The sequence below is a fragment of the Coturnix japonica genome, chromosome 10, assembly GCF_054131305.1.
Source record: "Coturnix japonica strain WE chromosome 10, WE-NBRP24, whole genome shotgun sequence".
NCBI lineage: Eukaryota > Metazoa > Chordata > Aves > Galliformes > Phasianidae > Coturnix > Coturnix japonica.
Window position 1 is genome coordinate 13943792 of NC_140672.1, and position 71238 is coordinate 14015029.

Consider the following 71238-nt stretch of genomic DNA (forward strand, 5'->3'; position numbering starts at 1 on the left):
TAGGGGGCAGGTTTAATCACAAACCTCCCTATTTCCTATCACAAACGTCCTACAAACCATGTCTGGGCAGTGCTGTCTCGGCCTGGATCTCAGCTCCTGAGACTGTCAGATGTGAAGCAGCAGCAGCTGGGACAGGGCTGGCTCTGTGTGCCCTCTGTGGGTCTGTGGGCATAGAGTGGGGCAGAGGGATGACTGTGAGAGGGAGGAATTGCCCAGCCACTAGAAAGAGGAAATCAGCTGAAAAGGGGAGATTTGAGAAGCACTGAGGCTGTGGCTGCTTTGACAGTAAGAAGAAACCAAGCTGTCACTGTGCAGATGGGAACTCCAGTAGGAGAGCTGTGGTGGCTTTACAGATGGCAGACAGCAGCTGGAGTGTAGAGCCAAGGGTAGGGGGGGGATCTTCCTCTTAGCAATGCCATGCAAAGAATGATGCAGACTCCTGCAGGGTCGGCTTTGCTGTGTGACCCTGGGTGGAAGCAGCTGGAAGGTCTCAGCCCTTCTGCGTTATCCCAGGAGCTGGGGCAGTGCTCGGTCTCATCCCACCTCTGCTAATAGCAAATGCAGAATCCCTTATCTGAGTGCCCTTTTCTCTCATGGAGAGTCACCGACCCTGGGAAGTTCAAGAAAAGTTTGGATGTTGTGTTGAGGGATATGATTTAACTGGGAAGTATTGGTGATGGTTGGACTGGATGATCTTATAGGTCTTTTCCAACCTTGATAATTCTATGGAGTTGTAGCAGATTGTGGGGGTGTAGGTGTGGTATATATATGTACATCTATGGGAATATACGTATGAAAAAGATAGATCCATGCACATAGCAGGGGGTTGGAACTGGATGATCTTTGAGATCCTTTTCAAACCAGGCCATTCTATGACTGTACAATTCCATACTGGAACAAATATAAAATGCTAACTATGTAAAACATGGAGTCAAACCTGTGTGATTTGTCCACACCAGGAGGTGATTAGAAAACAATTTGTAAGCTACAAAGCTGCTTGCATGAAAGGAAAAGAAAATGATACTACAAGAAAAAGGGAAAATATTTCTTCCTGAAAATAGGAAGAATAATGGACCTGACATGAAATTTGGGTGAAGCTGCCTGATTTTATGAAGCTATTCCCATTATTTTCTTGGTGCTGTGTTTCCCAAATGAGTGGTTTCTGGCTCTGCTTCAGCACCAGTCTGCATGTGAACATCAACTCTATTCAGCATCTGGGAAGATTAGGACTTCCCTTCTCCCACCAGCACCACTGAATTACAGTTACTCAGTGGTTAAACAAAGGAATCCTTAAAGAAGGGTTTACAGCTGTCGTGTTATCTGAAGTGCTTGGGGCATTCTGATGCTATTAAGCTCTATGTATTAACAAGTTCAGAAAGAAAAGGTAGGCATCTGATTGTTGTGACAGTTTCTAAGTTATTTGGAAAGCTGTACCGCCCTACCACTCCTTCTATTCGATGGAGGTGACAAAGCTCAGTTTAATTTCTGACTGCTGTTTAAATTCTGAAGCTCGAGCTGGTTCCTGGAGCAGAAAAAGCTCGGAAGCTGTCCCTCCTACAAGCAGGCACCTCTGAGCAAAATATGACATCTCAGTTTCTGATGATAAGGTCAGGAGATCTGATTCCAGCGTCTAGCTTTCGGCTTCATGCTATGTTAGTGGGACCTTTGGCATCTAGCACTTAATGATCTTGAAGATTTATTCCAACCCAAGCCCTCCCGTGATCCTATGATTCTGTGATTTCATTCAGGTTTATTAAGATGAGATGAGTTCTTCTAAATGCCTGGAGGAGTAATGCTTGTCACTGACATGTTCCTGTTCAGGGTGGAGCTGGAGGGTAAAATAACACAAGAAATTGTCATTGAAATTCAATATCTGTGAAATTCAGCTGGCTGCATTCACAGAACCTGGCGTTAAGATCTGTTTTCTGGTTTCTATCTTGAGCCTATTTTCCATAACCCAGTCCTCAGTTATGAACTGAAGCTCTACTGAAAGCCTTTCGCTGTGTATGCTCATGCTGCAGCACAGCGCTTGTGACCTTTAACAGCACATTCACGTTCCTCTGATCACAGGATCCTTAAGGTTGATTAAGACCCTCTAGTCCGACTGCTCACCCATCACCACCATGATGCTCACCATCAGCTAGCTAAAAACTCAGCAGAGATGATAGATCAAGCACAACACTGGATTTGGGATGGCTAGAGATTCCTAAGATATTGAAAGATTGCTTGCAGGTGATGTTGGCTCAGGTATTCATCCTGCATCCCACCTGCTGTTCTGTTTGGTTGAGAATCATGCATTCTGCAATTTCACTTTGTAATTCAAAGACTCTGGCTTTATCTGTTGAAAAACTGATCTAAAACAAGCCAAGAAGACTCCGTTGGAACTGGTTGATGCAGAACAAAGGCATCCCCAAAGGACAAGTTGCACTGTTTGATGAACATTATTGGATGAGAGCTAAGCTAAGATTTTAAAAGTTCTGGGGCTGTCTCTGAGCATCAAATACAGAGGAAGCCTGCATGATTCCCTGAGAATGGATACCTCCTACTTTGGTGTTGGGTTAAGGGAACACTAGCAGTAACTCCTATCACAAAATGTCACATGGCTCAGACAAAATGCCATCAAGAGGGCTTAATTAGGAGCACCAAATGGTCACAAGATGGTCTTAGGGCAGGGAAGTAATCTATCTATGTGATATTGATTGATGCTGTTAGTTCTTAACAGCTTGACTCTAGAGGGACTGTTCTTCTTTGGTCACCTAGTTTTAAAATAGATGGCTCCTGTCTATTACAATTTTTAAGGCATTATTTGTTCACTGATGCCATAAATGTGCCTGGCATAGCAATTGGCCTTGGTGTATTCAGTGACTGAAAGCAACAGTTGTTGCTCTAAGAAATGCAGTACTAAGCTAGGTCTGCCCGTATCTGGCAGCCATCAGCTTGCTCCTCAGGCAGGTTCTGTGTGGATGGAATGAAGGGCATGAAATACTGATGTGCTCATCAAACTCTGCTTGTTAGCTTAGAGATAAAGTGTTGAATAGGTTTGTTCATGTATTGCAAACACGTTACTTAGCTGCCTTCATTTTATCTTCAGAAGAACATGTGCAGAATACAGAATTGATTAAAAGAAATAAGAACTGTCTGCATAGAACTTACTCTTTCCTTACACAGGAGAATCAAACAGACGTTTGTATGTAAGTACCCCCAGAGGTGAAACTCGATCACCCAAATGTAATGAGCAGAGACATTACAATCAGTTCTAACTGTATCTTCTTGCTGTGCTGAATAAGCCTGAGTCAGGATGTAAACCACTTTCTCTTTTTTTTTTCAGATGAAGCCATTAATTCTGTCAACAAGCCCAAAACGACTCCAGAAATATCAGTCAGTCCTTCTGAAGACCTGGAGCTGGTGTGTGAGGTGTCAGCTGCAAGCGGAGCTGTCGTATGGAAGAAAGATCAAACAGAGGTGAAGCAGGACCAGAGGACAACCATCATCTCCCAGGGGACGCACCGCAAGCTCATGGTCAAAAATGTGACCCTGAAAGACCAAGGGAGCTACAGCTGTGAAACAAAAGATGACAAAGCAACATTCCAAGTGAAAGTCAGAGGTGAGAAAATGCTTGGAAACCCAGAGATAAAGGAACGCTTCATTTGGTGTGTCTTGCATTTGGAGGATCAACTTACAGCCTCTCTGGTGCAAAACACTTTGGCTATAGGACTTTCTTTGTCATCTAGTGTCATAGCAACACTTTTCTACATGTGCTTTTCCATCCAGGAATGAATTACTGCAACAAACCATAGGCAAGGAGGGTAAATTGTGCACCTCTTGTAGTCAGCTGGTGTCTGCAGGGTTACAGTGCAAGCGCACACCGGGCATGCAAGGAGTGAGAAAAGGGGAGGTGTTTGAAGAGATCTGGTTACAAAATTGGAAGGACACAATGAGGTGGAAAATGCCAATAATCAGACTCATAAATGGCCTGGGTTGCAAAGGCCCACGGTGCTCATCCAGTTCCAACCCCCTTCTTCCTATGTGCAGGGTTGCCAAGCAGCAGCCCAGGCTGCCCAGAACCACATCCAGCCTGGCCTTGAATGCCTGCAGGGATGGAGCATCCACAGTCTCCTTGGGCAACCTGTTCTAGAGGGCTGTTCCCTTCTGATTTACTGGAAATGTAGAGAGACATCAGAAGAAAAAAATAGAAGGGAGGAGGTTCAGCAGTGCATGCAGGTGTTCTAAATCTCATGTCCAAATCTGCTATCAGAGTGCGAAATGTTTAGCTTTCTGATATGATATGATGTGATATGATAGGATATGATATGATATGAAGTGATATGCCTATTATTTCCCAAAGCAAGATAGAGGGGAAAGTATTTTCCTGTCTTAATGAGGCATCACAATGCTCAATGTGAAGGGCAAGTATAGTGAAAACGGGGAGCTGGAGTAAGCTCTGCAGCAGACTACAGCAAAACGGTGTGACTGTTGTGATGTCCCTGCAGAGAAAGAAGACGTGTTTACAAACAAGGACAAGGTACAAAAGGAGGTGAAGGCTGTACTGACTCAAAATGCCACGCTGAGCTGCGAGGTGGCCCAGGAGAAGACGGAGGTGAAGTGGTACAAGGAGGGGAAACTGATCACCTCGAGCAAGAAGTTCAAATATTCTGCACTTCTACAGCCTTTTGTAGGGCAAACCATGGAATAGAAATGGAAGCCCATTTATTTAGGGTTTATCTGTTCTCCCACGCCTCAAATAGGAACTAGCATGAACGCTCTCAGCAACCAGTTGTTGGTAAAAGGAGAATCAGATAAAACAGTCATTAAAGTAATCAATAAAAGATTCAATGTATCAATCGATCCTACTTAGCAAGGTGATTAACTGAATCACCTTAACTGAAGTGTGTATGCCTAACTAATTACACTTGCTATCTTTCTGATGCTAACTCCATTTGTTGACACAAAGGGTAAGGTGGGCTTTAAACACTTTCTTCTTTATGTGTTAGTTATTAAGAGGAGATGACCTCAGCCAGTTCTCTGAAGAATCAGGGGTTGCTGAGAGTAGAAAACCTTGCTTTATGCATAAAACTGAGCTACAAAATCTAATGTAGGCGAAATATTCACCATATTAAGGGCTATATCATTACCAAAGGGTAGACTCAAAAGATGGTTTTCTGCTCTTAAATTTCTATGGTTTCCTGATCTTGAGGTCCTCACTTCATAATTGAGCTGTATTTGGCTGATCTCCAGTGCAGAGTGGAGCAATATCAAAAAGACAGACAGATGAAGAGCTGTCATTGTCTTCATTAGAAGAAATCTGAAAATTAGGAGTTCCAGCTGATAGTAAAGACTACTCAGAGGGATGGGATGACCATAGGGACTGTGCTGAGATGCATTATAATGTGTGATAAACACTGTAAAGCAGTGTTGCTCCAGGAAATGGTCCAATACAACATAGAAGCAACTTTTAATGTCTTCCAGTCACAAGTTGTTCATATCTAATGTATATTTTACCCAATGTTTTCCAGTTCCAGAAGCAGAGGATGCCTTTATCAACAAGCAGAAGGTGCAGAAGGAGGTGAAGGCTGCACCAACAGAAAATGCCACGCTGAGCTGCGAGGTGGCCCAGGAGAAGACGGAGGTGAAGTGGTACAAGGAGGGGAAACTGATCACCTCGAGCAAGAACTTCAAGGTGGAGTCAGAGGGCAAACAGCGTCGGCTGGTGGTGAGCCAGGTGGAGAAGAAAGATGCAGGGGAGTACAGCTGCGAGGCTGCTGGCCAGAAACTCACCTTCAAGATTCGTGTCACAGGTAAGACAGGTGTTGTATGAAATACAGCAGAGAACAGTAAAGTAAAATCTAGTTTCTATTATACAGTGATCCAGTTGCAGTAGTCTGTGCTGAGGTTTTTCCCCTATACTTGATTGCCTGGGTTTGTAGCAAGTATTTGGATTTAGTATGGCACAAAGACCTGTTTCAGTCTGTCTGTAGAATAATAATTACTGATATATGTACAGTGGAAGCAATATTCAAGATATTATTCAAATCTCTTCAGTGCCTGAGATCCCAAACTGTAATTCTTGTTCACCGAAACATTTGACTAAGATAAGTATATGCAGTGAGGCTGGAGTGCATGTTCTACGTGCAGCCTTTCGTGGCAGGAGAAGCAGGAACTTCTCCTAGTAGTACACTGACTTTTTACTATGCCTTTATGTTGGAGGCTGCATCTGGATAGGTGAGTCTGCTACTCACAGTAAGAGACCTGGTAGAGCTGACTATTGCCAGAGCTCAAAGTAAGATAGATATCTGCAAATCACACACAAAGAACAAAGGACTGCGTTGGTGAGCATATTTCCTTTGTGCCTTTGACAGTCACAGTTGTGGCAATGGTAGAGGCCATGAGGAGTCTGTTCAGGAAGCCAGGAGTACTGTTCTGGGTCATGAAAAGGCAGCCAGTGGTTTGACTATCACATGTTTATGTGTTTTGATGTTTCACAGTGGGTCTTAAGTTAAAGGAACTCAGGTTTTGGTTGCCTGCAGGTCAGATGTTCTTTTGGGTTAAATATGTTTGCATAGTGACTTGCAACCATGGGACTGGTGTTCAAGGACCCTCTTGGTTCCTTCAGTTCCTAGGTTCTTTCTTGCCTAGATTTGACACTTTGTTTCAACAGAAGAGCTGATATTCTCTATGAAGGCTATTAGTTTGGGCACAAGTGGTAACCTAAACCTGTTCCAACCTGTACATACAAACCTGCAAGATGGTCTCATTTCAGTCCTTCTGTTTTTCTTTTCTTCCCTCAGAGCCAAAACCTGTGTTTATAAACCAGGAGCAGGTGCAGAAAGAGGTGAGTGCTGCCCTGGCAGCAAGTGCCTCCCTCAGCTGTGAAGTAGCACAGGATCCAACTGGAGTAAAATGGTTCAAGGATGGAAGACTGCTTGCCTCCTCCAGAAGGTTCAAACTGGAATGTGTGGGCAAAACACGGCGTCTGGTTGTGGAGCAGCTGGAGAAGAAAGATGCTGGAGAATACATCTGCCATGCTGCTGGCCAGAAGATGACCTTCGAGCTGGAAACAACTGGTGAGCATTCAGAAATTCTCAGCCAGGATTTTGTAGCCTTGTTGTGAACTGGGTTTTAGGGTGAAATCTGAGTTTTCTTTGCACCTGACAGTGTGAGAATTTGCTCTGGCCCTTTGTGTACCTCCCTGGTGCTCAGTTGTTCCTTCCCTTACTTGGGGATAACGTCATTTATTCAAGGTGATGTCCAAACGGGCTTGTTAACAGTCCTCCGCAGTGCTTTAAGCTGTCATAGGTCAGCCAGAATTTATGCATGTTCTATAGCTATTCCTACATGTTGAAAACACTGCACTGTGCTTAAGCTTCAGCATATGTTCCAGTAAGTACAGTTCCATTAATTCTAGGGAATTGGGTGAATTAAGCATAGATCTGAAGGCTGCCTTTGCCCAGTGCAGAGATGGAAGGACTAATGTAGATTTGACTTGATATTTTCCCTTCTAGGATGGGAAGGAGCTCTGTCAAAGTAAAAAAGTGGGCATTACTTCCCAGGGAAATAAGAGAAGTCTCATTATTCACAGGTGGTGAACTCTCATTTTCTCTCTCAGTCTGCAACCAGGCTGGGTTGCTGTTTCAGTACTGGCTGTTTTATGCAGGAACTCTGCTCCTGAGGTTAATCCAAGTTGTATCCAGGCCCTTCAGAAGGAAAGGGAAATAGCAGCACAGAAATATGGTCTGATTCTGACATAAATAAGTGCAGACCTAGAGAGTTAAAAGGGATTGTGTGATGTTCAAGGGACTTTGAAGCAAAGATGTCCCCTAGGTAAGATTTGTGGCTGATATTCCCCATACATTGTGGGCACACAAGCTAAGGAGAGACTAGTGATGAGCATGCAGAGAAGCCAATGGTTCAGACAGGTTTGTAGTGACACGACATTGTAGAGTTCTGTCTAGTTCTCCTTGGCATAGTTTGGAAAATAAAGATGAGGAGATTGGTGGTAACCAATATGGCTTCCTCAAGGTCAAGCCATGCCTGACAAACTTGGTGGCCTTTCATGATGGAGTAACAGCATCAGTGGATAATGGGAGAGCAACTGACATCATCTACTTGGACTTGTGCAGAGCATTTGATCCCGTCCTGCATGACATCCTGGTCACCAAACTGGAGAAAAATGGTTTTGATGGATGGACCAGTTGCAGGATAGGGAACTGTCTGGATGGTGACACTCAGAGAGCTGCAGTCAATAGCTCAGTGTCCAGGTGGAGGGTGGTGTTGGGACCAGTGTTATTTAATATTTTTGTAGGCAACATGGAGAGTGGAATCAAATGCAGCCTCAGCAAGTTTGCAGATGACACCAAGCTGAGCGGTACTGTTGATGTGCTAGAGGGAAGGGATGCTACCCAGAGGGACCTGGACAGGCTGGAGAGGTGGGCCCTTGGCAGCCTCATGAACTTGAGTGTGGCCAAGTACAAGGCCCTGCACCTGGGTCAGGGCAATCCCAAGCACAGGCACAGGCTTATAGGAGAATGATTTGAGAGAAGCCTTGACCCTGAGGAGAAGAGTTGGTGTGGAGGGAGGTGTCCCTGCCTATAGCAGGGGGACTGGAACAAAATGACCTTAAAGATTCAGTCAGTTCTATTGTTTTTCTATACTTAATTTTGCTTGAAAGGTTTTAGAATAAATGAGATTCTGGTTTCCATGAAAACTGTTTGCAGGGAGCTCCATTGTAGCTAGTAAGTCTATCTTTAAGTTCCAGGGCAATAATGCATTGACTGTGTTGAAGAGAGAAATGACTCAGGAATGGATGATGGTTTAGAATAAAACATAATCCTACTTATTTTCTATGCAAATATGTGTAAGGAAAAGATGCTGCACTCAGTTCTGGAAATACCCTGACAAATATATCTCTAGTATTTCACAGCTGGAGATATCAAGATTGTTAAACCACTGGAAGATGTGGAAGTGAATGAATATGGGAGTGCATCTTTTGTCTGTGAGATTTCACACGATGAGGTTCAGAGCCAGTGGTACAAAGATGACAACAAGCTGAAGGCTGATGACAACATCAGAATGCGGCAAGATGGTAGGGTGTAAGAGGGGGATCTTTCTCCTGAGTGGGGGGTGGGTTGGAGATGAAGCAGAAAGGACATCTGAAATGAAGTGAAGAAGGTTCAGAAGGGAGTTCCCCTTTTGTTTTGGGACTGAGGTTAGGGTGGAACAAGTGACATGGACCAGCTAACATCATTTGCAAGAATGTCAAAAAAGTTGAACGCCACCAGGACCTTTGACAGAAATAAAAACTCCTACCTACCTACCTTTCTGCCCACAAAATATCCAGCTAGTCTTTTGGGTTTTACTTTTGCTAAGTAGAACAGATTATTTTCTTACGAGGTTGATTTTCTACTTTTAAACTTCTGATTTGTGTTTGAACGTTGAGGGATAAAAAACATAGCTTGACTTTTTCTTCATTTTCTCTGTCTGTTTGAAAAGAACACAGGGTTTTGGTTTTGTTTTGTTTTTTTAATATATGCAATATTAGGGTATATATATGATGTTAAGTGTGATAAAGAAAAGGGAGACATATGAGTTAGCACACTACTCAAGAGTTCAGTCCCCAGCTTTGCCACTGTTACCATTATAAGGGCAAGAACATCCTGGAAAATGAATTTCTCCTAAGTAGAGTCATTACATTTGAGCTACAGAGACCTTTACTAGGTGAAAACTTGTTGTTCAGAGCTAAGTTGCTGTATTTAACCAAAGTAATTATCAATGTCCGTGTTTCATTGAACCTCTTTTCCATTTCGTAATGTGAGGAGTTTGATATTGGGATGGGAAGGTCATGGTTTGATTTGGATGTTGGACTGGGAATCAGAAGATCTGGACTCTCTTCAGGTTGTCAGTCTTATTGTCTGACTTCTTAACAACATTCCTTTCTTTAGAATATTATTTAATGATGTTTTAAGGCATTTTGAGCTGATAGGTGTAGTGTTCATGTGACTTCTTAACAACATTCCTTTCTTCATATTATTTTTTAATGATGTTTTAAAGGCATTTTGAGCTGATAGGTGTAGTGTTCATGTGCAGTTATGCTGATGTGAGTAAGTGGGGTGATAATGTAAGGGTTTTTTACATTCCTTCTACATCTCTGCTTTCTCTTGTTCCATCCTTCTTAAAGAGCAATCCATTAGTCTAATAAAGGAGCTGTGTGATGAGGATGTGACTGAGCCTGAAAAAGCCAAGTTTGAATGCGAGATATCCATTCCTTCTGTGAAACCTCCCAAGTGGTATCTACGTGGGGAAGTCTTACAGGCTGGCAGAAACTTGATTATGCAGCAAGAAGGCACCATCCACCAGCTGACCATACCGAAAACCACCACTGATATGACAAGCACCATTCAGTTCTCAATTGGCAAATCAAAATCCACAGCCAATCTGCTTGTCAGAGGTAACATATCCTGGCTTGGTTTACATCATGAAGATGAAGAATTAATTAACGTACAGCCTTCCTTCACTGGGGTCTTTGAAATATTGTGTGTGTGTCTGGAGGGTCTGCTCCATTTCCAGTTCAAAGTCGTTGGACACTAAATGAGACAGCTGCATCTCAGTAAAAGATCTGTTTGAATAGCTGTGATGTGCTTACTATTCAGATCTGCAGAGCTGAGGTTTTGTCCTTGGCTATACCAAAGAAGTCAAATCAGGTGAAATTAATTGTATTTCTGAACTAGACAAGGTTAAGTTTGGTAGCACCTAAATTTGATGCAGTTTGTCATTGATTTCACCTGAAAGAAACTTCCAGGTTTTTTATCTGCTGTTGTCCCCAGCGTAAGAGTCTCCATTCACACCCTAAAGTACTTGTTATATTTTCAACTCACTCTTATTTGAATAAAAGCCTCAACTGGGAGCAATTTAATAAGCACAGAACAAGAGCTGGACCTTGCATTTGGTAGATAATATACAGTATTACTTTATAGAAATGTAGTCAATGGCATTCCCTATAGGCAATCGTTTGTTTTATCTTTGGAGTGGTTCAAAGAACCATTGTGAACTTGACATTATTAGGAATGGAATACACGCAAGAGACTTTCCTCTTCTTCCAATTGTCCTCATCCTTTCTTCTCTTCCACCCCTGCTTTGCAGATTACCATATACAAATCACCAGGAAGTTGGAGGACAAGACAGCTTTGGAATGTCATTCTGTCATCCTGTCCTGTGACTTCAGGCCTTCTCCAAAGGTTGTGAAATGGTTCAAGGGCCACACACTCATCAAGCCCTCTGAGAAGTACAAGATCAAGAGGAATAAGCATTCAGCAGAGCTCAAGATTCTGAAGCTGAAGCCCGATGATGCTGGTGTGTACAAGTGCAAGGCAGGAATTGCAGAGACTGAGGCCACGCTGACAGCTGAAGGTATGAGCAGGGAGGGTGGCCTCTTCCATGTCCTATTTCACCTCAGACTTCTCGTCTTGAGGTTGATTTCTGCCGTTCTCTCCTGCTAACTTTATAAATGTATAGTCTTCACTGAGAAGATTACACAAAGATCATCTAGTCCAACCATTCTACCACATCCCAGTATGATTTATAGTAACAGTGGTAACAGTTCACCTTGTTTCCCCACAGCCTGCAACGTAGAAGTAACGAAGCACCTGCAGGATGTGGAAATTGAAGAAGAAAGCTCTGCTGTCTTCTCCTGCGAGCTGTCTTATGATGACGAGGACGTGGAATGGTTCCTGAATGGCAACCTCCTTTACACCAACAATTACAATGACATCAAGAACGTTGGCAATTGCTGCACACTGACAATGAAGCAGGTTAAGCCTGAGGATGCTGGCACAGTGACAGTGAAGTCAGACAGGGTGTCAGAAAGCGCACCTGAAGGTGATAGGTGGGTCTGATCACACCCCTCCTGGATGTAAGAGATGCTAAGGAGCTCCAGTTCATTCTATTGTGCAGCAATCCTGCTTCTAAAGCTCACCTCTCTGGGGCTCAGATAGCCACCAAAGTCATGATGGGCTTTCTTCCAGTGATTTATGGAATTAAGGATTTATGACTGCAGGGAGAGATCATTCAGTGTGTGTTTTGCCTCTGGGATGACTAATGACCAGGCTGTGAGCAACCTGATCTAGCTGTGAATGTCCCTTTTTATTGCAGGGGAGCTGGGCTAGATGGCCTTTAAGGGTCTCTTCCAATTCTAAGGATACTGTGATTCTAATCTGCTCTCCCCTGCAATTAAGCTCTTTTACTCTATGCGCTCAGAGTTTGAAGGATTTCCTCTTTCTCCTTTCTTTTGCATTTGGTGGAAGTTTTTTCCCCAGTATAAAAATCTGATGTGTGAAATAGAAGACAGATAAGAGTAGTCAATAATACAGGAAAATCAAAAGTGTTCCTCTTAATCCTGTGGCCTGCTGTATGAGCTCTGCTCCATGTGAGGGCAATGCCAGCTCTCCAGCTTTAGAAGAGCTGCATCCCAATTACTTCATATGATATCAGTCCCACCCAAAGCAATGCAGGCTGTCCCTCCTGTTCCCTGTATTCTCCTACTGATTAGTTCAGAATTCCATAAAGCGTATTCAGTCAACAGACATGAAACCGCTTTAGGTTCTATCTTGGTGTCGTCAGTAGTGGTGAAGATTTATTTATCCCTCTTTAAAAATCTGAAAGCAACTGGAAATGTCTGATCTTCTGTATCATGTTGTTCTGTTTTGCCTGTTTAATTGCAGAGAACCCTGCTGTCTTCATGAAGTCCTTGGATGATGTTTTTGGTGAGGAGCGGGGTGTGATTAAATTGGAATGCGAAGTCTCTATAAAGAGAAGGTCAAACCAGTGTGGAAAAAGGACGGTGTTGTGCTTCCTTCTGGCCACAAGTATGAACTGGTACAGTCTGGGAAGACCCTATGTCCCCTTATCCATGACCTCGAGATGTCAGATGCAGGTTTCTATACCTGTGATATTGGCACTGATGTTGCCAAGTCAAAGGTCGGCATTCAGGGTAAGTACTGTGGAAAGTAAAGGAGTGCTGAAAGCACATTCAGTGTGGTCACTATGTCTTACACCTATTCCCCCTTGAGCCTTAATAGTTTCTACAATAGAAGTGTATTACTGCAATTTAGTGCAGTGATGTCTGGAAAATTCCCATTGCTTTTGATGTAAATGTATCTCATTTTGCCATGGAAATCACCAAACACATCAAGAATGTCCTGGAAATATTTCCTTTCTAAACATCCCTAAAATGGAGAAATGGTTTGAACACCAGTAGGGGTAGGATGGTAACAAATGAGCTAATAGAAACAGTTAATTTCTTGTCATAGGCAAAACCCTTTTTCTCACGCAGCCTCTTAGAGTTGTCCTCTCTGTTAGGTTTTTCCCTCTGTAGCTCATTGAATCTTCATTCTGCTCCATGGACTGAGCTGCTCTCCTTGTAGTTCTTCCAGAGCAAAGACAAGAGATTCACGTCTCTTTTTTTTATAGCTTTCTGGTAATTCTGAGTGGAGAATGTCTTAGAGAATACATCAGTAAGGAACACAGCCATGTTCTGCAAATCCTGAGTTAAAACACCAGTACTGCTACTCACATATGTCACAAATGCCTTTTCTCCATATAAACCTCATACTAACCTATCTCTTATCTTCCAGAGCTGAATATTGGCATTACCAAACGGCTGAAAAACACTGAAATCCAGGAGGGAGAAGATTGTACTTTTGAATGCATTCTGTCCCATGAAAGCATTGATGAGTTCAAGTGGACACTGACTGGAAGCAGAGTGGAAAGTGGTGGGCGATTTAAAGCTTCTAACGTGAGTCGGAAATATACTCTCATTATCAAAAGTGTGACTCCTACGGACACTGAGGAAGTCGTTTTTACTGCCCGTGGTCTAACCTCCAAAGCCTCTCTGTCTGTGAAAGGTAATGAGATGGGAGAGATTCTGGGGTCTGATTCCTTCAACTGTCTTCTGATAAGATTGTCGTGAGAGCTAACTCATAATATGGTTAAAGTGAATAGCAACCTTCTACTTGAACCTTGAAGCACTGAGAATTTCTCTTAAAAATAAGTAAAAGGAGGAAACATTTACACAAATGTGAGAACTACCCAAAGCACTGGGGTAGTGTTGGAAATGGGCATCTCACTACAGCTTGTTCCATTAACAGTAAATCAGGAATGATCTGTTGAGGGAACTGAGGGAGCAAAAATCCTCTAAGTATAAGCTGAAGGGATGGCCTTCACATCATCTGGCTGTACAACAAATTCCTATCTAGAACATGTGCATCTGAGAGCATCATCTGAGGCTCCCAGTGTGATGAGTGGAGAGAAGAGAGAGGCAGTTTTCAGACATGGTTCATCATCCTCAATTGGGTAGATTTAAGAGAAAATAAATGCTGCCTGGAATTCTATTGTCTGTACTTTGCAGATTACTGCTGGCTGTAGGATGGCCTCTGTTGCAAGTGCCTCTCTAACTTATCTCCAGCATGTAGATGCGTGTATTTTGAGAGAGGCATCCTACCCTAAGTGTATGTTACTCAAAAAGCAATGTTTTCTTCCAGGAAAACCTACTGAGGTTTCAAAACAGCTGGAGGATAAGACAGCAGCAGCAGGGCAGGACATCAGCCTGAGCTGTGAGCTGTCAAAACCGGATTTGAACATCAGGTGGTACAAGGATGGCAAAGCAATCAGAAAAAGCCAGAAGTACGACTTGCAGCAGGAGGGAAGTGTGGCCATTCTGATCATCCATGACTCTACTGCCAAGGACAGTGGGGAGTACCCCTGTGAGACAGAGGACTCCATAACAAAAGCCAGGGTCACTGTGCAAGGTGAGTTGAAAAGCACACTGGGGATGGCATGTAGAGAAGTCGAGGTAAATATCTGCAGCCTGTGGGTGATGTTTTTCTCTTCTGTTTCCTTGAGCAGGATCAATTCTTAGTTTTCAGAAAATATGATGGATTAAAATCTTTTCCTTAAAATAATCTGGAAACTGAATGATTCTCCAGTGTGATGTGGATCTGGGCAGCCTGGTCTGGTGGTTGGTGACCCCTTGGAGGGGGTTTGAAACTAGATGATCTTTGAGGTCCTTTTCTACTCAGGCCACTCTATGATTCTGTGATCATTCTATGATTCTATGATCTTGGGTGTTAGTGAGCCAAGAAAAGATGGCAATCTGAATTAGTCTCTATTGAATATGTGTAATCCAAACTATATGCAGTTTATCAGATGAGATCCTACCAGCGCATGTATAATGGTATTGAACTTTCCAGATATCTACTGGAATTATCAAACCTATGTAAATGGGTGGACTCTGTGGTCTTCTTAGACTCTTTGCATCTCTATGTGATATTCTGAAATGAGGGCAAAGGAGATTCAGGACACCTCTGTATGCTTGGGACTTGTTGGGGTAACAAATCCCTTTGTCCTACACCCTCATCCTTTTTTTTTTCCTTCCAGAAAAACCTAATTACTTTATCAAGGAACTTTCAGATGTGAAAATTGAAGAAAGTGGAAGTGCACTTTTTACATGTCAGAGCGAGAAAGCCGCATCCTTCGTCATATTATCAAGACATTATCCTGGTAGAATTTGTACATTTATGGCAGGTCTTTGGGGCTGCAGCTGTCTGGCCTGAATAGCGGTTCACAAGCCATGCACAGAGCAAGCTGCACAGAAAGGGAAAGAACTACCGACTAGAGCAGTGCTATTGAGAACTTTATGTATAATTTAAAAACCAAAAATGCTGATGTACGGTGAGGCTGGTGACCCAGAAATCAGTATGAACTTTCTATCTCTGACCTTTCTGAGTTACAAATAGTCCTCCAGAGTTCTAGGCAAAAATTCCCTTATGCTGCATTCTGGGTAGTTGTCACGGTTTAGACAAAAATCTACCTGTGTCCGTGACAGGGGGGCCGCAGGCAAGCGAGGTGCTAGAAGGAGCTGAACCTCTGTCCCAACTACTTCAGAAGCAACCCAAACCCCCTCATACACGGCTAAGATCTCCTTCTCAGTTGGAGTGTAGCACTCCTCAGACCCTTTATATGCTCGACTCCAAAGTCCCGGGGGTTGGCCTTGGGTTTCTCCTAAAGCTCTTTGCCACAAACTCCAAGTGGGACCTTTCTCTCCAGCAGCAGTGTAGAGATGTTCTTTACATCCTGTCCCGTCCGTACTGGCCCCAAGGCCACGGCACGGGCTATCTCTTGTTTTCTCTGCTCAAAAGCCTGCTGCTGCTCAGGACCCCATGAGAAATTATTCTTCTTCCGTGTTACCTGATAGAGGGGGCTCACTATGTGGCTGTAGTTTGGGACATGCATTCTCCAGAAGCCCACTACTTCCAGAAAAGATTGGGTCTCTGTCTTGTTGGTGGGCGGAGACATAGCAGTGATTTTGTCAGTCACATCTGCTGGGATGTGTCGATGCCCATCTTGCCATTTTACACCTAAGAACTGGATTTCCTGTGCAGACCCCTTCACCTTGCTGCGCTTAATGGCAAAACCAGCTTGCAAAAGAATTTGGATTATCTGTTTTCTTTTCTTGAAAATCTCTGCTGCTGTATGGCCCCACACGACAATATCATCAATATACTGCAAGTGTTCAGGAGCAGTAAAAGTATTCATGCTTTATATGACGTTATGATGTGGAATACTGATAGCAAAATTACGAAATTATTAAACCATGACACCCTGGTATTTTTCTTTTTTTTTTCTTAAATATTTTCCTTTTTACTATTTAAATGTTATGGGCACATCTTGTAGAAACACAAGGCTGTTTACAAAGAAGTGCATGCTGTGTTGCTGTATGATGAGCAAGATACATCTATTCTTCATCTAGCAGGAATAGTTGCTGAGCCTTAAGAACAGTTTCAGAAAGCTTTGGGAATTTGGGCGTTTTCCTTGTTTCTGCAACACAAAATGAAAATTTACGCTGTGTACAAAGAAAAGGGGAGTCCGAACTTGTACGTTAAATTTGAAGGAGAACAATCTGGGGTAATATTTAAAAAAAAAAAAAAAAAAAAAAAAAGGGGGAGTGTGGTCATCAAATACTATAAAATATATTAGCTTTTACTACTAGAATGCCACTTATCTTCCCCCCATACGAATCACTGTCATGTTGTATGTAAATTTGTGAGGTGGGTTTTGAAGCTGAAATTAAAAACTTATTGTATGGCTGTCTTCATAGTGGCTATCCAGACTATCTGAAGAAATAACAGCTATTATGTAGTCAGCTATTCACCAGTTTTAAATGATTATAAATTACGTTTCAGGGTGGAGAACATAGCATAGTGCCTGACACCTGTGTTGATCCTGAGGGCATTCTTGATTCTGTGCATTATGATGTCATGGAAATTAAAGAGCAAGCTGAGGCAGCACATAGTTCCATTGTATCCCTGGGGGACCCGAAGGAAGATACTGGCTGGTTTGAAAAGCAGCTGGAGAAAACTAACTTTGAACTGATGGAGACCAAAGAAGAGCTAACAGAGAAAAACACCAAACTACTTATAACTGAAGAAGAGCTGATGCAGAAGAGCAAAGGTGAGTTATGCGATGTGAAAGGTAGAAGACAGAAATAGTTCATTAATCTAAAAGAGAAATAACCAGTTTGAGTAGGAATTAGAGGAAATGTTCTACCTTTGGAACCATAGCCTGTAGATAAGTGATAGTTTGTTCCTTGTGTATATTCAGGTTCAGCAATTCCACGGTTTTTGGTTATTTCTTTTCTTTTTTCCTCCCTCTCCTTTAAACTGCAACTAGCAGCTTTACGCTTTCGTAAGTATGGGGTTAAATGTCTATATCTTGATTTTTACTTTTATATTGTAATCTCTACTCTTTATGTCTTGTTGATGCAATGTTTTCGTTCCAAGAAATATAGAAAACTTTTGAATCACTCCCAATAAGTGAAGACCACATGCAAATTAATTAATCTGTTCAAAAGCTACCTAACCGTTAGAATATCTGGAAAAAATGATTACTTAATAAACTATCTATTGGCTACTTATGTAATACAACCTTTTCTGTGTGTTACAGACTTTGAAATGCAGGTGATTAAATTGGATGAGTCTGTTGAGCAACTTAAAGAAGCAACTGAGGTAACTTTATCAAGAAGATGTTGTGTAAAATTGTTTTAATACCAACTTGTGGTAGCTTAAAATGCTATTCCAGTAGGCTCCATTAATAGATTTCTTACCGAGCTTAGCTTAACTGAATTTGCCTTTAATGCATTGTGTAATTCAGCTACTTAACACTACATTAGAAACTGATGACTGATTTTTTTTTATTTTTTATTTCCAAGAAAATGAATGCACAAAATGAAAGGATTCGAGAGCTAATGGACATCGTGGTGCAGAAAGATGACATTATGACAGAGCTACAAGACTTAAAATCTCATTTAGAAGAAAAAGTAAAAGATTATGTGAGTTTTACACATCTCCGTATCCTTATACAAAAAAAGAAAAACACTAATTCTATGCTTGTAATCAACACATTTTTGGAAAAGTGATTTTCTGTATGTAGCTGGTACTCGCTTGAAATTGTAAACAATTCAAATTTATCTGAAGGTAGTTGTTGTTAACACAAACAACAAAAATATCAGTGTGTTCCACTAACTCCTGCCTCACACTCCTACATCAGAGGAAGAGCAACAGTAAAAGTATGTTGAGTAGAGTTGGAAGTACGAGTAGGAATGGTCAGGATATCTCCACGTTCTATGCAGTCCATAAAACTTTATCCTGACTAATGTACCGCGAGCTACTGAATATGTGAAGACTAGCTTGATTAAGTATGTGTGCATACCACTTCTGGTGGTTTTTGTTCATTTTTTGATGTTTGGTAGCCTGAAGTAGCTCTGAAAACATTTATAGTTAATTCTGTCACTCAGATCTCTAACCTTGTAAGCTTAGCAACTTGACCCTTCTTAGTCTTTGACTGTCTGCATCACTGCAACTTAGTATTTCCATGGTATTAAAGCTGACTGTGATGAGTAGTCATGTCCTCACCTATTACTTCTTCCAAGAACAAGGCTCCAACTCTATCTGTGAGATTGTGTGGCCTGAACACTTCTGAGGCTTTTCTTTTCATAAGTTACTAAAGATGAATAATCAGTCCTTGGCAGTGCCAGCATGGCTTAACAATCGTCATCTTGTAAGTAAGGAAGCTTCACTTGTGGTCAAGGACACAATCTAAAATATGCGTGACAGAGCTGACTAAGCTTTAAGGTTGGATTATATCTGTCACGATGAAAGTGATTTTAGCAGCTTAGCAGAAGTGTGATGTGATGAACTTGTATGAGAGCTGACCATTTGCTCTTTGACCATGTTTGTAATTTTGTTGACTTCTTGGAAACAGGAAATTCTTTGATAAACTGGTAAACTCTTGATTGTGTGCAAGTCTTTTACTTTGTAACCTGCTAGGCTCTTGCTTTCCCTTGTATACTCTACCGAGTATTGCACTTGTCATTATCTGAAGGTGTACTTGTTCTGTCTGCTATTGAGATTTGTAACTGATGTCTATAGAGTCACCGGGTAAATATTTTAGCTGTATGGTTTTGTGTAAATATTTGCCTACAGAAGATTACTGAGACTTAAGTGCTCCTTTTGTTAAGCTTCAATGTAACTGATCTTATATCAATACAGGAAAAGACTACCTACCATTTAACTACCATTAAAGCAGAACCGGCAGAAGAGAACACTAATAAAGGAACTGAAAGCAGCCAATTTTCAGTGCTTTCAGTTAAAGCACTGAAACAAGAGAAAACTGAGTTGGAAGTGGGAAGAAAGCGCAGTACTGATGAAGATAAGCCTACTGTGGAAGAGCCACCTCCAAAGAAAGGTACAGTTTCTTCCATCGTTGAACAGGGTGTCTTCCAAAACAATAAATTGCTTCCTATTCCGGATAGGAAGCAAAAGGCTGTGAAGCGCGTACCTTATGGTATAAGGAGAAAAGCCACTGTGTTAAACTGTAAATAGAAGTAACTGTTATGTAAATATCCCTTTTTCAGAAGGTCCTATGCTGTTCATTTTTGAATGCTTAGGAATAAAAGTTTTTTGCACTATTTTTTTCCTTTTTGCTGCTTTTTCCTCATCTGTTGATGCACTTGCAGATTTCATAGTTTCATAGTTTCGTGCGGGTTGGAAGGGACCTTAGAGATCATCGAGTCCAGCCCCCGGGATTCGAGCCTCTGTGTAGCAGAGCGGCACTTCTACCACTTGCGCCACAGGGGGGATTCGAACCCAGGGCCTCCAGTGTTGCAATGCGGCATTCCTACCACTTGCGCCACCGGGGAACACATTTGTCCCTGCTGCCTTTATTTGGCATAAATATTGAATCCTAATGTGACCACTGAATGGCATCACATATAAGCATCTTACCAGAGACTGAGGGAGGGATGTGGACTCCTCCATACTCCAAATAGTAGTGGGTTTGTTCTAATCATATGACCAAAGCTCTCATTTAAAAATTAATGACAGCAATGCTCCACATAGGAATTAAAATGGGTAGCTGATAGTCACAATGTCAGCATGAAGTTTTCTGTTAAGATGTACTGAGTATTCAATCATGTTAAAATTTTCTTCTATTTGTGAGTATTAATAGCGTCCAATTTCAAAAACCGCTTAATATATATTCTTTAGCTATGTTAAATATACACAGTAGAACAATGAGCACAGGTATGTTGTGCTGGTTCTTTTGTAGAATTAGTTATATAAGTAGCACGAGCAAAAGTGTTTTAGGAGATGCTAGGTTATCTCAGCTTAAAGTTCAGGGTATTTACACCATTCTCTGAGCTTTTATGTCTTGTTTCCTATGCTCTGTAATAATGCTTTTTCCCTACTTCCTGTGTAAGGAGCTTCTAGACTGAACATTACACATCTTCTCCCTAGTCTTATTTATCTTGCTTTAGTGCTTGCTTGTTGTTTTCAGCATAAAGTGTTTAGATTACTTATAAATCATTTTCCCCTCACTAGTGTTGCTGGGAGCAGCAGTCAAAACCAAAACCTGGTTTGGGGTGGAATACGCCACTGCTGTTTCTTCAGTATGACTTTTAAATCAGTTGAGGGCTGTATATAAAACTCCTTAGATGAGTTAAGAGGCTGTTTCCATGCAGTACATGTGAATCTGTATGTAATGCAGGCTGCACGTGGGCGCTATAAAATTCTGCATTTCTGTAGTTGTAGTAATAAAAGCACTGTACAAGAATCACCATGGAATATATTGTTGTGGTGACCCAATCCCTAGTAAGTCTTGACTTATATTTATTTTAATACTTAAAGTATGCATATTATGGAATGGACGTAACTGGATTCTAAAGCAATGATGAAATACAGCAGAAGTCGCTTTTGATAGAAAGAAAATGCATGTGATTTTAGCTAATTGCTCACCAGTTAAAGAAAAAAACAGCCCCAAGCTAATGGAATATTTATGGAAACTTGAATCTGCAAATTTGTACAACTTTATGAGTGAACTTTATATGCAAAAGAGTAAGTGTGGACAGAAGTAGGAATCCTCATATTTTGTTTAGAGATCAACTGAATAAGAGAGACAGATATCAACACTTAAGTGATCAACTTGTCCAGGGTTTTATCTTTCTTTTGAAAGTAAGAGGACTGTGAGTTGGAATGAAATTTCTTAGAGAACTGTTTATCTACCATTTAGATGTAGATGGAGTGATTCCTGGCTGCTTTATAGGGATTGCTGAAGCACGGAAGATAGAAAGAATATAGCTGTGAATTATCTATCTCGTTCCCATGTTTCTTAAATCTAATTAGATTTTCTACTGGTGTGGAGTGGAAGGTTTGAGTAGTGCCATGGTAAAAGTGTTCTTCCAGACTGAAAACCTTTTGCTGTTAATTCTGTATAGAAATCTGAGGCACCTGATTACGTGTTCAGAGGACTTTAATTCCTTCACTAGTATCAAATACTATGTGATGTGAGGGCATGGCTTGCATATTACGACAGTTTTTCACTTAGAAGTTGCTACTTGGTGTTGTGAACTGCTATGTAATAATGATTTTAATCAATCTGAGCTACATTCCTTTTCCCGTTTTTGTTTGTTTGTTTGTTTGTTTTACAGTAGTTGTAAATGAGAGAAAGAAAAAGAACACTGTAGAGCAAAAGAAAATTGAACACATGAAACAAAAGTGCTCCACGTACCGAAAGGAAGTACTAGCACTGAGGGAAAGAACTGAAATCTTGGAACGTCATTTAGCTCTGCTTGAAGAACAATGCAGCAGAGAACAAAATAAAAAAGAAGATTTCAGTAAGCAGGTAACAAGCCTGCGTATTGAGCTTTCTTTTTCTGAAGAAACAGCTGATGTCCTCCGTGAACAAATTCTGCAGGGTCAAGCTGACTATCGGGAAATTGCTTCTGAACTGGATGAACAGAAATCTATAAATATGACACTAGAAGACAAAAATGCCCAACTAACTAACAACATAGAAGTTGCCAAAGAATATATAATTGATAAAGTGTCACAAGTAAAAGAAATGCGGACCAAATTAGATGAATTATACAAATGTCACTTAGAGTTTCATGCCATCGGTACTGACTTTGTCAGTGTAAAGGATTCCTCAGACTCTGAAAAAGATGAGCCAGGGACATCTCAAATTAGTTCTGGATGCATTCAGTCACAGACTTCTTCCATCTCAGATCTTGTGCAGGACCTCTCCTTTAACTATAGTCTTGAAAGGATTTGGGAAGTATGCAGAAGTATTGTTGATGTTTCCTCACAAAAAAGTCAGCACATCAAAGCACTGCTTCAAGACAATGAAAACCTAAAGGCGGGACTGAATAATGCTGAAAATCATAATCGTCAACTTGTAACGAAGCTATGTGAGATTACAACTCACACTAGTCAGGAAGATGATCTTGTGAATCAGTTACATGAGCAAATAGAAAAGAAAACTCAGGACTTTGAAGAAAAGACTGCAGAAGATCAGAGAGTGATTGCACAATTTCAGGAGGAAGTTGCCAAATGTGAGGTAAAAATAAGAGAGCTTGAATATCTCCTGGAGGTTTCCAAGACAATGGAAGACAATGTGTCAAAACTCAATGAATTACTTAAAGAAAAAGAATCTATTATTGTTAATCTAGAGACAGTTACAGCAACTCTGCAGGAGAAGTCTGCTAATGCAGACAAAAAGGTTGAAGAGTTAAGTATCAATGAAGCAAATCTGATTCAAGAAGTTATGCAGCTGAAAAACAGCTTGGAGCAGATGAAACATTCTCTTCGGGAAAAGGAAAAGAGTGAAATGGAGAAAGTGCAACGTATAGAATCGTAAGTAACCACTGAGTTAACTTAGAGCCCTTTGAGAATGAACTAGAGTTAAAAATAGTTAATGGGAACATCCCTTCGACTTAATGCATTTGCATGCTTATCAATGGCCAAACTACTACTTTAGGATGCTTTGGTATGCTACTTGAGTTCCAAGGGAAAACAGGAGTGTGCAAGGAAATAAAGAATAATATGGGGATTTCTGGTGGTTTTGTTGTACATCCCTCAGAATAGCATCTGAATAATTTATTGCTTCAGCATCTGATTATGAGAAGCAAGCTGAAATTCAAAAGTAATTGTTTAAATCTTGTCACTGGTCTAGATAGATTTAAGAGTCTATTTACAAATAGAAACCAACAGGCAGGGCATGGATTAAGCTGTAATTGCTGTTTCCATGAGATGTGTAACAGTAATGTTCTTTGTCTCTTTATTTTTAACATAAGGCTAGAAAATATTCTTTCTGAGAGTTCTGCCCTTGTACTGAATTTGAAAAAAGATTTGCAGAGGAAAGAAGAAGAGTATGCAGATCTAAAAGACAAACATTCTGATGCCGAGAAACAAATTCAGCAAGTACAAAGCGAGGTTTGTAGTCAACTGAGCTATTTTTTTCTGTAAGATTATGCTTGGTTTTCTGCTGTTAAAACTTCTCAAACTTTAACTATGAAGCTGGAAATTTCACACTAGTGTGACTAGCAGCAAATCTTAGGTAAAGTTGCCATTGAAGCTCTAGAGGGGACCACAAGTTAAAACATGGTTTCGCATAGATAATGAACAGAGGAAAGTAAAGTTGGTTGGTAGTCTGGAATAAGGTTTGTGAAGAGAATAGCTAATCTGCCTCTGGAGGGGACTTGTTATTATCTCTAAGTTACTGGTGACTTGCCATTGGTATCCGTGGTAACTCCAAAGCCTAAAACCTAAGTCTTGTGAAAAAACGCTGATAACTGGGAAGAAGAATGCTATTTACTTGAAGAGAAATAGACTAATTTCCAGAGGCTCTTTAATATAAGCATGTATATTTTTTTCTTCAATTTCAGCTTCAGTGATGCTAATAGTTAAAATTTAATTATTAAACAAGAAGATATCTTAAAACCCATTTTGCAGGATCTTAGTCTGAAAGTTTATTGGGTGTGCTTGGGGTGGAAAATTGAAGCTTAAAAATGAATTCATGTCTTCCTTGGTAACCTTGCACTTGCTGTCGTTTTCCTACTCAGCACTTGTTTGTGAATTCCTCTTTATTTAACAAAGAAGTATTTGGCCAGGTTGGATTACAGAAGTCTTTTAATGAACCGTGAGCTGTGCTTACATTACAGGTGTCCACGATGCGTTCTGTGGAGGAATCCCTCAGGAACAGGATGGATGAACTTGAAAGGATTAATAACCAGTTTAAGGATGAGCTGGATTATAAAGACTATACTATCCAACAACTTAAACAGGTATTTTTCTTGCTCTTATTTTTTATTAAATGAATGATGCAGGTTTTCCAAGCAACAGGAAAAAGGTGAAAAAAAAAATTGGAGCAAAATGAAAGTGGCCAACTGAAATTAGTGGTAGACCATGAAAGATATTCAAATAATTAGTCACTACAGAGCACTGGCAGATTGCTTTAAATACAATAATCTGCATAGTAAATACATATGTAATACATGCATGTAACCTGATCTTGTTGAGTGACATCACGATATGTTAATTGAAATGTCTTACCATAAACTCTTTTTATCAGCTTGAGTCCTTATTTATGCTATATGAAAAACTTATTAATTCTAGGCTGTCTTAAAAATTCTGCTTGTTTCTACTGTGTATGCTTTTCTATCATCATGAAATATAGGAGCTGGAGGAAAAGGACCATAATCTTCAAAAGTGGCGTGAGGAGAGAGATCAGTTTGTTGAAGCTTTGGAAGAACAGCTCAAAACTTTGGCTTCTAATGTCATACAAAAAGAGACAGAAATAGCAGAACTGAGACAATCTGCCTTAAAGGATTCAAGCAAGGTCAGCTCTCCTTTCCTCCTACCTGATTAGCTACCCATAAATTCTGTAAGACTCCTGTACCTGCTCTTTGTATTCTGGGTGTGCTTCTGTTCTTGAACACTGTCGTATTGACATCATGTGCAACTAACCAAAAAAAGCACCAGCTTTTATTTTTGTTCTTCAGAAACAGAATTTCTGTTAATTACTAAAATTTCAATTTTTTCAGTAGTTCAGATAAGCAGATGTCAGTTTGATGCTTATGATCCTACAGTCAGACTGGACATCTGTAGCTTTTTCTGATAATTCACAGCATTTCCGGATCCCAGGCTAGGCTCAATACTCAGACAGTAGTTCTGTCTCAGGTTTCTTACTTTCTTTGCTTTCTCTGAGGTAGTATCTACAATGGCATGAAAAGACAGAAGGGGACGTGGAGAGAGATTAAGGGAAGCATCAAAAAGCAGAGGGGGGATGATCTCTGGAAGTTGCATTTCTTATTTCAACATCCAGCTTTTAATCAGGATAGCCAATCTAAGCCGTAGCATAGAATTTCAGAAGCTAAACAGAAGACTAAATGAGTTGTGCTCTTTTGAGAATGTTTGGATTCACTTTCTCTGAGAAGAAAGATGTTCTCATAGCAAAACTTCCCCTACAACTGCCGACTTTCTCACAGTACCGAGGATTTGGGAACAAATAAAAGCTCGGGTTATTATATCTTAAGAGAGATGAAGGCTGAAGCACATAAGTAAAATAGAAGAATCAAAATATATTGTATTACAACTTCCCAGGCAATTCTGTGACTACTGCACTTGTAACAGTGACCGTACAAATCCGTGAAATGTTACTGTTCTTGAGTAGTTAAGTGTTCTAGCCTGCAATTCTAAAACTGATGCTACTAAGTAATTGCAATACTGCTTGTGTGTGTTAATTCCTTTTGCCAATCCCACAACTCAGCAGTTTTTACTGTTTATTAGGATAATGCAACTGTGATAGAAGAGTTAAGAAAAGAACTGGCTGACAAAGATGACTTTATAAAGGAATTAAAACAACGCATTAACCACAGTAGCCCTCAGTGTTTGCCAGAAATACCTTTACTTGAAGAAAGACAAAGTAGAAGGAATGACTCTGTAAATGAAAAAGTATGATTATATTTAGAGAAAGTAAGTACTTAACATCTTGTTAACCCCTTTTTGTTCTTCTGTTTTCCTAGGAGATACTGGAGCTGGAATCATTTTTCTTAGCATATAGTCCTTTAACTACATATTCAGTGATGAGTACTTGTTGGTTCTTTTTGTCTTCCACTCAAACATGAGCTCTCATCTTCTCAAAAATATTTTATTTACTAGAACACCATCTCTCTGTGTACATTATGGAACTTTTCCATGCAGTTTTCCATGTATTCATATGTGGATGCTGAAGATTAGGCAGAGGTTTAGCCTTTGGTGTTCTAACATAGCAGCTGTGAGCGTGCAGAGTATGGGGGGAATGGATGACAAAACGACCAGCGTTACAGATTTTGTCCCTAAATAATGTCTCGCTTTCTCTCTTTTGGAGGCAGAATACTGCCTGAGACTGTTAGTGAGACCCAGTAGGGTGTATCTGAAGATCACACAATGAATAGATGTTACTACCTTCCCACACTTGTGCTGTGTTTCAGCTTACGTGTTCATGTGGCGTCTGAGCTTGAGGTTTTACACTGTAACTTTAGAAACCTCGAGATATTTTGGAGGTCTAATGCATAGCCTAATCTTTACTCCTTTTAAATATTTACAGCCTAGGAAACAACAAAGCAAAACTAAAACTGGGGAAAGTATTCCATTAAGATGCAAAGCTGAAGACAATTATTTGTCACCTCCATGTACTAGGAGCCTCACTTCATTAAATGAATCTGAGGTTAGTATGAAACTTCAGATCTGAAAATGTTGTGATTGTATTGCTTTTGATAAGGAATGAGTAGGAAAAGATCTCATGTTCTCTAAACAATTCCCAAGTTTTAATTTATTTATCCCTTTCAAGGTGATCAGATCACCTGTTTTTATAGCCTTTGATAGGAATAAAAGCTGTTGAAACAATTGTGTGATGAATTTTTGTCAGGTGCTGTTGAAAACTCTCCTCATGTTAATGCTTATGAAGTGGCTCATGATTAGATAAGTTACTTGGAAAAAATTCATGGAGCCACTGAAACGGGCACAGCAAATTGAACTTATTTTCTTCCTCTGCAGGATTTCTGGATATTGTTTTGTTAGCAGATGATGTTAATCATTCCTATATAAGTTTTTAATTGCTAACTTTCATAAAATAGCAGTTACATATATTTTAAAAACAAAGTATTTATTAACCAACTTAATTCTTGGAAATACAGTGGGTGGTGATACTCCATTCAGATTCTTAGCAGAGCCTGATAAAGTGGCTCTGACTACTTTTTGTCTTTCTACAATCTTTGGTAACTTTTTGAGAGGAAGAAGACTCCCCTCAGGGGGTCGGAACAGTGTAAGTGGTAAAAGCTGCTAGTCTGTGTTTGGGACACTGGAGTTTGCTAGTTACTAGCAGCAGTAGAAGCAGCCATCTACCATTTTCTGATGCCCCCAGCAGCCTGTCTTCTATGTGTTCAACCAGCATCTGAACTCATTTTTGATATGCTAGCTGAATTCCTGCCATAGAGAAGGAGGAGTCCAGGTGATCTCAGTTCTGACTTTGTTGTTCCTGTTGAGAAAAACAGGATTGGGTGGATTGTGGACAGTAAGTGCTGCTGGGGAAATGCATACTGACATTTCCCTGTCACTTAGCTGTGCATTTGCTGCCATTTGACCATGAGCAGGTACATGATAGCCTTCAGCTTAAGTACGGTGTCATTGCTTGAATGCCTGTATTCTCTCCAGGGAAAAGATAGCAATGGAGTTCTTTAATGACTTGTACTGGGCTTGCACCTTGCCAGCTGGACCTTACTTATGTAAATAACATCTCTAGTGTAGAAGAGGAAGGGCAAATTCCCTAAGATTAAGCTGGAAGTTAATTGAACACTTGAATCAAATGCTCCTGTTCCTGCCCAGTTCTGACGCAGCAGAGTTGAGATGAAGAAAATCGTGTCAGTTCTACCACCATTCTCTATTAAAAAAAAAGTGTAGTTGTCTGTGCCCTTGAGAAAAAATGACTTGTAAAGTATCAGGCTTAGTTTAACATGGAGAACTTTTTTTGTGATCATAGATTGGAAATAATTTTAAATGTAACAAGTTCTAGGAAAGAGGGGTAAAACTCTGCTGTAACTGAAATAGACTCCTTCTGTGTCTTCCTACAAGTGTTCTTACAGCAGGAAAATCGAATGCTTACATATCCTTTTCCAGATGCTTTATAACTTTTTAATCTCATGGCTACCTTAACACTTGCACTTAAAATTCTTCTGTACTATCAGGAGCATTTGGAAACTGTCCTCGACTCTTCTGGAGTGTCCGCAGAAAATGGCAAAACTAGTCGGTTCCCAAAACCGGAGCTGGAAATCCCACTGACACCTCTGCAACCTGATAAGACGGAGATAAAGCAGCACGGCAGCATGATACCTTTAGGAGTGAAAATGCCTAAGTCAAAAAAGAAAAGAAGTGATGACATGGATGAGGTATGACCTAGACCCAACAGAAAACAAAATATCTGATGCCTTTTTACCATTCTCATTTAAGCATTAAAAAAATGCTATTTCTACCTCAGTAAAGTAGTTGAAGAATTTAATCAATGAACTGCTTTAATGAACAAAACTAATAGCCAAGCTCAGTGATAATGGTTTAAGAGAAGGGAATTTCTCTTAACTCCATTGTGTATTTTCTTTGAAACCTGTAGACATAAATCAGCTTTTTAGACATCATGAGATGTCTAATACTGATATCTTAATGTCCTGTTTTTATAATTGAATGCTTATTTATTATTTGATTTACAGTGGAATAGTTACCACTAGCAAATACTTCCCTACTATTAGCAAAAGTGTTTAAAGTGTTCACTTTTGTGACATCAATTGTTCTTTCCAAAAGAATCATGGCTGAAACGTGTCTTATTTTCCCAGGATTTTGTGAAAAATGAGAACACGAAAAATACAAAATCTGTCATGGCTTTTAATTCACCCTCTGCAAGTGACGAGAAAATGGTTGGTTTTTGTTCTAGTTTTGAAGCTAGCTTGGGACTTCCTGTAATTGTGTGGTCACACGAAAGAAGCAGTGTCTTATCCTTATGTGTATACCTGAATGGGAATCTTACATGCTTATGAGCTCTTCCTATTAAATTTCATAAGCTAACCAAAGGGCAAGTCAGTCTGTCCCCAGAGCGTGTAATGGCTGTACTGTGTAATGATTTGGAGGGAAGGATATTGCACACTGAATAGTTGGGAAGAGAAGCTTTAGTGTATTATCGTGTGCTTTTGTAAGTGAAGCCCTTGTATTAAACTAAGGTTCATATCATTAATATGCATGGCAGTTATTAAAAACAGACGTTCACATGTGATAGCAGTATCCTTGGCATGGTCAGAGTATGAGTAGTAGATTTTTCCCATCTGTTGTCTTCTGTTTTGTATGTTTGTTTATTTTATGTAATTAGAACAGCTTATGTAAGAAACAACTCCACAGCTTGGGAGCTACTTTTAAAGAAACTACTGCCTTATTAAGAAACTTTAAGAAACGTATGCCTTGAAATAGCTGAGATTTTGACAACTCCCTAAAGGGTATAAAATTGTCTACATTACTTGCCGTTGTGGTATCATCAGCATAATGAACAGAGGTGTCAGTAGTAAAGCTCAAAATGTCAACTTAAAATAACGTTGAACTAAAATGAAGTTTAAACAATGCTCTTGTTTCACATGTTCACATCTCTGTTGAACAGAAATCCGGAAAAGACTACTTCCTGAGAAAGCGAGTACATGCTTCAAGACTGACTAAAAAGAAGGATGAAACACTGCAAAAAGTTGGAGATTTTATTCAAAGCTCTCCTTCTATTATACACTCTAAAGGTTGGTGTAGAATAAGTTTTATTCCATGTTTTCTAGACATTGTAGAATGGCTTGTTTCTGCTGTAGGCTATTAATGTATGTGTTCTTAGAGAACTTGTCTGCCATGTTAAGTTGTCCTTTGATTTATGAAGTAAATGCATTTATTCGTCTCTTCAGAGATTCATTATTACATTTGTGAAAACCTACAAGTATACAGAGAAAGTTGGTTCTGTCTTGTGCTTCTGTCAGCACGAAAGTTAGGCCTGTTGTTTAACTCCTGCTGAAGTTTCTGACTTCCAGCAACTTCTGAGCCATGATTGTCTTTCATACTCCATTTTAATGCGTGCTTTAAGCTGCCGTACCTGAACCTATAAACTGTTTCAGCTATAGAAGCAATAAAGAGCCTTGATGAACAAATACAATTTCTGAGTATTTTCACTTAAATTTTATGTGTCGTTTATTAACCAAGTTTGTTACGAAGCTTTTTTTGCATTCATTGATTTAAAGACTCACAAAACCAGTAAGTTGATTGGTTTATGTATCAAAACAAATTTCTTCTAGCCAAGAAGCTGATGTCAGCAGTAAGTTCTCCTAAATCAAACGAACCTGAAAGTCTCGAAGAAGGAGAGACCAAGCCAAAACGATCCAAAAGGAAGCTGTATTCCACTGTCGTTTCTGGCCCTCTAGATATACCTGCTTCTTCGGTAAGCGATTATACTGTAGTCTTGGCTTAAAATAAACTACTAAGGAGTCCAAACAGACTGGTGGTTTCATCTATTTGCAGGGGGAGGTTGAAAGTACTGAGGTATTTCTTTATTCTACCAAGTCATTCTTGTTGGTCTTCCTGCTGTTCTGTTTTATTTTGTCCTCAAAGATCTCTGTGTTTGGCTGGCTTACAGTTTACTAAGTAGGTGATGTAGCAATCACGGAGATGTCTTCTAATTTGGAATCATAGATAATTTCAGTGTGTTGGAGTGGGATTATTCTACTACACGCTTTTCTAGAGCACAACTTAAACAGCTTTTTAGGTATGCTTAAACTATGATCTCCTGTCTAAGCCAACTTGCAAAGGATCTGATGTGCCAGTTTCATGACTCTGTCGGCAGCTATTGTGCTAAGAACATTCTTGCTCTGTTGGAACTGCATCTTTTAATTATATTAGAGTCCTTTTTCTGTTCAGCATAGTGATCATTTGCCCATACTGTAATATCCCTCTGAATTTTTTGACGATTTGACGAATGATAGGGGCAGAAACCAAAATGTTATTTTTTTTTGTTAGAGGATGAAGAAGATGAGACAATTTCTTCTCTCACTGTAGTTCTGAGAACATGGAACTGAACCGAGAACTGAAATTCTGGGCAAGTCATAGCTACAGGGATTGAGGCTAAAAATGTTTTCTGAACGCTTCATGTTTCACAAAACAAGTATTATAATACTCTTTTGAAAACAAGTATTTCAAAATGAAAGCTGCCTTCAGGCTTTCCTCAGATGTGTGTGCTTTTTTAAGATAAACAGGATTTTGTACATTCTCCATATTTGTTCCTTGTGATTAAGCTGCATTAAAATGATCTCGGTATCCCATAGTTTTCTGAATAAAATATAATAAGCAAATGCCATTCTGAAATCCATTTAGGGGAAGAAATATGTTTGCGTGGGTCAAGAAGAGCTTATCAGTCTTGTGTGAAAAGATGAGTAACTTTTGAAATGTTTTCTTCAGGAATCTGAGGAACAAAAGAAGGAAAGTGATCATCTGATCATCAAGCGACGGCTGAGATCCAGAACAGCTAAAAAACCTTGAAGAAGCGTGTTTGTTCCCCTTTCTCAGGACATACTTTTATCGTATTATTAAAACTGGTTGTTAATAAACAGTAACAGTTACTCCGTTGTGTTCTTAAATTTGTATATAGGTGTACAGTGTCTCTCTGACAGTTTCAAACTGACTCCACTGAGGCTGAAATAAATACAAGCTTTCTTAAACTGGGTTTGGATTTTATTGTGGTTAAGGGTTTATTTATTTTTGTCTTGCCTCCCCTGTATAGGAACAGTATCTCTAGGACTGATTGCTATTTACCCATTGTGCAGTAATAACTGTACTTGTTCAGGATGGCCTGGCTTGCTTTTTTCACGTGACTGGTGTACTTAGCAGAACTCTGGCAGAGAGAAGAGCATGAATACACATTAATATTTATGTATACTTAATTTTTGGGCCTTTTTAAAAAATTTTCTTTGGAGAGAAGATGGTGCCAATTCCTCAGTGTGGAAGAAAGGTGCTTTCCCTCACTTGTGCAAGTTCAGCTTTAAATTAATAAACTTAGAAAAATAAACCCAATACATTTGGGGGGAATTCTAATATCCCAAATACTGTTCTCCCCCTCAGTGAGCTTCGAACCTTTAGATGCTGTTGGATGAATTAGCTGAAAGGTTCTCAGCTGGCAGTATGTCCTTGTGTTGTCTCCAAGTCCAATAGTTCCTATAGATTCAATTGCTCAGGAGGTAAAAACATGGATGAAAGCCGACTTGGGTGAATATTTGAGAGTTTGATGGGAGCGAATTGCCTTAAAAGCTGCTGGTGATAGAACAATATACTGATTGTATTTAAAAAAACCCACAATCGTACTATTTGTTGCTGTGCCGATAAGCTTTCTCCTTGCTTGTAGGCTTGTGAGATCCAGGTTTGCAGAAAACAATCTGTGAAAAATCATGGGAATCATGTGGTTTTATGCTCAGCAATCTCATTAAAAACTTGAACTGACTTTTAGAAGCTTTTCTCCATGGTGTTATCTGGACAAATCTGCATGTGGATGTCAACATGGAGGCTTTTATTGACCTGGAGTAGAATACAGCATTCATACCTACCAGGTGAGATGGGCAGCTACTGCACAGGTACACAGAAGAAACTGATGAAAGCATAAGTACTTGAAATCACCCTCCCTCCTATTTATTGACCTATGTATGTGAATGCCGTGCATGAATGCCTCATAGCCAGATGTCAAAATGGAACAATGCTGCCTGAAGTGGTTGGTGACAATATGGAAGACGGTTCTGATTAGCTGCAGTTTGCAAATTACTTGCAAATATTTCATATCCAGAAGACTGCAATTTATCAGCCATGCGATATTGGAGGCAAAGTCATTGCAGGGGATGGGAGTGATCTACTTGTTCCAGAAGCTGTTAACAGAGCTCTCGTTGCTACTGGGTACATCATGATATACACTTAATTACACTACTTTTCAAATGGTATTTTTATTATGAGAACAGCCTCATTGCTGCCTGCTGCTGCATGGGAAAAGTAGTTGCACACTTGGTATAATTATATGTGGTTCTCTGCTGCAAAACTGACCTTTTACAAAATGTCACATGTGGTGTTTGGTGAGTCTCAGGCTTGCCTAATTTCTGTGCATTTTCGTAAGGCACAGCAAGTGCAGAAAACAGGTTGCTTTGTTTAGGGAAAAGAAAAACCAACCACAAATGTTTAGCTGACTTGCGGAATCAAACTCTATAATCCAGAGATGGGTTGTAAAGCAGGTATGTTTATTCCAGCGTTGCGCAGCGCCGGGTGCAAGGGGGAGAGCTCCTCCAAACCTGCACACCGACTTGTAAAGCCGTGATACAGAAAGCAGGCAGAAGAAACATCCTTCAAATCCAGAAGGTAAACTCCACCTATTCATTCCTTAACTGGGTTAATAAAGTGCATGGATTTGCCACCACTGAGTGTATGCATTCAACAATTCTATTACTTGCCTTCAAGTGTTGTACCAAACTACAGCACTTGCTATCAAAAATTTTTGCAAAATTGGAGTCCAAACTCCAGAAAGTCTTCTATCCTTCTACAGTTCTGTATCCTTATAGGGTACCACTTTACCCTGACTGGGCAATCTCTTGCTTTTAACTTCTATTCAGGGCTTCATGTTTGGCCCTGATGCCCACACCCCTAAGTGCATCATGTTTGATATTGCTGTGACTCCTGGGGTACAACATTGTTTTTCCCCATTTGTGCTAATGTCAGACTTACAGTTTTTAAACAGTCAATATTGTTGGACCCTTGGCTCCAGTTTTATTAAATTTCTTGCCAGAGCAACCTGGCAGGTACAAGAATTTCTGTATTCCTACTTAGTTTATATTTAATTAATCCAAAAAAAACATAAACCTTTTCTTGTTGGGCAGTAGCTTCTATTACTGTTACAAAACCATCTATGAGTAGTAAGAAGCACCCATATCCACCAGAAAATAAATCTCTTTATCCTGCTTCCCTAGATGCAATTTCCCGTTGCAGTTTGCACACTGCTTTCCTTTCAGTGGGGCGGAGCCCTCCCTGGGCACTTCAAGCCCCCACTCCCCCCACCTCTCCCTGAGGGGATCTCTGGGTCCTACGGCCCTATTCTGGCACCACAACAGTAACAGCTGTTATTATCACCAATTCCCTTACTATCTGATTGTCAATCAGTTTTGTTTTGTTTTCGTATCGTTCACCTCTTTTCAGTCCTGACATCCCTGTTATACCTTGCCAGTCCTTCCTCCTCCAACCTGTGTCTGTCCCAAACTCTCTCACTTTCCAAACTCTCATCATTACAAAAACTACTAACATCCTATTTCAGTTTCACCTCCTTCTCTCCAGGTGTCCAGTGCTAACACTGGGATTTCAGGTTTCCTACATCTCTGCACATGAAGGCTATTCTCACTTCCATTGCCCCCTCCTCCCCACCTCCCCCCTTTGCTGCTTACAGCAACAGTCTCCGTACCCGGCTCTCTCTCACTCCAAGAGTTCTTGCAAGGGGGGGGAAAACAATACAGGGGGTTGCTCTCATACCAGCACACATAAACTCACTTTCTCTTTAACCCTTTTTCCTTTGTACACAATTTCACTATTTGTATCTTCAGTTACACTTTGACACACCCTCAATTATACTTTCTGTATACCAATAGCAATTACACTTTCTTATACCATCAAAGCAGTTTGTCCCATTCCCTTCAAAACCCACAGATCAAACAGTACAATTTTTCAGTTTCCACAAACACCCTTAATACCATGTAACTTTCCCTTAGCAATCCATATCATTCAGTTCCTTGGGCTGTTCCACCCTTATCTTTATGGCCTTATTTCATGTTTTTCTTGATTCCCAATTTCATCTTTATCCCCTAGTTTTAATACAGTATTCTCAAAAAGTGGTACTGTCATCCCGGTTCTCTCTACCCCTGTTATCTTTAAGGCCTCATTTGTTAATTTGAGTCCTGACACCTTACGGGCCAGTGATGAACGAGCTGTCCCAGTATCAACTAAAACCACAACTTCTTCCCCCTCAGGTCCCACTTTTATATTTACCAGGGGGTCCTGATGGGACCAAAGTTTTGAAAGCCCCAGAAATCGATCTAATTGTTCTGCTAATCTTATAGAATCTTCAATTAAAGATTTCATTTCCTTCTTAAAATTTCTAATTTCTCCGCTAGTGAGTGGGGAGTTTACATAGCATATTTGTCCTTGTCCCAATGGGACCTCCCATAAGGGGTACACTGAGGTGCTGGTACAGCTAGTGTCTGGGAAAGGAGAAATTTTTATGTCCCTTTTACATTGTTTTAATTCTCTCCTGAGCCCAGCATGCCCCTCTTTTCTGTGAAATGTCCCTGTGTGCTTTACCATTTCCTCTTACTGGGGCAGCGCCTGTCTCCCTTTGTGCTACATTGGGGTTATATGGGGGGGAGATTCTCAGGAGGGTCCCATTGATTAGTTCCTTTTTCTAATTCCTCTCCTTCCTGGTCCGGGCCTTTTTCTTTTTACTAATAACAGGCTGATTTCTTGTATCCAACAGGCAGCATATTCTGATTCCTCCTTTGAAAAGGGGTTTTGTTCTTTACATATAAATTCGAGATCTGACAAACCCAACCCTCATCAGATCCATATTTTGGCCAAATATTGATTTTCCCTGTAGTGGATCTCTAGGCCATATCTAACACAATATTTAAACAACTTTTCCCTATCCTTTTTCCTGGTTTTGGGATCATTTTAACCCGTCCTCCAACTTATATACTAACCACCAATGATTACATTATTTGATGAGGGTGTTCTTGCTTAGAGTCCCTCCCGGTTCCCCAGCAATATCCCTCTGATATGCCAATGTACATCCTAAGAGATTTTCTTAGGTATCTCTTTCCCTTATTTTCCTACACACACGAGGAGGGGGAGCAATGGTTCAAAAACAAATTTTGTAAAGTTAACATGTTAAAGCGGAGGTAACACAACCCTATTGTTTCTCTAATCTGGATCATTACCACATTTAAACCGCGGTATTTTCTACAACAAAAGCAACAGGGTCTCGATACTAATTGTGTCAGTCTCGATACTAATTCCTCAGCTTATAACAAAGCTGAGGAAGTATGGGATAGATGAGTGGACGGTGAAGTGGGTTGAGAATTGGCTGACTGGCAGAGTGCAGAGGGTTGTCGTTGGCGGTGCAGTGTCTGGCTTGAGGCCTGTAACTAGCGGCGTCCCCCAGGGGTCTGTACTGGGTCCGGTCTTGTTCAACATCTTCATCAACGACCTTGATGAGGGGATAGTGACCACCCTCAGACAAGTTTGCTGATGACACGCAGTTGGGAGGATTGGCTGACACGCCTGAAGGCTGTGCTGCCATTCAGCGAGACCTGGACAGGCTGGAGAGCTGGGCAGTAAGAAACCAGATAAGGTTTAACAAAAGCAAGTGTAGAGTCTTGCACCTGGGTAGAAATAATTGCATGCACCAGTACAGGCTGGGGGAAGAGCTGCTGGAGAGGAGCTCTGCTGAGAGGGACCTGGGCGTTCTGGTGGACGACAGATTGACCATGAGCCAGCAGTGTGCCCTTGTAGCCAAAAAAGCCAATGGCATTATGGGGTGTATTAAAAAGAGCGTGTCCAGCAGGTCGAATGAGGTGATCTACTCTGCCCTGGTGAGGCCTCATCTGGAATATTGTGTCCATTTCTGGGCTCCCCAGTACAAAAAAGACAGGGATCTCTTGGAAAGAGTCCAGCGGAGGGCCACAAAGATGGTGAAGGGCCTGGAGCATCTCCCCTATGAGGAGAGACTTAGGGAACTAGGTCTGTTTAGCCTTGAAAACAGAAGGCTGAGAGGGGACTTGATCCAGGTCTATAAATATTTGAGGTGTGGGAGCCATAGTGGTGAGGCTGGTCTCTTTTCAGTAGTGCGTGGGGATAGGACTAGGGGTAATGGGATGAAAGTACAGCATAGGAATTTCCGAACGAATGTGCGGAAGAACTTCTTTACAGTGATGGTGACGGAGCACTGGAACAGGCTGCCCAGGGAGGTGGTGGAGTCTCCTTCTCTGGAGATATTTAAGACCCGCCTGGACGCCTGCCTGTGCGACGTGGTGTAGGGAGCCTGCTTTGGCAGGGGGGTTGGACTCGATGATCTCTAGAGGTCCCTTCCAACCCCTACAATTCTGTGATTCTGTGATTCTGTGATTCTGTGAAGTCACCTCACCACCCAGGCAGGACCACTGAAATCAGTGGGGGGCACCTCTCCTGTCCAGGAACCCGAAAGAGGTGATAATAATCCCAGGCCAGCAATTGTAGTATTGATATGATGATTCTATTCAAAGTCTTTGTTAAACAAAGAGGGAAGGAAGGGAGGGGTGCGCTGGGGGGGGAATGGGAGGGGTGGAGGAGGGTTGATGTCAGACTGTGAAATCAATTTTTTTAAACTTAATTCTGCTTCAGAAACAATATCTGATTCCCATGCTCTCTGCTTGGTATTTTGTCTTTTGACGCAAACACATAAGCCCCATTGGTGCCTGGTTCAGCAGTTCAGCTTGTATTTCAGCCATCATCCTCCACACTGGAGAGGATTTATCCGCTTGGCTTGCTTAATTGCAGTACGCTTCACACGCGTGGATAACCTGTGCATATTGCGTCACTACCTCTCTGGCCTGAGGTGTTGCACCAGGCTGGAAATAATGCCTTCTTGGGGTTGTTGAAGCTCTGCAAAAGTTTGCCAAGCAAAGTTGTGGATGCTCCATCCCTGGAGGTGTTCAAGGCCAGGCTGGATGGAGCTCTGGGCAGCAAGACTCTGTGGGTGGCATCTCTGCCCGAGGCAGTGGGGCTGGGGTTCTGAGTTCTTCACTGTCCCTTGCAAGCCAAGCCATTCTATGATTCTGCATTTCTATGATGTAAGCACCAGCCCCACACAGCCCTGGTGCAGTGCATCACAAGAGCAGCAGCCTGCGGGGAGCCACCACCCGGAATCACAGAGATGTGAGGTCACAATGCCCCATCCTATGACTGTGCTGAGCTGCGTCATGAGCTCACAAGGCCTGGCTGCAGGCTTGGCTCAGTGCGACACTCACTGTGGCTGCAGCGGTGGTGTTGGAAGCGTGGTGCAAGTGTGGGGGTGGCCATGGACCCTGCCCGCCTTGTCCTCTTCCTCCTATTGGTGGCCATGAGTTTTCAGGAGAGCTGTGCTGCTCCGTGGCGAGCACGGGGAGCAGGTGAGTGGGTAGAGATGGGACCCAAACTGAGCAGCGCTGGGAGCAAGAAGTCAGGCTGTGTCCCCACGGCCCTGTAGTACACTTGCCTGGGGCCTGCCTTCCATGGGGGTGTTGCTGGGTAGGGGGTGATGGGCATCTTCTTCCACGTAATCTGTGAGAGATGTGGCACGTGGCCCGGAGAGAGCACTGCATACGCTGCCAGGTGCCAGCCTACGGGTCATCCCGTCCACCCTGCAACTTTGGAAATCATGACCTGAGTTATTCTCCACATCCAGTTACTGAGGGAGAAGGAGATCACATCATATAGTGTATATAAGTGGGAACTTATCTCATCTGTTCTTGATTCTAGATGATGAGCTTCGTGCTCCCTTTCCGGATGCTCCTTTGGATCCGGACTTCATGCCTGTGCCTGGGGGACGACCCAGGGGTAAGTTGTGAGTGTCTGTTTCCTTGGAGGCTGAAACGTTCATGCTCTCATGGTTTACCTGGGTGCAATTTTACTGGAGATCCTCTCCAGGTCTTCCAAGCCTGTTTGTGCCCAGAAGGGTTTGCACAGATGAGCCATGAGTATTTTTTCTCTCAGAGAGCTGCCACGTTTCAGTGGGAAGGTTACCGCTGCCCCTCTGCAGCTGAGGGAGCCCAGACCTTTGTATTTGGGCTGTGGCATTCCCCAACCACCGCCAGACCCTACAGGTCACTCAGGGAAAAGGAGGCCCCCACATGTGCCGGAAGCTCTCCTCACCTGTGTCTGATCACACTTGTGTCTGCAGGCCCTGTCCCCTGTAGGCTCTGCTACTCAGTTGATGCTGTAGTGTGTGACTAAAACTTTTCATGGGTCTTTGGTTGCAGAAGTGCCCCCAGTGTGGGCCTTGCCCGGTCATCGGTTTCCTCCTGTGCTGGAGCCCAGCTGGAATCCCAGCAGTGAGTACTCTGTCTTCACTGACTTGGCTGACTCGCCGCTGATCTTCAGATCTTCATGCACATGATATTTAACTTCATACATTCTGTTAAGGTCCGGAAAGAGAAGAGGATGAATCCAATCGAGGAAAATACTCTCAGGGCTCATCCCGTCTCCTGAAGCGACTGCTGAAGGAAATGGAGAAGGCAGAGCGTGGTGGGTATACTTCAGTCTGTTCACTGTGGGACCTGGGAAGCTGAGGTGTGATATACAGGTGTGGGCAGGCTGTAGCCTGCACAGCAGGAAGGGATGGGTCAGAGCCGTGCTGCAGCCGTGTTCCGTGTATCACCTTGCAGGTGCTGTCAAGCACCAGAGCTGGTCTGCTGCCAGATGGTCTGCATCCAGCCAAGACCCAGAGGCAGCTGCTCCCCCAGCACAACCATTACTTGTCAGAGCTGCTTTGTGCAGTCGTTGGCACCCAGATGGCAGCAAGTGGCAAAGTGGCAAGCGCTGTGCTTCTGTTCATCCAAAGCCCTCCGTGCAGCTGAGCAAGTTCAAGGCAGGAGGAGCGTCCTAAGCAGGGTTGGCTGCCTTTGCTAATGCTGGAAATGAGGTGGAGATGCTAATTCTGAAGGCTTGGACTGTGTGTTAGAGCTTGGATTTCAGCCTGCAGCTACCTGGCTGTGACGGGCTGGTGACAGCACAGTATGTGAGGGCCTTGCACAGGAGCTGATTCCTCAAGAGGTGTGAGGGAGTCAGCATTGTCCAATAGCTGGGAGGGCCCAAATGCCCTTGGGTAACAGAGGGGCTCACAGTGTACTTGGGGGGGGGCCTGGACTTTACCTGAGCTCGGGATTGGAGAAGCTCAGTTTTCGATGAGGGCACGTGACATCCCAATCCTACTGCCCTGCTTTCTTTCTAAAGGAACGGACCAACAAAGTGAGCGGGATGCACTCCAGGAAGGCGGATATCCCACACTGCCAGTCCCGGATGCACTGCAGGAAGGCGGATATCCCACACTGCCCGTCCCGGACAGAGGAATGCAGGCAGCACCAACCGGCATGCCAGGTAATTTCTGTCCTATGATCATACGGTGTCACGAACCAGAGTCACTGCGTGCCTGCAGGCTCTTGCTGCCAGCTCTTGCACACCAGGTCAGCAGCCAGACCTGAGCATGTGAGCATAGAGCACATGTAAAAGAAGCCAGGGGTGGCTCTCTGAAAATGGCTGGCCTTCGTGGGGTGTGGAGAGTTGTTCCAGCAATGTGCCAGGGAAGGTACTAGCAGACCTCTGTGACCCTGCTCAGCTCCCACCGCTCCCAGATCGCAGAGTTTGCCCTTTTGGAACGAAGCCACCTGAGGGTGATGAGCAGGGTCTTGTGTGGTAGGAGCCTGCAGGAGTGTTTCTCCCCTGGGCTGGCTCTGGCTGTGCCCTGTGCTGGCTGAAGCCTGACCTTCAGCCTGGGGGGCGTCCCACAGGGGGAGCTCAGGACACACATGCCGGGAAAAGCGTGAGGGATTCTGCTCTGTAGCTCTCCCCACGGACCAAGCCCAGACCCCAGAGTACAGCCCCAGCTCTCGGCCCAGAGGAGGACACGGGTAGTACCTGTGCAGCCTCTCCATACCCAACGAGAGGTGGAAGCAATCCTTCTTGTCCTCCGGTGCTTCGGCACCAGAGACGGAGGCACCCACTGACAAAATGACCTCTTGGGTCCATGAAGCACACTGAGAGATTATCTGTAGTGCAGCTGAAGGTAACGTGGGACATTGTCTCATTTCTTCCAGGGATGAACACAGGCAAAAGCACAGAGGCTGCTGCTCACACATCTGTGCGGAAGCGCCACATTCCGGTGACGGTCTCAGCGATGCTGCTGCCTGCGCTGGTGCTGGCCGTTGGTGTTGTGATATGGGTGCTCAAAGACTACCTGTGAGTTGGCCTTTCCCCAGAACACCTTATTGCTGCATTTGGCAATGAAGCATTTGTGGTGCCAGGATCCTGGATGGCCAAATCAGCCGCTGGCAGTACACTGCCAGGACTTAGGTTGCAAAGTCTTTCAAGTTTCCCCTTATTTCCTGTCACTGAGTAGTGCTTTCTGAAACTCATTCTCACAGAGCGCGCAAGAGGGAAAAGAGAGCAGCAGAAGCAGCAGATGGAGCTGGGGAAGGCAACGAGACAGATTCTGACCCAGTCAAACAAGAATCTCCGTAATAGCTCCAGTCCGTTCCATTCTGCCATTGAAGAGGCCCGAAGTCTTCAAGGTCATCTGGACGACCAGGAGCTTGAACTGAAAGCCATGAAAGAGATCCTTGGGAACAGTCCTGAGTGCTGCCTTCTGTCAGAGGACGGCCCTGAATGTGAGAGCAGAGCTTTTGTCCTTCATCCTGCGTTCTCCAGGACAGGTATCACCAGCAGTTTGAAGATTCTTAGCTCGACACAACTACATTCCTGTTGAGGGTCCTCATGAGGACCCAGAAAACGAGCTTCCTCTGACTGCCGGACAATGCGTAATGTCTTTGGAGATGTGGGTGAGAATGGCTGGTTTCAGGGAGAGCTGACAGATGGCACAAGAGGACTGGTCCCTTCCAATTTGGTTGCGGAGCTTTCAGTTGATGAACTGGATACACCTGGAGATCCTGTCAGAATTCCTGCACTGCTCCATCTGCAAGACTACCATTGCTCCACTCAATGGAACAACTCGATGTTGAGCAGAATGTGGTTGAGCTCCTTCGGGAACTCTCTGAGGCGACTGACAGCGGAACTGCAGAGCTTTATTGTATATTAAAAATAACCAAACAACTGTCCCCTCCCTCTCCCTTCCCCTTTCACCCCTCCACCCCCCCCCCCAACCCCCCCAAAAAAAAACAAAACAAAAAAAAAGACAAAAAAAAACCCCAAAAACCCTAAAAAAACAACAAAAAACAACCCACCCCCAATAAAACAAAAAACCAAAACCAATTAAAATCTCAACGCTGTTCTTTTTCTGGGATACACTGAGATGACGCTTCTTCTAGCTTAGACTTTGCAATGAGTTTGTGTCACGGAGTTCTCTCTAGAGCTCACTCGGTGACAGTGGGAACAAACCCAGGGAGAGAAGGAACAAAGAACCTCCCCTCTCTAACAGCGCGGTGCAGCACGGCCGAGAGGGGAAGGGAAGGGGGATTGTGAATGGGTCTAGGAGGGAAAAAATGAAAAAAAACCAACGATCTGAGAATGAACAGCAGTTTAACGAACCCAGTGACACTAAATAACAACGATGTTGCAGAACGGCGGGAGAAAAGCAGACGACCACACCTGTCATTGACATGATCAGCTAATCTCATTTATTCCTTGGCTGTGTGTACCTTTATAATACGGATAATTAGCTCATACATATTGCAAAAGTGGAGCTCATCATTGGTTCCCAATTACATACCATCCCCGAGTATCTTAACAGCTTGTTGTTATCATCCTGAAAGATACTCCCTTGCTGAGTTCCCAGAACCATGGCTAGTTTCTAACCATCACAGGGCATCCTGATGTTCTCACTGTCCTTGCAGGTGTTATGGCTGCTTGATTAACCGCACCGTGTTTACGACCCTTCTCAGCTAACTAGCTGTAAAAAACACTCTCTACAGGACCCCACAGATTACCTTCAGAATTCAACAGTTAGTTCTGTTTCCTTTCTGAGTGCATAACAACCTGAGCAAATGAATTGAATGACGAGGCTTGTTAGTCTGGTACAAACTCTGCTGTACACTGGAACTTGGTCCATTTGTAAGCAGGACTTCGTCCATCTCTGCAGGACAGCAGAAAACCCTTTGTGCTAATCATGATGCCAAGAAGCAGAATGCAGCAAATGGCAGATGATCCAACTGCTTCAGGTGTTCATTTCCTTAAAACTGCAAATAGTTTTGGACTGAGAGTTTGTAAGCAGAACGGAGCTCTTAAAGCTGTCAGAGATTATTTCTGCACTGTTCAATTCTATCCGCATAACATACACAGGATCTCAGAACTGCGTTGCTTGAACTGGTGGAACTTGTTGAAGTGAACTGGGATGAGCAAGTTTTAGAACTTAGTCAGAGTGCTGTAAAAAATGGATAATCTCATGAGTACTAAGGTACAGGATTGCTATTTCTGCACTGAATTTGTTTTTATTTTACATGGCAGTGATCTGAAAGTTGCTTGAAACGCAGGCACCTAGGCACTGTTGTGTAACTGAATTTCACACATGATAGGTCCTGAAATATCCTGGAATCAAAAACTCTGACTTGTTTTAAGTCTGCTGCTTGAGTCTAATCAGGGTCATAGTGTCTGTGTGCAGTGTTTCTTTCCCTGTAATGCTCCACATCATTTCATTTTGGGAATATTGAAGGAAATGGACTATGTGCCATAACTGTTGTTAGAACAAAGTATGTCTGGTGTGATCTTATGCATAGGTTCTGTAACTGCTCTTCACAGCTCAGGTGTTTGACCTTCGTTTTGGTGAAGTGATGAAATACTGCTGGTTTCTATTTGTGCTTCTAGGCACCTTGAAGCTCTTAGGAATAGAACAATTGTCTCCAGTTCTTTTCAGTGATATCAGTAACAGCTCGAGTGTTGCTGCCCACTAGGTAGACCCAAAGAAGCGGATTACAGTGAAACAACACACGAGCTGGACCTGCACGAGGATCACTTTAAAGACAGTGGCTCTGTTGCTTGAAGCCTATTTGCTTCTTCCTGACGCCACTCTATTACCAAGTATCAACAACCTCTTTCATGATTCAACTTGCAAATGTTTGACACTAACCCTTGTGTTTCTATGCCTTCCTAGGTGATTCGAGCCCTTGTCAACCCCAGAGATCCAAACCAAGTAGTGATGTGCAGTGTGTTTCCATCAATGGAGAGTTCTTATTAAGCACAAATTGCTGCAATTCGGATGACAGCCTTCCACATGGTAACAGTGATGGACACAAGGGGCTCATCCACGTTCATGCTCTCATATCTCCTGGCTCTGCTGAAGATGCTGACCTGAGCCTGCCAGACACAGCAGTCGCCTGCCTGGATTGTGACCCAGCGCCTTTGCAGTGCTGCCCATCCCAAGCACAGCCCGAGTGCCCCAACAGCAGCACCACCATGCAGGAGCAGGTCAGCACCAGTGAGGTGAAGCTGAGCATCTTAGATGGGGACTTAGAGTCAGGCTGCCAGTCCCAGGCACCAGGCAGCAGCACAAGCTCTGAGCCACTCTCATCTTGACAAGAGGAGTCCCATCTTCACCCTTGACCTCTCAAGCCCTCCTGTCTTTTATTGAATAAAGTCACTCTCATGCTCAGTCATCGCCTCGACTGCATTCTGAGTCTTCATTCACAGGGATTGGGATGAATGCAACAAACAGCAAGGCAGCTCAGCTTGCAACGCGATGGCTGTGGGGTTCGTGCAGGCAGAGCTCTGGGTTCCCATTTTGCCTGGCTTTGGGATGTCTGCAGCAAGATCTCTACCATTTTGTATGGGAGCAAATAATCTCTAGCATCCAGGTTGCTGCTCATGATAATCCCAGTCTTCCTGGCTGTTGCTTTGTGATACCTTTCAAAGCCTTTTGATACTCTTTGATGCCTTGGCTGCTCCCTAACACCTCTGTCCTCCTGCCATGTTGACTCATGTCTCCCACTTTTAAGCTGGCTTTGCAGATAATCTCCAGCCCTGTCATCATCACGCTGCAGCAGGAGGTGCTCACCTGGCCCAATGTCTGGCAGTACTGCTTGTTCTGCAGATGAGCAGCTGCCTCCTCATCTCTTCAGCTACAGTAGTTTTTCTCAGGGCAGTTAGATGCAGTCATGCTCCTCTGGATTTGCTGTGTTAAATCCATGCTGCATGGCAGCAGTCAGTGCAATACAAAGGTGTTCTGTGTGCCATAGCATTTCTCCAGGGGCTGCCAAAGGTAGAAGCACAACACAGCACCATCCTTCTGACAGTAATGTCTGTGAGTGTTAGACATGTGAGCACTGCATCATCCCCAGCGTGTCAGTGCTTTTCCACACCAACCTGACTCTCACACTCTGCACTGAATGTAACTCTGCTCTTGTGGAGACAAATGCTTTCTGTCACATCCTCCATCCCTGCAACCATTTGCCGGTAGGCAGCTCTTGCAGAAGAATCAAGCAGCAGAACCTTGTGCTCACCCTACAGCATGCAAATGCTATGAAAGCAGAAATAACCTGGTGTGCTCAGGGTCTGCAAGGTTGCTCAGATGGGAGAGGTAGATTGTGTTTTTGCAGTGGAGGTTTCCAGTATTTTCAGTACATAGTGTAGGCCCTAACTGAATGTATAACCCTCTTGTAAAACAGCTGTATAAGTAGTTTTTGCACCAAGAAATTTGCTGAACAGAGTTAAGTTCAGACTGGGGGCGTTCTGACATGGGGAGAATTGAGACAAGCACAAGATAAATACACAGGGTGGGTAGAGCCCAGCACAGGACAGAATGAATGTACTGACTTTTGGAAACATTGCCCTTCTCTCTCCACAGAAAAGTACAAGGCAGACCTAAAAACAAGAGGTTGGTAATTGACCTTATATGGAAATGAATCCTAGCAACAGTCTTGAGGAGTCTGTGAGCCTGTGATGCTCAACCAATGAAAGCCATGAGAGCATCACCTGCATTGGGTTTAGGGCATAGAACAGAATTGATTTCACTGACTGGTGTGCAATTTCTCCCTTGCCAACAGGGGATGTGCGCGCAGTATTGCAATAATGAATAAGCACTGCTGCTATCGCTGCCATCTTTGCCTAACTAGAAATCTTTGACTTTGAGAGTTTCTCACACAAGGGGAGAGGGTAAGAAAGTAAAGAGGCACAGAAAACTAAGGAAAACTGCTCTTCTTATCTATAAAAATTGATACAATTGATGCTGTCGTGCATTTATTTATTTATTTTTAATTTTTACCCAATGTCAGTTAGATTGTTTTAAAATATCCACACACCAAAATCTGACTACCAAGCAAATTTAATGAAAATGAAATGAAGGTGAGTTAGTGGAAAGCACAAGGCCATATTATATTAGGCTCCAGCAAATTTACAGGCAGTCACTGCACGAAGAGGTAGATCTGAGTTGCACATTATATGATTCCCACAAAGATTAATGAAATCTGGAGCTTTCAATATATTTTTTTTATGCTTTTTTCATTTCATTTTTTAAACAACTGACCCAGACCCCACCCCACATAGGAGCTGTAAAGATAACAGCACTAACCCGCAATGTAACTCTAATCCTAACCCTTACCCTGATTCTAAAATCATCTCTAACTCAACACTTTTGTAACAACAAAAATGATGCTAGAAGTGTGTAGCAAAAGGAACCTTAACCCTGATCATAATCCAAAAAACAATCAAGGTAACAATTTTTACCTTAAAAGTAATATTAATCAGAGCCCAGATGATGCCTGCATCCAATCAGAAGCATGCTTTGTATTATTTAAGAGTTGTATTTTTTCCAATGAACTCTCTCTATTATCACTTTTATAAAGTAACAGAGTCTGTTCTTTTTCTCCTGACACTGTGCCTTACTCCTGACATCCCCTGGAAATGACCCAGATAGGGCACCATCAAAGTAATGCTAATAGTAATGTCAATCCTAATGGTATCTCTAGCCTCAGTGTTAATGGGACGCTAACAACAGTCCCAACAGCCTTAAACATTCTGGTGGTGTGAAAGAGGTGCTGCCTTGCACATGCTGGGCAGTCCCATTGCCTGTTAAATGCAGGCGGCAGCGTAGAAACATGATGCCCGTGGTCAGAATGCCCTGTGGCAGATCCTGGCACCGGAGAACTGACCGGAGAACCATGAGAGAACTGACAACAAATCACTCGACATCAGAACCGACCCAGTGGTTATTTACAAGCCTTGGGTGATCCAGACAGGATCTCAGAGGGGTGAATGTAGGTACAGAAGTTGTTACTACTCTGTTTCCTTCTAAAAGCTGCTCAGCTGCTTTGCGTTTCAGACCATCCCTGGCTTCACTGTGTGCATCTGTCCAATTGATACCAGGTGTTTTTTTTATCTCGGAAGTTGGGGGGGGGGGCGGGGGAGAGGGGAAACAGACATCAATTCAATTACTCATTTATTTATTGACAGACATTCATGTTTGCTACATTTGGAGAAGTTTTTATTTGTTTGCTGTGGTTTGTTTTTTTCTTTTTTTCTTTTTTTTTTTTCCCCCTTCCCTCCTCTTCCATCTTTGTGTTCTTCCCCTATAATCAAAAGAGAACGGATCCCCAGGGTCTGTCCCGCAGACGTTCTTTCCGTGGTCTCTGCTGCCACCTGCTGGCCAATACACGGAACTGCCACTGTTGGGCGTTTGGTGCCGCAGGAAGCACAACGCAGATCTGAGTTCTGACCGGTCTACGCAGCAAATCCGCCAATCTTTATTGTGATAAGCCCTCCACATGGCATTGCGCATGCACTCGAACACGCAGCAGGCACAGATTTCTCCTGACTCCTTGAGGAGCAGGCAAGCAGAACAACTGAGCGCACCACTGCTTGTGATTGGGCCACCCCCATCATAGAGATGTGTGTTAGATCTTTTACCCACCCCTGGACTGGCCTTGTTGTTTAACGATAACCTCTGAAATCTGAGTTACTGGTTCTACCACCTGTAGTGTAGAATAGGTAGCCAATAAATGCTTTTCAACTGTGATGTATCTTTATTCTGCTCCATGCCAAACCTGTGACCAAAACCTCATAGGGGTTCACAAAGAACTCTGGCTCTGCCAGAGCCCCCATCCAGACCCTTCTTGAGTTACATTCACATCTAGTTTGGCTGAAAAGGTTGGACTATAAATACTCAGTGCTTGGGCCTGTTTAACAGATATTTTTTCCTGATTATGCTGTCCATTGATCTTTTTAAACTGAACTCCTGCTCTAATCTGGTCTTTAAACATTTGTTGTCTCAAGACCCTAATGGGTCCAGACTGGATTACCTTAGGGGCTGGACGCCTAAGTCATGGCAGCAGATGGTTCTCTGACCTTTCCACCACCATTCAGAGCCTGCATCTGGCCGTAGGCACTCTTGTCTCCCCATCAATTGGGCAGCCTGTTGTATTACAGCACCTGAGGGCCACTGGGGGGTTCAGTATGGATAACATAGACCCATCCTGATGTAAAGGTGATGGCTGTAGGATGAGATCCCTCGTTCCTGATGAAAAATTTATTGACTGGGCTCTCAAAATCATCCTCATAGATTGCCTCTTTCATGCCTAATTCTCTAATATAATTTTGTTAGTCCTCCATAGAGGACCACAGGCTGATATTTAATGGTATGTCATTCTTATTTGGCCATGTTATATGACACACAGCCATAAATCATTCACTGATCAAATGGCTATCCTCATTATGTTGGACAGAGCATACAGTCTTTGCCTGAGGGCAGGGTGAGTAGTAATGGATGTCAGTTTTGAAACTTCCAGTCCATTCACCACAGCGCTTTCTGTCTCCATGTCCCATAACCAGAGCAGCTATGCTGGCATGCTCTCTTGGTTTCTGTCTAAACCACTGTACTATATCCATCAGTTCAGCTGCTGTATTATGGGCAGCAGGGTTTGGGGGGTTGGACACTGGTCAGGGCACTCCCACCAACCTATCCTGCATTTTTTTTTTCATTTTTGGGTTACAATCAGTCAGATCTCAAATAGATCTAGTCCAAATGGAACCTCAAAATCTGACCTTTTAGTGCCTTCATTTACAGAGTCCATTTTATACAGATTCCCTTGTACAGGGTCCCCATGGTCTTCCAGAGAGATATTATTGATCTTCCATAGGAGAATGATTGAATTAGGTTTTTTCCCCATCAAAACTGCCACCTGTCTTTCCAGTTTTTCAACACCATCATTCAATAGCTGATTTGCATCAGCCTGAGCCTCTTCAGTTATGTTCAGACAGTTCAAGGCCATCAGCAGTGGCCATGCCACCATGAACGCAGCTAACTGTCATTCTCAAGTTGTAAGTATGTCTTTGCTAAGACCATGGAAATACTCAGTCAGGTGGGCCAGGGACTCATGGACCCTCCCTCTGTCCCTCACAGGGCCCCATTTTTCAGTGACAGAAGCAATGCTGCATTTTGAGGATCCTAGGAATCCCAGGACATGCCCTGACAAAAGGTCATTCAAAGGGGTAGTCTTTCCCCATCCAAACCACCCCATGATATTCACAGAATCACAGAATTGTAGGGGTTGGAAGGGACCTCCAGAGACCACTGAGTCCAGCCCCCCCGCCAAAGCAGGTTCCCTACACCAGGTTGCACAGCTTGGCATCCAGGCAGGTCTTGAATATCTCCAGAGAAGGAGATTCCACAACCACCCTGGGCAGCCTGTTCCAGTGCTCTGTCACTCTCACCATAAAGAAGTTATTGCACACATTAGTGCAGAACTTCCTATGGTCCCGTTTCTGTCTGTTTCCCCTTGTCCCTCCTCCACACACTGCTGAAAAGAGTCTGGCCTCACCACTTTACCCCCCTCACCTCAAATATTTATAAACCTGGATCAAGTCCCCTCTCAGCCTTCTTTTCTCAAGGCTAAACAGACCGAGTTCCCTAAGTCTCTTCTCACAGGGGAGATGCTCCAGGCCCTTCACCATCTTTGTGGCCCTCCGCTGGACTCTTTCCAAGAGATCCCTGTCTTTTTTGTACTGGGGAGCCCAGAACTGGACACAGTATTCCAGATGAGGCCTCACCAGGGCAGAGTAGAGGGGGAGGATCACCTCCTTCGACCTGCTGGACACGCTCTTTTTAATGCACCCCAGGATGCCATTGGCTTTTTTGGCTACAAGGGCACACTGCTGGCTCATGGTCAATCTGTCGTCCACCAGGACGCCCAGGTCCCTCTCAGCAGAGCTCCTCTCCAGCAGCTCTTCCCCCAGCCTGTACTGGTGCATGCATTTATTTCTACCCAGGTGCAAGACTCTACACTTGCTTTTGTTAAACCTCATCTGGTTTCTTACTGCCCAGCTCTCCAGCCTGTCCAGGTCTCGCTGAATGGCATCACAGCCTTCAGGCGTGTCAGCCAATCCTCCCAACTTCGTGTCATCAGCAAACTTGCTGAGGGTGGTCATTGATGAAGATGTTGAACAAGACCGGACCCAGCACAGACCCCTGGGGGACACCGCTAGTTACAGCCCTGCAGCCAGACACTGCACCACCAACGACAACCCTCTGCACTCTGCCAGTCAGCCAATTCTCGACCCACTTCACTGTCCAATCACCTATCCCATACTTCCTCAGCTTTGTTATAAGTACGTCATGGGAGACTGTATCAGTTATAGAGGTTATAGAGTTCAATTCCTGTAGTCAATTTGGCGGCCCAGGTGGGACCAGCTCTGTTCGCTGCAGGACCAGCTGAGAGGGAGACACTTTTGGCGCACCCTGAGATTTCTCTGAAGGACTCCCTTCCTCACCTGATCACTGCAGGGACAGGCAAGGACCACCCATAGGTGGACCAGGTATGTGTATGGTAAGTGGAGCCCATATGTCTTGAGGAGACATCCTACACAGTTTACAGCCATACGTGCTGCTCCCAGGGAGGTGAGCTCATGGCTTTGGTTGCCAGCTGGGGTAGGAAGACTCCTTGGGTGAGTTCCTATGAAAGGGAACTGTATGTCATATGAATGGAAACAAGAACAAATACTCTCTCCCAGGTGGTTGGCAATACGAGGGACCTAGGTTGGTCTCTCCTACGGGTATGGGATATAGTGGATAGCCTGTCAAATGGTAGCCTGGGTTCTCCAAGGTGTAATCATGGGGCTTATAGGTTGTATGTTCAATATTATCATCTGCTTTAAGTGTCTGGTACCGTGTGTCAAGCCGACTCTGGGAAAAACATTAACGTTTGCAACTGGTTGACCAGAGTATGAGTGTTATTAAGATTCCAGCTAGAAAACGTTGTCAGCATTGTGTAGTATGAATAAACCATGGTTTTTGATCTAAATGTCAGAGTGAGTGTGGTGTGAGTGAGACACAGAACAGCTGCAGGGTGAGTGCCGAGTCCCGACCCGTGTTTCCTTCTTCCTGTGAGGGAAATGGCCAGACACGGACAAAGTGAAAGACTGTGTTGTCTGTCCACTCATAAGTACTTTCTGCTTGTATGTAAGAAGATGGGAGTTTGTACTCTGTAGATTAGTAAGATTGTCCTGAGGAGAGGTGTACATTCCACCTGACCAATGAATGTCAACCCATTTATGTAATACTATGTACTGCTTGCGAGGAAGTGTGTGAGGGAGGTGGTTCAGTCAGTTCTGGTTCTGTGGCACAGTGTTTATAGCTGAAGAATACAGACTGTATTAAGGGAGTTTATGTGAACTGAAGAACTGTATTGTTTGACGAACTGTTTTGATGGTATAAGAAAGTGTAATTGTTAATGATATATGAAAGTGTACTTGAGGGAATGTGGAAGTGTATCTGAGCATAGAAACAGAGGAAGCATTTACAGAGGAAAAAGGGTTAAAGTGAGTTTACTTGCACTGACATGAGAGCAACGCCCTGCCGGACCGCTGCCCTGTGAGCTGAGCAGAGCAGAGCAGAGACACAGTCCCCATGTATCAGGTAGTGTTATTCTGCTTACCAAATGAATGAGTTCACTACAGAAGAGGCAAATCTTCCCCTCTGCTCCATCTGTGGCATACTCTGGAGTTCAAGGCATTGCAAAGCTATGGCACATCTACTTTCTTTCTATGATGACACCTTAGTTGCTCTGGGCTCTCATTTCAATTGCATCTAAAGAAGTCTAGGGTCATACCAGCTGACAGGAAGCTGGCAAATGTTGTCTCGTTGTAAGGAAGAGCAAGAAAGATGACATGGGCAATTATGGACCTGTCAGTCCAGAGCCTGGTAAAATTATGGAGAAAATGATGGTGGGAGTTATGGAAAAACAGCTGAAGGACAATTCTGTCATTGGTCGCAGCCAACACAAGTTTGTGAGGCGAAGGTCCTGTTTAATTTAAGCTCATTTTGTGACACAGTTATCCGTTTAGTTGACCAAGGGAAGCCAGTTGATGTAATCCTTGAGGATTTCAGTGGAGATTTTGATACTGTTTCTCACAACAACCTTCTGGACAGAATGTTCTGCATATGGCTAGACAGAAACACAATGTGGTGGGTGAGCAGTCGGACAGTAGGTCAGTCCCAATGGATTATAGTCAGTGGGTTCCATCAGGCTGGTAGATGGTCACTGTCGGGGTCCCCAGGGTTCCATTTTGGGGCCACTTTCCTTTCATGTTTATGCAGATGACTTGAATGCAGGACTAGAAGATGTTCTGAGCAAGTTTGCTGATGAGACCAGATGAGGAGGTGCTGTTGCCTCCACTGAGGGTGGAGAGGACTTGCAGAGAGATGTGGACAAGTCAGAGAAGTGGGTACCAGTTGGTACTAAGCACCAAGTGCATAAAGTATAACAAGAACAAGTGCCTGATTGTGCACCTGGGTAGGGGCAATGCTGGACATACACAGTGACTGGATATGGGACACTGGAGAGGAGTCTGACTGGAAAGGGTTGGGGTGCTGGTCAGCATCACACTGAATGTGAGTCAGCAGTGTGCCAAGGCAGCCAGGAAAGCCAACGGTCCCCTGGAGTGCATGAAGCAACTTATTGCCAGCTGGGTGAGGGAAAGGATCGTCCCTCTGCTCTGCTTTGCTACTGCCTCACTAGCAGCACTAGGTGCACTTCTGGGCACCGCAGAACATAAAGGACTTCAAACTCTGGGAGAATGTGCAAAGGAGGGCACTGGAACTGAGAGATTTGAAGTTCAGAGTTTCACAGGGATTGACTGCTTGTTCAGACTGGGCCCTTCTCACATCCCTTCTCACATCCTGCAATGAAACATAGGTCTCATATGGGACATGAACCTCACAGCGTCCTTGCACCACATGTAGAGCCTGGGATCTTCTGTCCCCATGTCTTTCATTTAACATCATACAAAATTCCAACCCATTGCCCCAGGAAATGCCAGGAGCCAACATGAGAGACAGGATCTCTCTACCACTGGTCTTGCAATCAGGGCTTGACCTGTCTGCTTTGTAAGGCAAAGGAGAGGTTTCTTAGCATGCCAGTGCCTTTGCCTGCCTGTAGTCATGGCTTCCAGTTATCTTCTCTAACAAGTCCCTTGGGAAGCTTGCTTGGTAATGGCCCTCACTGGGCCCATTAATACTCCAAGAAACTTCACTGTTACTTCTGACTTTGTCTTGTTGAGCACTCTGTGCAAACTTCTCTCTGCACTGAAGGCTGATCGACTCAGCATCAAATGCGCCCTGGGACCATTATAACCTAAAGAATCTCCTGTGTTTTATGCCATCTTGTTATCTTCTTCAGGTTATCAGAACTTGTTCAGCAAAAAGGAGGGATATCTGGATAGAGAATAAAGAGGTAGAATCCATTATAAATTTATTTTCTCTTTATTTATATCTGGGTTTAAAGCAGCACTGTGCAACTGATACCAATCCAGGATGTCCTAATGAGTTCTGTACTGTTACTGTGTTGACAAAGGTCCTTCTCAACCTCCCCACACAATTTCTGCTCACATTGGACCTATGGGACTTGCATTACTTTTCTTCACATCACTCTTCTCCTCTGCATTCATCCGCTCAGTGTTAAAACTGCTTTGCACCAACTCCCACTGGCTTTCCTCAGAGAACCAGCTACACATGGAAAAGGAAAGATTTCTCTTTCTTATCTGGCCAGAAATGGAAAGAAAGGTGATGCAATTGAATGAACAGTAAAACACAGTGATCAACTGCATGCCATGTTCAAGCTGCATCTATTGAAGTTTGTCTTTCATATGGAATATTTTTAAAAGAAATGATTTATTCTGAGGTAGGATAGGATAGATTGAATCACAGTGAAGTAGTTGACAACAGAGGCCATCAGACTCTGGTAGATAGAGCAAATTCCAGTAATCTCCCTGGGATAGATCAGCCAGGTAGTTGAGAGGTATCAACTTAAAACTGATCAGGACTTGTGAGTATTTCACACATTGAGATGGGTTAACACATTCTCATTGATTTCTATCTTTGTCTCCAAATCTGTTTTTCACTTTTACTGACATTAATGAACATCTTTCAGACTTCGTGCCTTAATAAAAAAGAGACAGTGATTGAGAAAAAGTATAAGAAGAAAAAGAAAAAGAATAGATAGGAAGGGATAGATCAAATCACAGTGAAGGAGTTGACAACACATTCCATCAGACTTTGGGGAGATGGAACAAATTCCAGTAATCCCCCTGAAAGTCAGAAATCAGACAGATAATTGGGAGGTATCTGACTGAACAAAGAGCAAGGGATGGAGAAATCTGGAGGGCAGTGGGAGTAGTGTGTGCCCAAATGGCCTGCTGAAAACATGCCCTTAACCATGGCCATTTCTTTAGGAGAGCTGAAAACACTTGGAGGATGAGACACATCAAATAGGCAGCAGGGAAGAGTAGTGCTGGGCACCGGGCTATAGTCACAGGGCATTGGCACTGGCACCGCTGTCTGTGTCTCTGAACCTGAAGACATTTGTGTCCAGCGAACACAGTTCTGGAAAACATTGTAGTTTCAGTAAAAGAAAAAAAAAGACATCAAATCACCTCAAAGATTCGTATTTACAACTTATAATGGAACAAGACTCATGAGAATTTTTCATGTTGAGAAGGGTTAACACATTTTCATTGATTTCCATCTTTGTCTTCAATTATTTGTTTCAGTTTTATTGACATTTATGATCAACTATTATGCTTACAGCCTCAAAATAAATAAATAAATAAAAAGAGATACATTTGCATCTTGCACATGGCCTGATGCCCCTTTGACCTTCACAGTTCCCACAAGTCCTTCCATGCCGGAGAGTATGAGATCCAGCAGAGCATCTCTCCTCTTTGGTTCCTCCACTGCTTGGTCAAGAAGCTGCCATCTGTGCTCTCCATGGATCTGCTGGATGGCACATGCCCTGCTGTGCTGTCCCTGCCGCAGATAATGCAGTGACAAAGGCCCCCAAATGGGACAAGGGACAGACAACATCAGATTCCCATCTGTCTGCAGAGGGCACCTTCCATTGACTGTCCCTGATCAGGAAGACAGGAAAAGACACTGATGGTCTCCTCTGTTGGCCATTTCCATTAGCTCTGACCTGTCTGCTCTTCCATCCCCAGGCAGAGCTCAGTGCACTCTCACAGAGGGCAGTCACCCTTCTTTATCTCCTCGCCCATCCATCCTAAAGACTCGGTATCCCCCTTGTGCTACAGTGCAGTTATGGAAGCCATTAAACTGTGTCCCCATGGTCCAAACAGGAGCTCAGGCCTGCAGCTCTACCAAGATTTCTAGCTTCTTGTGTGTTGGTGTTTGCATTAGTGCAAAACCACAGAAGTAAACATCCTAATTGAAAAGCATCACTGGACATAGCCTGACTGGATAGCTCATCTATGGTATCAGTGTGCAGAAGGTGGCACACAAACATTAAACTGATTGTGGGTCTTGGAGGTGATGTAGCAGCATGGACACACCATGGGCATGGCTTTGCTGAAGGCCCTGTACTGCTCTTGTAGCTGCATGTGAATTCACCAGACAGCCGGTGCTATCCCCTCTCTGGCCCTCAGCTGAAGCCCAGGAAGGAGCTGTCTATCTCAGGGATTTCCCACATGGTTTACAAGCACTGGCACACATCAGGAGCAGCCCAGGCACCTTGGGCATCACCCAGTGTCTGTGTGTGAGCAGCTGCCTCCCTGCTGAAGGACCAAGGACTCAGAGCAGGAGCTCACATGCAGGCAACTCCTTGTGCACTTCTGAACTGAACCAGAGGAATCCCAGCTCCTGTGGGTGTGTAGGGAGCTGAATCCCATTTCAGCTCCAGGATTTCTGTCAACGGATGAGACTCCTGCACTGCCTCAGCTGGATCACTGCCCTGCACAGGGAAAGTCCAAACCTCCCCGTCCTTTTCTGGGTGTCCTTTGTGCTTCATCAAATGAAGTCTGGTAGTACTCGCTATATGTCTCCAGTCACTCTCTGACCACTGGACATGTGGTGGTTAATTGAGTGGATTTCAAAGATCAGTCATGATGCTGTTGTCTTTCAGGAGCTGTTGGCCATGAGGACACAGGGACATTTCAGGAGAGATGAGTGGGAAGGATAAAAATGACATAATCTGCTGCTTGCTTGTCCAGGCTCCTGGGACACAGGGAGCTCATAAAAGTGGGCAGAGCTGCAGAGAGACAGCTGTGCCCAGGAGCAGATCTCGTGCACAGCACAGCCTGCAGGTGACAGAAGAAGAGGAGAGAAACTGGAGAGAGCTTACAGGATGTGTGTGGTGTGAGAGGGCTTCGAGCTCACTGCAAGAGGTTTGCTCACAGACCATGACAGGGTAAGTCTCACTACAGACCATGCAGATGTTTTTCATAGAGGGTTAACTTAATCTGTGACATCCAGTAGCAGATCTGGCTGCAGGCACTGCATATACCTTTACTGTGTTAATAGCCTTCTGCTACAGCTGAGGGCTTCGGTGCTGCAGCATCAGAGCACAGCCATGAGGGCTGCATATCCCAGCACGGCTGCAGGCTGTGCAGCCGGGGCTGCAGGCGGGTGCCCAGGGCTGTCCTGCAGAGCAGGGTCCCTGCTGTGCCCCAGGGGCTGTGTGCCGGGTATGGGACTCTGCCGCCTGCCAGGCTCAGCACTCAGCCTGCCCGGGGAGCTGCCCAGGGCGCTGCAGAGAGACGTGTTGGGGGAAGGAGCCCCCCAGCAGGGCTTGTGCTGCCACAGCTGCTGCCTGGGGCAGGGGGATCACAGCTCCACTGCACAACTGAATGTTTCTGAGGGTACTTTGCAAGAAGAGAGCCAAGGCAGGGGGTTTCCATTTCCTGTTCTGGGGCAAAAAGGATTGGAGTCAGAAATCTAAAAGGGGCTGTCAGAGATCTGAGAATTTTTTTCAGTCATTTGCTTGTTTTGTGAACAGTCACACATGATGTGCTCTCAGTCTACGCCTTTTCTAAGAATGGAACCAATTGTAATTATCTTCAGTTTCTGCAGGCATGAATAATTTGCTTATCATAAAAACAGGCAGCATTATCTAACTGAAACTGTATGTCACTGAAGCTGGGGTAGGGGGTTCTAAGAGCACTTGGGGTAAAGATAAGACAAGAAATAGTAGGAAATATCCAGGGAGAAGGGATAAGAAAAGAAGAGGAAGGTTAGAGCTCCATATGCTTCTTCTGCTTAAGGAATGCTAAAATACATGAAATAAATGCAAGTAATGGTGCTAAATGTACACTGTTGTAGGAGAATTAAAACATTTCATAGTATAGCAGGAGGAGTGTCTCTGAGAATGGTCTGGACTTGTCATTATCTTCTGCACTCTGAGCAGGACTCCAAGCCCAACAACAGCAGATGCCCAACAGCAGCTCCATCAGTGAGTTCCTCCTGCTGCCGTTGGCAGACACGCGGCAGCTGCAGCTCCTGCACTTCTGGCTCTTCCTGGGCATCTACCTGGCTGCCCTCCTGGGCAACAGCCTCATCAGCACAGCCGTAGCCTGCGACCGCCGCCTGCACACCCCCATGTACTTCTTCCTCCTCAACCTGGCCCTCCTCGACCTGGGCTGCAATTCCACCACTCTCCCCAAAGCCATGCCCAACGCCCTCTGGGACACCAGGGCCATCTCCTACACAGGATGTGCTGCACAGCTCTTTTTCTTTGTCTTCTTCATGTCAGCAGAGTTGTCCCTTCTCACCATCATGTCCTATGACCGCTACGTTGCCATCTGCAAGCCCCTGCACTACAGGACCTTGATGGACAGCAGAGCTTGTGCCACCACGGCAGCAGCTGCCTGGGGCACTGGGGTTCTCAATTCCCTGCTGCACACTGCCAGTACGTTTTCACTGCCTCTCTGCCAAGGCAATGTTGTCAACCAGTTTTTCTGTGAAATCCCCCAGATCCTCAAGCTCTCCTGCTCAGACTCCTACATCAGGGAAGTTGTGTTTATAATTTTTAGTGCCAATTTATTCTTTGGTTGCTTTGTTTTCATAGTTGTGTCCTATGTGCAGATCTTTGTGGCTGTGCTGAGGATGCCCTCTGAGCAGGGACGGCACAAAGCCTTCTCCACGTGCCTCCCTCACCTGGCTGTGGTCTCCCTGTTTGTCAGCACTGCCATTTTTGCCTACCTGAAGCCCCCCTCCACTTCCTCCCCACTCCTGGATCTGACAGTTGCACTTCTGTACGCAGTGGTTCCTCCAACCCTGAACCCTGTTATCTACAGCATGAGGAACAAGGAGATCAAGCACGCTCTCAGGAAGTTTCTGCAGTACACACTATTCCAGCTTCCATAAAATGCACAACCTCCTCATTGGTTTCCCAGTGATGGTTCTTTATGGTTTATGCCTCTTTTGTTGTTTGATTGTGTGAGATATAGCAAAGTGCAAAAAAAAAAAAAAGAAAAAAATATTATTGAACTTATAAATAAAAATATATTTCACTTCTTTCCTACCTAATTTCCATTTTCTCTATCCAAGAGCTCATGGAAACATGTAACCAGATTCCCTGAATACATTTTAAGGTACCTAAAAAGGTTTTAAAATAGACATTTGCTTAGCTTTTCTTCCTTCCTACTTTGTCTGGATTTGGGGAAGTACAGCCACAGACAGCAGCTCAACGTGCTCTTTTCATTTCTGATCTCTTTACACCACCACAGTGCTCTCAAGCCCTCTCATTTGTGCAGTCCTGAAGGTCTTGTGTGTCTCATGATAGTCCCGTTGCATCTACAGCAGCACTCTGGGGCTGCAGTCAGTAGCCGGCAATATGAACAGGTCTGTCAGAGCTGGTCTCCTTGCTGGCACTGCCATAACAAGAGGGCCCCTTTAGAGCAGGACCAGAGAACTGGAGGGAGGCCTCTTCCAAACTGATGTAAAGAATATACATCAGGAGCTGCTCCCTGAGAAGACCTCGTGATCATCTGGTGCTCTTCAGTGTATGACTAGATCAGATTGAATAGTCCCAAGGAAATCCTTAAGCATCTCGGGACAGTGCTGTGGTTTAAGGTTTATGGGTTGAGACAAGGAGAAAAAGAAAAGGATAATAATTATGACAAATGTATTTATACATATATAATATATTTAGTATATTTTCACACATATACAACATATGCAGTTGCAATCATATATGCACAGATACTAATACATATGCATATCTATTTGCAAGTCCAGGACTAGTTTCAGGGGTTTTAACAGCCACAGGGTTCACTGTAGGAGCTGAAGTGGCTGTTGGGCTGTTGCAGAAGTTGAAGTGACCTCAGAGTTCATTGCCAGAGCTGGAATCACCACAGAACTGTGACTAAGTTGGAGCTGCCACTGGGCTCATTGGAGGGGTTGGAGCCACCGCAGGGCTGTACTTCCTCCCTTGGAATTTGGAATTTGTTGCATTTTCTTATTACCATACTTGGAACAGCTACAGGACCCGTAGCAGGAGTGACTGCTGAGCTCATATGAGGGGTGGAGTGACAGCGGGATCTGTCCAGAGCTTGGAGCAACTGCAGAACGTATAGCAAAACCTTGGAGCTGCTGCAAGGTCTGTGCCAGGAGTTGCAGAGGCTGCAGCACTGTCAGCAGATCCAGCTCTCTGGATCTGGCACACTGCAGTCATGTGTGTTTGTTGCGGGTTACCAGAGCCACAGCAGACCTGCCCCCAATATTCTACCTGTTTCTCAGGATCCTGCAGTTGCTCGGAGATGAAGTTCCAAAGCCCTGGGGGTGCCCACCGCTCCAGGCAGCTGCCCAGACCATCCCACACCCCCTGCCATGCAGAGCCTTCTCACCTTGGGGCAGATCTCTCAGTGATATTCCTGAATAATTGTTTAACCTCAATCATAGATTCATAGAATCACCAATGTTGGAAAAGATCATCCAGTCCAACCGTTCACCTATTACCAATAGCTCCCACTACACCATGTCCCTCAACATGGCATCCAGTCACTCCTTGAACACCCCTGGGCTCCCAGAGAAGACAATGTAAAATGTGGAATTTCTAATCATACCAACAATATTACTTCCAAAACCCAAAGATGACCACAGAGCTGAATGTGCACAAAACTTCACTTTGTCAGCTGCCAATTTTATCGTGGTACAAACTGAGGTCAAACAGTATAGCAAAATAAATACCCTAATCCAGCATTCTGAGTTGACAAATAATGCAGCAGGGCAAACAAGCAGCAAGCAAGGAGCTGTGAAATGCAGCTTCATGAGAAGACTCAGCAAGCTCCACACATAGGGAAACTATCGGCATCATGGCCTGCAGTTCTCCAACTCCCTCAAAACCCTGTGTTAACTCGCTCTGGACAGATGTGCTGTTATCTCAACCCCGGGGAGACTCACATCGGGCACAACAAGTGGTTGTTGAACCCAACATGTGGCTCAGCAGCGCACAGTGCTTTGTGCACTGCCCCATTCCTAATGGGATGTTGAAGAGAGCTGGGAAAAAAAGTACAACTTGTGGGTTGTAACAAAGCAATTTACTAGGAGAGATAAAAGGAGAGGAGTAATAGTTATCACTATATATCTGTGGATATGGAATTGTATGTAACAACTGATGCACAAGCACTTGCTCAGCATCACCAGACTGATGCCCAGCTGGGCCCTGGGAAGAGAAAAGACTGAGATGAACTCCCACCCCTTTCAATACAATTTCTGCTTGCTGTCAGCTGATAGAGAACGTCCCTTTGGCCACTTTCAGTCAGCTGTCCTCACTCTGTTCCCTCCCAGCTCCATGTGCCCTCCACTGACCATGGCCTTGGCTCTGTACAACACTGCTTAGGAGCAGCTGTAAACATCAGAGTGTTATCAATGGTTTTCTCCAAGAACCAAAACACTGCACCATAGCAGGCAGTCTGAAGAAAACAATTCCATCTGAGCTGTAACTCAGATTCCTGCCTGTCCCCCTCCTCTTGTTCTTCCTAATCAGGAAGCAAGGAACAGAATCTGCCACTCTCCTCTTTGAAATCTTTTCTTCAGTTCTCAGCTGGCTCCTCTGCCATCCCCAGGCAGAGCTCAGTGCACTCTCACAAAGGGCAGCAGCCTTTCCTCATCTTCCTTGCCCATCCATCATGAAGTGTCAGTGAATAGTGAAAAGGGACCCCATAGTAGATGAAAAGGGAACACTTTGCTACAGAATTGGAAAGGGGGCCTCACTAAGGCAATGGGTAGTTACAGACAGTTTATGTTAAGGGGGAACAGAGAGAGGGGGAATTGCAGAAGCTAAGTTTGAGAAAACAAGGGGATGAAGGCCATGAAGATAAGGGTGGAACAGCCCAAGAACAGTGTGGTGATTAGATGTCCACAGTGCAAGCTGGAACCAGTTTGGGTGGTGCCCCTCCTGAAGGGTCGAAAGTTTACAGCGAGGAAGATGATGAGCCTTCATCCCACAACAACCCCCACAAATCACTATGCATGTGCAAGGGGGGAGGGACTGCATGCTAATGGGGTCTCAGGAATGTAATGAATATGTATCCCAATTCCTGCAAACTATTGATGATGTATTAGTTCAGCCTATATCTGTTGCATGCTTTCTCCTGACGGTGTGCAAGTCTGGAGGAGCTATCCCCCTTGCACCAGGGTGTGTGCGCATCACTCATTAAACATACCTGCTTTGTAACTACTTCATGGTTATGGAGTTTGATTCTGCAAGTCAATTTGGCACCCCAGGTGGGACCTCCTCTGCTCAGCTGCAGGACCGGCTGAGAAGGGGAACGCCTTTGAAGTGCCCCGAGATTTCTCGGAAGGACTCCCCTCCCTTATCTGATCACTGCAGAAGCAGACAAGAACCATCTATCGGTGGACCAGGTATGTGAGACTGGGAAACGGGGCACCCGTAAGTCGTGAGGAGACGTCCTACGCAGGGCAGAGAGGAGTCAGCGTGCTCCCCCCCAAGGGACGTGAGCTCACGGGTTAGGTTAGGTTGCCGGCTGTGTTAGGAGGCCTCCCTAGGGAGTGCCTACAAAGGGACCAGTAAGTCGTACACATGGTTAAAGAGCTATTGCTCACCCTCAGGTGATTGCTAATTGGGCAGAGCTTGTCTGCTCTCTTGCACAGGGTGATTTGGGTAATCTTGGGATAATTGGTATCGTACAACGCTGTCTATATAGGTGACCTAAGTCAACCACTAGCACCGGTGTTCTTAACATCTTTGGTTAAGCTTAACAAATGATATATTGTAATTCTGTTTGAATTGTCATGTGAGTGTGGTGTGAGTGAGACGCAGCACAGCTGCGGGGCGAGTGCAAAGTCCCGACCCACGGTTCCATCCTCCCACGAGGGAAACTGCCGGGGACGGACGAAGCGAAAGTTGTCTCCAATACTTGTTTATCTTTGTTTTAATACGTGTTTATTTTGTATTATTAATTACCAGTTGTTGTAAAGTATGTGGTCATAAGTCATAACAATGCTGTTGTGTCAGAAGTGGTTTTACTTCTAAAAGAATACGGTGGTGTATAATAAGCTATGATGGTGAAATCACAGAGCAAAGAGGTCCTTGCGCGCTCACCCCTGGGGTGTATACTGACACATTGGTGAGATATTGCTGGGAAACCAGGAGGAACCCTGAGCCGGAAAAATCCTGATTAAATATTGTAATCAGTGGTGGTTGATGTATAAGCTAGAGGATAGGGACAATGAACATATAGCGGGATGGCCGTGTGAAATGAGTATCAACCCATTTATGTGATATTGTGTTCTGCCTGCGAAGAGGTGTAAGGGAGGTGTGTCAGTCAGTGCTGGCTCTGTGGTGAGAGGTTTATAACTGAATGATATGGATTGCTAAGGGAAAGTTATAAGGTAGTAAGGGTGTTTATGGAAACTGAAGAACTGTGTTGTTTGATTTGTGGGTCTTGAAGGGAATGGGACAAACTGTTTTGCTGGGATAAGAAAGTGTATTTGTTAATGGCATACAGAAGTATAGTTGAGAGTACGTGGAAGTGTAACTGAGGGTACAAATAGTGGAATAGTGTACAGAGGAAAAAGGGTTAAAGAGAAAGTGAGTTTATCTGTGCTGGCATGAGAACAACCCCCCCGCACCATTCCCCTGCAATCAGAACTCTCAGAGTGGGAGAGGGAGCCAGGGTCAGAGACTGCTGCTGTAAACAGCAAAGGGGAAGGTGGAGAGGACAGGGCACTGGAAGTGAGAATAGACTTCAGGTGCAGAGATCTGAGAAATCTGAAATCTGGGCAGCACTGGATGGCTCTGGAGGGGAGGTGAAATGTAATGATTAGAGTTTGGAAAGTGAGAAAGTTTGGGAAGGACAAAGGTTGAGGAAGGCAAAGATAAAAACAGGGATGTCAGGTCTGAAGAGAGGTGTACAATAAGAAGAAAACAAACAAACAACAACAACAACAACAACAAATAACAAAACAAACACCTGATTGAGAATCAGAGATGTTCAGGGAATTGAGAATAATAACAGCTGTTTCTGTTGTGGTGCTAGAGTAGGGCCATAGGACCCAGGGATCCCCCACGAGGAAGGGGGGGGAGGGAGGCTTGAAGAGCCCAGGGAGGGCTCTGCCCCACTGGAATGAAAGTAGTGTGCAAACTGCAGTGGGACACTGGTAGAGAAATCCGACCAAGCTGAGTGAGAAGGAATTGTCTCTGATTGCAGAACTGAACAATGAGAACTTGGGAAGTTAACCCTAGCAGATACACCGATGAAACTGCAGTTAAGGAAGCAGGATAAAGTAGTTCATTTTCTGATGGATATGGGAGCTTCTTACTACCCATAGATGGTTTTGTAACATTAGTAGGTGCTACTGCCCAACAAGAAAAGGCTTACTTTTGGAATTAATTAAATATAAGCTAAGAAAACAAGTAGGAATACAGGAATTCTTGTACCTGTCAGGTTACCCTGGCAAGAAATTTAATAAAACTGGAGCTAAAGGTCAAACAATATTGGCTGATTAAGAATTGTAAGTCTGACTATTAACACAAACTGGGAAAAACAATGTTATACCCCCAGGAGCCACAGCAATCTCAATTAAGACACACTTAGGGGTGTGGGCATCAGGGCCAAAAATTAAGCCCTAAATACAAGTTAAAAGCAAGAGCTCACCCACTCAGGGTAAAGTGATGCCCTTTGAGGATATGTGACTGTACAAGGATAAAAGAAATAATAGATAATTTTTTTGAGTTTGAATTACTAATTGAATGGGAATCCAAGTACAAAACTCCAGTTTTGCCAATTTGCTAAATTTTCGGTAGTTTGGTAGAAGACATGAAGACAAGTAATGGAATTGTTGAATGGATACACTCAGTGATGGAAAATCCATGCACTTTATCAACCAAGTTAAGGAATGAATAGGTGGAGTTTACCTTCTGGATTTGAGGGATGTCTCTTCTGCTTGGTTTGGCTAAAGGAAGCCTAAGGTTATTTGCCTTTGAATAGGAAAGCCCTAATAAAGGGAGAAGAGACTCAGTTAACCTGGACAGTGTTACCCAGGGTTGTGAGAACAGCTGAATGACTTTTGAGAACCGGTCAACTTGTGAGCCTGAGACCTGGGATCCTCCATCCTAGGGTGGAACTTTACTGGAGCATGTGGATGCCACAGCAACAAAAGGACTGTGTATAATAGACTGAGAGTTTGCTGAGTTTCTTGGTTTACAGAAAGCACAAATAACTCAGAAATTACAGCTGGACTTTGAACCTTAAGGACTGCCAAGAAAGAAGCCATCTGCTAAACCCCTGAGCTGCAAACTGCCAAGGAACTCCATACGTTCCCAGGAATGACGGGAAGATGCCGACCATGGATACATAGCTACGGACTGATGGTAAACCTCAAACAGCTTGAAGTGAGTAAGGGATGGTGCCTGAGGGCGGTGGCTGCACTAGTGCTCAATATTCAAGAAGCCTATAAATCTACACTGGGCCAAAGGACACCAGTTTTAATATCTCATACAGTGTTTACTGTATTGGAGGCAAAAGGGGGACATTAGTTCATTGGCTCTCACCCCAAAGATTCCTGAAATACCAGGCCATCCTGGTAGAGCAGGGTGATGTAGAAATAATTGTGACTAATATTGTCAACCCAGTATCTTTCCTTAGCGGAACTCCCGGAGAACCAGTATTACATGACTGCTTTGAATCAACTGAAGCTGCACATTCCAGCCGGTCAGTCGAACCTGAAGGACGAACCCTTAGAAGATGCAGAAGACACCTGGTTTACCAGCAACTGCAGTTTCATGAGACAAGGAGACTGTAAGGCAGGACATGCAGTAACTGCTACTGAGCAGGTGACCGAAGCACAACCACCAGCTGTGGGGACTTCCCCTCAGAAGGCTGAAATAACTGCCTTGACAAGAGCTTTAATCATATGGACAGATGCTAAATATGTGCCACACGCTCATAGTACCACCTGAAAAGAGCAAGGATTGCTCACACACAAGGAAAACAGCCTGATTTAAATCTACCAATGGTTATTATATGTTGTAAAGGACATCAGAAATGTAACACTGTACAGGAAACAGAAAATAAGATGATAGATCAGGTGGCAGAACAGGCAGTCGAAGAGGGCTTCAATTCCAGACGGTAAACTTAAAATCTCTGAAGCCAAGTCAAAACCTGTAAAATATTCTAAAGAGAACAGGAGTCCAATTAATGATTTAGAAAGGAAGAGAGCAAGCTGACAGATGGGTTCATGCCCAAATGGACACACTGTTATGCCCTTTAGTATTTTATGGAAATTGGTTATAAGGGAAGGTAAGAGAATATATTGAGCAAACCAACACTACAAAGTACAGTCCCAGTACCAGGAACAGGGCACAAGTGGGCCTCACAGGAGAGGGCCTTCCAGGGCAACAGTGGCAAATTGAGTTCACAGAACTCCCAAGAAAAGGGGGGGTATCGCTGTATGAAAATTTCTGTAACCTTAGAAACAATTGAGGATGCTGCTGCAGATGCTTGATGGACAATCCAAAAGGAGGTATCCTGTTTATCCAAAGATGCATTGCAACATGGAGTAGGCAGGGATAACACCGATTGGGGAATAGTTTTCTCTGGATCATGGGATAAACTTACTAGTTGCCAAATTTAGGATGACTAAAACAGTTTTTCTTAGTCTGCATCACCTTGCTACTCTTGGTGTGTTTTACTTGTGTTGTTATAAGGTGCTTTTTGTGTCTGTGCCAGGATACCAGAAGGGAATATGGGGTTTGGAAGAGACATGAGCTGAGACAATAGGTACAGAGTGGAGCCTATTTTGAGACCCATTAAGAATCTAGCAGGTAAAAGCCTGCTAGATTAAAGAAAAGGGGGGAATTGAAGAGTGAGCAAAGCCTCAAAATGGTGGTAAGGTTACACTTTGCTATAGAAAGGGAAAGGGGAACTTCACAGAAACAAAGACAAAGGGTAACTGTACATTTAAAAGTGCAGGGAAAGGGGGAATTACAGACACTTAGTCAAAAGAAAACCAGAGAAGAGGGCAATAAAGATAAGAAGAAACTGTCCAGAGACCTCTGACAAGAAGAAGGATTGGATACCCCCGGGCAAGACGATGCTTACGTGGGAGAATGGTACCAGCAGATAACACCAAGAAGAAAACAGAAGAAGAATTTCACCCCAAAACAACGGCAAGGGTCGCGGGGAATGGGGTCAGGGGGAATGAGGGAATGGGGTTGCGGGGAACGGGGCCATAGGGAATGTAATGAATATGTAATCAAACTGAGGAGGAGACTATTGATTATGTATTAGCTTAACCTATATCTGTAACACACTTTTCTCTTTACGGTGTGCAAGTTTGGAGGAGCTATCCCCCATGCACCCGGCGCTGCGCAACGCTGGAATAAACATACCTGCTTTATAACCCATCTCTGGATTATAGAGTTTGATTCCGCAAGTCACTGTCCAGAAGGTTGTGAGAAACAGTGTCAAAATCTCCACTGAAACCCTCAAGGATTACATCAACTGGCTTCCCTTGGTCAACTAAACGGATAACTGTGTCACAGAATGAGCTTAAATTAAACAGGACCTTCGCCTCACAAACTTGTGTTGGCTGCGACGGATGACAGAATTGTCCTTCAGCTGTTTTTCCATAACTCCCACCATCATTTTCTCCATAATTTTACCAGGCTCTGGACTGACAGGTCCATAATTGCCCGTGTCATCTTTCTTGCTCTTCCATACAACGAGACAACATTTTCCAGCTTCCTGTCAGCTGGCATGACCCTAGACTTCTATAGATGCAATTGAAATGAGAGCCCAGAGCACACTAAGGTGTCATCATTGAAAGAAAGTAGATGTGCCATAGCTTTGCAATGCCTTGAACTCCAGAGTATGCCACAAATGGAGCAGAGGGGAAGATTTGCCTCTTCTGTAGTGAACTCATTCATTTGGTAAGCAGAATAACACTACCTGATACATGGGGACTGTGTCTCTGCTCTGCTCTGCTCAGCTCACAGGGCAGCGGTGCAGGGTGTTGCTCTCATGACAGTGCAGGTAAACTCGCTTTAACCCTTTTTCCTCTGTAAATGCTTCCTCTGTTTCTATGCTCAGATACACTTCCACATTCCCTCAAGTACACTTTCATATATCATTAACAATTACACTTTCTTATACCATCAAAACAGTTTGTCAAACAATACAGTTCTTCAGTGCACATAAACTCCCTTAATACAGTCTGTATTCTTCAGTTATAAACACTGTGCCACAGAATCAGCACTGATTGAACCACCTCCCTCACACACTTCCTCGCAAGCAGTACATAGTATTACATAAATGGGTTGACACTCATTGGTCGGGTGGAATGTACACCTCTCCTCAGGACCATCTTACTAATCTACAGAGTACAAACTCCCATCTTCTTACATACAAGCAGAAAGTACTTATGAGTGGACAGACAACACAGTCTTTCACTTTGTCTGTGTCTGGCCATTTCCCTCACAGGAGGAAGGAAACATGGATCGGGACTCGGCACTCACCCTGCAGCTGTTCTGTGTCTCACTCACACCACACTCACTCTGACATTTAGATCAAAAACCATGGTTTATTCATACTACACAATGCTGACAACGTTTTCTAGCTGGAATCTTAATAACACTCATACTCTGGTCGACCAGTTGCAAACGTTAATGTTTTTCCCAGAGTCGGCTTGACACACGGTACAAAACACTTAAAGCAGATGATAATATTGAACATACAACCTATAAGCCCCGTGATTACAACTTGGAGAACCCAGGCTACCATTTGACAGGCTATCCACTATATCCCATACCCGTAGGAGAGACCAACCTAGGTCCCTCGTATTGCCAACCACCTGGGAGAGAGTATTTGTTCTTGTTTCCATTCATATGACATACAGTTCCCTTTCATAGGAACTCACCCAAGGAGTCTTCCTACCCCAGTTGGCAACCAAAGCCATGAGCTCACCTCCCTGGGAGCAGCACGTATGGCTGTAAACTGTGTAGGATGTCTCCTCAAGACATATGGGCTCCACTTACCATACACATACCTGGTCCACCTATGGGTGGTCCTTGTCTGTCCCTGCAGTGATCAGGTGAGGAAGGGAGTCCTTCAGAGAAATCTCAGGGTGCGCCAAAAGTGTCTCTCTCTCAGCTGGTCCTGCAGCGAACAGAGCTGGTCCCACCTGGGCCGCCAAATTGACTACAGGAATTGAACTCTATAACCTCTATAACTGATACAGTCTCCCATGACATACTTATAACAAAGCTGAGGAAGTATGGGATAGGTGAGTGGACAGTGAAGTGGGTCGAGAATTGGCTGACTGGCAGAGTGCAGAGGGTTGTCGTTGGCTGTGCAGTGTCTGGCTGCAGGGCTGTAACTAGCGGCGTCCCCCAGGGGTCTGTGCTGGGTCCGGTCTTGTTCAACATCTTCATCAATGACCTTGATGAGGGGATAGTGACCACCCTCAGCAAGTTTGCTGATGACACGAAGTTGGGAGGATTGGCTGACACGCCTGAAGGCTGTGATGCCATTCAGCGAGACCTGGACAGGCTGGAGAGCTGGGCAGTAAGAATCCAGATGAGGTTTAACAAAAGCAAGTGTAGAGTCTTGCACCTGGGTAGAAATAACTGCATGCACCAGTACAGGCTGGGGGAAGAGCTGCTGGAGAGGAGCTCTGCTGAGAGGGACCTGGGCGTCCTGGTGGACGACAGATTGACCTTGAGCCAGCAGTGTGCCCTTGTAGCCAAAAAAGCCAATGGCATACTGGGGTGCATTAAAAAGAGCGTGTCCAGCAGGTCGAAGGAGGTGGTCCTCCCCCTCTACTCTGCCCTGGTGAGGCCTCATCTGGAATATTGTGTCCAGTTCTGGGCTCCCCAGTACAAAAAAGACAGGGATCTCTTAGAAAGAGTCCAGCGGAGGGCCACTAAGATGGTGAAGGGCCTGGAGCATCTCCCCTATGAGGAGAGACTGAGGGAACTGGGTCTGTTTAGCCTTGAGAAAAGAAGGCTGAGAGGGGACCTGATCCAGGTCTATAAATATTTGAGGTGAGGGGGGTAAAGTGGTGAGGCCAGACTCTTTTCAGCAGTGTGTGGAGACGGGACAAGGGGAAACAGACAGAAACTGGACCATAGGAAGTTCTGCACTAATGTGTGCAATAACTTCTTTACGGTGAGGGTGACAGAGCACTGGAAAAGGCTGCCCAGGGTGGTTGTGGAATCTCCTTCTCTGGAGATATTCAAGACCTGCCTGGATGCCGAGCTGTGCGACGTGGTGTAGGGAACCTGCTTTGGCAGGGGGGCTGGACTCAATGGTCTCTGGAGGTCCCTTCCAACCCCTACAATTCTGTGATTCAGTGAATATCATGGGGTGGTTTGGATGGGGAAAGACTACCCCTTTGAACGACCTTTTGTCAGGGCATGTCCTGGGATTCCTAGGATCCTCAAAACGCAGCATTGCTTCTGTCACTGAAAAATGGGGCCCTGTGTGGGACGGAGGGAGGGTCCATGAGTCCCTGGCCCACCTGACTGAGTATTTCCATGGTCTTAGCAAATACATACTTACAACTTGAGAATGACAGTTAGCTGCGTTCATGGTGGCATGGCCACTGCTGATGGCCTTGAACTGTCTGAACATAACTGAAGAGGCTCAGGCTGATGCAAATCAGCTATTGAATGACAGTGTTGAAAAACTGGAAAGACAGGTGGCAGTTTTGATGGGGAAAAAACCTAATTCAATCATTCTCCTATGGAAGATCAGGAACATCTCTCTGGAAGACCATGGGGAACCTGTACAAGGGAATCTGTATAAAATGGACTCTGTAAATGAAGGCACTAAAAGATCAGATTTTGAGGTTCCATTTGGACTAGATCTATTTGAGATCTGACTGATTGTAACCCAAAAATGAAAAAAAAATGCAGGATAGGCTGGTGGGAGTGCCCTGACCAGTGTCCAACCCCCCAAACCCTGCTGCCCATAATACAGCAGCTGAACTGATGGATATAGTACAGTGGTTTAGACAGAAACCAAGAGAGCATGCCAGCATAGCTGCTCTGGTTATGGGACATGGAGGCAGAAAGCGCTGTGGTGAATGGACTGGAAATTTCAAAACTGACATCCATTACTACTCACCCTGCCCTCAGGCAAAGACTGTATGCTCTGTCCAACATAATGAGGATAGCCATTTGATCAGTGAATGATTTATGGCTGTGTGTCATATAACATGGCCAAATAAGAATGACATACCATTAAATATCAGCCTGTGGTCCTCTATGGAGGACTAACAAAATTATATTAGAGAATTAGGCATGAAAGAGGCAATCTATGAAGATGATTTTGAGAGCCC

General features: G+C 43.8%; 3 protein-coding genes across 3 annotated transcripts; all 3 read left to right on the forward strand.

Annotated features, from left to right (window-relative positions):
* Positions 1-6742: 6742 nt before the first annotated feature.
* Positions 6743-10591, forward strand: LOC146759401 (obscurin-like protein 1). Its single transcript, XM_085510375.1, has 2 exons — positions 6743-7061; positions 10172-10591. Exons 1-2 carry the CDS (start codon positions 6743-6745, stop codon positions 10579-10581), a joined length of 729 nt encoding a protein of 242 aa, XP_085366501.1. The 3' UTR covers positions 10582-10591.
* Positions 10592-11422: 831 nt separating this feature from the next.
* On the forward strand, positions 11423-14864 carry LOC146759402 (obscurin-like). The gene is made up of 5 exons (XM_085510376.1): positions 11423-11875; positions 12711-12979; positions 13623-13892; positions 14529-14795; positions 14854-14864. Exons 2-5 carry the CDS (start codon positions 12781-12783, stop codon positions 14862-14864), a joined length of 747 nt encoding a protein of 248 aa, XP_085366502.1. The 5' UTR covers positions 11423-11875; positions 12711-12780.
* Positions 14865-15437: 573 nt separating this feature from the next.
* Positions 15438-32990, forward strand: LOC146759403 (kinesin-like protein KIF20B). Its single transcript, XM_085510377.1, has 14 exons — positions 15438-15546; positions 17229-17496; positions 17989-18050; positions 18254-18373; positions 19593-19788; positions 22028-23231; positions 23672-23810; positions 24539-24661; positions 25054-25215; positions 26965-27084; positions 28601-28801; positions 29240-29320; positions 30049-30175; positions 32914-32990. Exons 2-14 carry the CDS (start codon positions 17304-17306, stop codon positions 32988-32990), a joined length of 2805 nt encoding a protein of 934 aa, XP_085366503.1. The 5' UTR covers positions 15438-15546; positions 17229-17303.
* Positions 32991-71238: the final 38248 nt, after the last annotated feature.

What these genes read in the sequence shown, in the direction of transcription:
- LOC146759401 (XM_085510375.1), top strand. Translation starts at nt 6,743, where the DNA reads ATGGTCTCATTTCAGTCCTTCTGTTTTTCTTTTCTTCCCTCAGAGCCA. An exon ending in CTTCGAGCTGGAAACAACTG is followed by an intron (nt 7,062 to 10,171) that starts GTGAGCATTCAG and finishes TCCTTCTTAAAG; the next exon opens with AGCAATCCATTAGTCTAATA.
- LOC146759402 (XM_085510376.1), top strand. Translation starts at nt 12,781, where the DNA reads ATGCGAAGTCTCTATAAAGAGAAGGTCAAACCAGTGTGGAAAAAGGAC. An exon ending in GTCAAAGGTCGGCATTCAGG is followed by an intron (nt 12,980 to 13,622) that starts GTAAGTACTGTG and finishes CTTATCTTCCAG; the next exon opens with AGCTGAATATTGGCATTACC. An exon ending in AGCCTCTCTGTCTGTGAAAG is followed by an intron (nt 13,893 to 14,528) that starts GTAATGAGATGG and finishes GTTTTCTTCCAG; the next exon opens with GAAAACCTACTGAGGTTTCA.
- LOC146759403 (XM_085510377.1), top strand. Translation starts at nt 17,304, where the DNA reads ATGGAAATTAAAGAGCAAGCTGAGGCAGCACATAGTTCCATTGTATCC. An exon ending in CTATCCAACAACTTAAACAG is followed by an intron (nt 24,662 to 25,053) that starts GTATTTTTCTTG and finishes CATGAAATATAG; the next exon opens with GAGCTGGAGGAAAAGGACCA. An exon ending in CTTCATTAAATGAATCTGAG is followed by an intron (nt 27,085 to 28,600) that starts GTTAGTATGAAA and finishes CTGTACTATCAG; the next exon opens with GAGCATTTGGAAACTGTCCT.